At 42.1% G+C, this 67,376-nt stretch overlaps 1 protein-coding gene across 3 annotated transcripts; it reads left to right on the forward strand.

The window, feature by feature from the left end:
- Positions 1-29,857: 29,857 nt before the first annotated feature.
- Abhd5 (abhydrolase domain containing 5) lies at positions 29,858-59,201 on the forward strand. Of its 3 annotated transcripts, none has more exons than XM_008849485.3 (7): positions 29,858-30,060; positions 41,766-41,851; positions 44,713-45,085; positions 52,589-52,743; positions 54,800-54,911; positions 56,256-56,442; positions 57,133-59,201. In XM_008849485.3, the coding sequence occupies exons 1-7, from the start codon at positions 30,017-30,019 to the stop codon at positions 57,220-57,222; spliced, it is 1,047 nt and encodes a 348-aa protein (XP_008847707.1). In that variant the 5' UTR covers positions 29,858-30,016; the 3' UTR covers positions 57,223-59,201. The 3 variants fall into 3 exon arrangements, with proteins under 3 accessions (XP_008847707.1, XP_029410131.1, XP_029410132.1); XM_029554271.1 differs by lacking the exon at positions 29,858-30,060 and adding an exon at positions 44,402-44,503 and having other exon boundaries at positions 41,768-41,851; XM_029554272.1 differs by lacking the exon at positions 29,858-30,060 and having other exon boundaries at positions 41,773-41,867.
- The last annotated feature ends 8,175 nt before the right edge of the window (positions 59,202-67,376 follow it).

Genomic DNA, 67,376 nt, shown 5'->3' on the forward strand with positions numbered 1-67,376 from the left:
TAACAAAATAGATATTTTAAAGTAGTATGTCCACACAAATGGACACTATTTAGCAATGATAATGAGTCAAGGGTAGATGGGATATACAACACAGATAAAGAACTGGAACATAGCTCAGTGGTACAGTGTGTATCTAGATTAGGTCTTGTGTTTGATCCCCAAAGGCTGCTTTGCTAAAAGCTTGGCCCTCTCTATGGTGCTATTGGAAAGTGGCACAACCTTTAAGCAGCAGGAGCTAGTGGGAGGGAGCCAGGTCACTGGAGTGTGCCACTGAAGGGGATACTCAGGCTACAGCACCTCCTCCCCCTCTCTGAGCTTCCTACTGCCCTGAGGTGAGCAGTTCCCCCTGCCATGCACTCCCATCATGGTGTACTATGCCCACCACAGGATCAAAAGCAACTGGCCAACTGAGCCCTCCAAAACTGTGAGCCAAAATAAACCTTTCCCTCTCTAAGTTCTCATGTAATTTTAAAACAGTGTCACAAGCTTCTTCTCACCCACATAGATGCATATCATCCTGGGACTGCCACACACACACACACACACACACACACATACACACACACACACACACACACACACACACACACACATGAGGGTAGAGGATGTCACAAGAGCAGTGGGGTGAAGGTGGGAGGATGCAGAGCTCACCAGGTACAAAAGAACCTAAGCAGAGTGGGGAGGCACTAGAAATACCTTAACTGGCTAACAGGATTCATGATATAAGAAAGCAGGCAATTTGAAAGGAAACTGTTTGGAAAGCCACAAAGTTACTAAAGAGAACAATCAGGGTTCCTAAGTATGGCATCCTTTTTGGGTGGCTAGGGAAAAAGAAGAAGAAACAATAAATCAAACTTACAAAAACAACATAGTTGGGCATGATGGCACACAACTTTAAACCTAGCAATCAGGAAGGCAGAGGGAGAGAGATCTCTGTGAGTTTCATGTCAACCTGGTCTACATAGTGAGTTCCAGGCCAGCCAGTGCCTCATAGTTAGACCCAGTCTATAAATAAATAAATAAATACACAGTAATCTGACTTTGGGAGAGAAAGTCATAAAGACTCAACCAGACATTATTCTGTAGAAGTTAAAGAAAATAATTTTAAGTGACAGCAAGAGTCATTGAAGGGCTTCTGGGTAGGGGTTAGAGTAGGGCTTCAGGAAGAGCACACATGCAAGGAATAAATCCCTGGACCATTATTCTCCAGGTTTGAGGCTGCTCTGAGCATCTCTCCAACACTTGGTTTATCTTAAGCTGTTGGGTTCTGGTTAGTTCAGTTTTTTTTTCCCCTGTCTCATAGGTTGTGAGCTGCATTAGCATTAATGTAATAAGTGAGCAATTTACTATCTCTGAAAGCTGTCAACAGCCCCACATAGGCTGGTGGAAGTTCTATTTAGAATAGAAACACCTGTGTTCCTTCCCTTTCTCAGAAGCACAATAACAGCCTCTTTCAGCTGCACCTTTTGATTAAAGGAATGACAGTGCCTTCCTCTCGCCATCTCTCTTGTCCCCTGGATATGCCAACAAGCACAAGTCCCTTTCCTAAACATGCCGGTACTTGTACAAGAGCTGTTTTCCAGTCAATGTACTTTGGGAAGGGCAGTAAAATTAGAAGAAATGAAAAATTCAAATGAAGTTTGGAAAGAAATAATAATTTATGACATCTTTCTAAAGAGCTTATTCATTCTGCCCAACCAGTGCCTACAAATAATAAATGTCCATGATTGACTTGCATTGTCCTTAATGTCACAGAGTTTATGATACTGTTCAGAGGAAAACCTTTACATGAAAGAACTAATTGAACAAAATGAAAGCATCTAAGCTCATGCCAGTTCTACAGCACAGGACTTGCCCATCAGGCATACAAAACACTTCCAAAGAGCTGTGGAGTTCAGCATGCACGCAGCATGAGCAGTCTACAAAACCGTGAAAGGAAGATGTTAAAGTGGCACATATAGATTCAAGCTTCTAAAGACGGAAGTAAAATGTGTTAGAAAAGAGTTTTTTTGTTGTTTATTTTTTCTATACAGCATGGAAATTACATAGAGTGAGCAGCAGCATTTAGGGGCAGGTGAGATGATGAAATCTCTAAGAAGAACTTCCTTTTACTCAGCTTTGTGCGAACAGTTTGCCTGATGTTTCAGCCCACTGAGTTGTAAACATGGAGAGCATTAAAAAGGTTCCAGTCATGCCCTCAGTCATTTCATATAGGATCTTTCCTGTGCAGCAATTGGTAACACCCATGATAGACTCTACCCTGGATCTCTGCCTTTGTCCAATCAAGCTCAAAATATAATGCCACATCTAACTCAAATCACTTCTTCCCTCCCATGGCACAGCCTAGAGCTGGTAGCTGATGATCTTCCTACCCTTCTAACCACACTCCACTGGGGGAGGGGGGTGAAAGGACACTGGAAGCAATAAAGCAGTGTTACGGAAAAAGTCTTCAAATGGCTAAGAGATCAAGTATTCACCCAGGGGATAGTCGGAAAGCTCATTTATTTTTTTTTTCACATGCACGTGGTCCCAGAATTAGCAGACAAGGCTTTAAGATTTTCTGGGCCCAGAGCAATGTATAAGTCAGGTTATATAGGACTTTTTATATCATTTTATGGTTGCCACCTGGGCCCTATGTTGGTTTTCAAGATGGGCCATGTTATCTAGAAAAAATTCCTTCCTGAGTTTACTTGGTCTTCATAGCTTACAAAGTAGATATCCTAGGCATGGGTCAGGGCATCTGCCCCTTTTGAGCTATAGTTAGGCCAGGCTAATTGAGTTAGGAATCAGTCAATCATTGCAGTCTACAAAAACAGATATCACCAGCAGAAGTTTAGATATCTGTCATGTCTGATCTACACTTTTCTTGGACTAAATGGACAAGGTACTTCATTAAACCATTTGGTGAACTTTCCATTTTCTTAGTTTCACATCTTTATCAGAAGTTAAGACATGGTTAGTTAGAAAGCAACACACAGCTTCAAGATATTACAGAGTAATAAAATATCTCAGAGTAGTGAAAACATCACAAGGAAATAAAACATCACTGGGTAACAAAACATCACAGAGTTGCATTTCAAGATCTCTACCAAGTAAGTAAAATAAGAGGAACCTTCAAATGGCCCATGCTTAGAAGGATACTATATAAGAATACAGCTTGATTATAAGAATATAACTTTTCCATATCAATAGGTGACCTACCTTCAAAACAGCACTCCTTTTAAAGAATATATACATTAATGGAAAGGCACCCCACGGTCTTAAGTCAAGATGGCGATAACCTCAAGTTAACCTGTAGATTCAGTGCAACCTCTGTTGGAATCCCAGTTGTCTCTTTTGCAGAAATTGATAAACATTGTAAAATTCATATGAAAATGCATGAATCCATTAAGAACCAACTTCCTTTTGTACTGAGTCATAGTTTTTTTACATTTTTACGAGGTATATTCTGGTAATCTGATACCTGTATATGGTATGTAATCATCAAACCAAGGTAATACGTATTTCCACCTCTTCAAACACTAATCATTTTTCTGTGTTGGGAGTTATTTTCTAGTCACTTTGACATAGAGTATATATTGTTTTAACCAATGTTGCCTTGCTGTGCTACAGAAAGACCAGAAATGGTTCTTCCTCTTTGTGTCTTAGAACCCTTTATTGAAGTTCCCCTTTGTTCCCACTGTCCTCTCCCATCTCTAGTTACCACTCTTCAGTTCTTCTATGAGATGAACTTATTAGTGTCCACAAACAGGTGAGAAAAATGTCCTGTTAACTTTGTATCTGGCTGATTTCACTTAATGTAATGAGCTGCTTCCATCTATGTTGCTACCAGTGGCAGGATTTAATTCTTCTTTATGGTTGAATCATACTCTTCTAGTTTGCTTCTCTGTTGCTGTGATAAATACTACGACCAAAAGCAACTTGGGAAGAAAAGGGTTTATTTGCCTTACAGGCCACAGGCCCATCATTGACTGAAGTCAAGGTAGGAACTCAGGCAGGAACCTGGGGCAGGAACTGAAGCAAAGATCACAGAGGAACACTTCTTACTGGCTTGCTCCTTCTGGCTTCCTCAGCTACCTTCCTTTTTAAAAAAATTATTTTTTTGTGTATGAGTGTATTGCCTGCATGTGTGTAAGTGCCTGTGGAGGTCAGAAGAGGGTGTTGGATCCCCTGGAACTGGAGGTACAGATGGTTGTTAGCCGCCATATGGATGGTGAGGTCCTCTGCAAGAACAATCAGTGCTCTTAATTGCTGAGCCATCTCTCCAGTCTCTCAACTACCTTTTTTATACAACCCAGGACCTTCTTGCCCAGGGATGGCATTGCCCACAGTGGACTGGGCCCTCCTACATTAACTAGCAATTAAGAAATGCCCCACAGACATACCCACAGGTCAAAGTGATGGAGACAGTTCTTCAGCTGAGGTTCCCTCTTCCCAGGTGACTCTAGTTTGTGCAAAGTGGACAGCTGAAGTGAACTCTGACATGTTTCACTGCATATCTATACCACATTTTCTATTTATTCATCTGCTGATGGGCATCTTGGCTGATTCCACATATCAGTTATTGTGAATATTGCTGCAATAAACATGGGAGTGCACAGATATTTTTGGTGTAATGAGTTCATCTCCTTCAGATGTACTCCCACTAGTAGAACTGCTGGATCATATGCTAGTATTGATGGGAATCTCCACACTGTTCTCTGTAGTGACTGTACTAATTTACACCTTTGTTGACAAGACTGACCTCAGTTCTGCAACCTACCCAGCACATAACAGCCAACCATATAGCAGAGGTGGATGGTGCCTATTTCCTGATTTTTAAACTTACTTTGAACATAACAGAAATCAAGACAGTGGCATAAAGGTAGACATACAGGTCAGGGGGATAGATTGAGGATTGAGAAAACACTGTAAACTTATAACAACTGATTTTCAACAAGAATGACCACATAATTTAATAAGGGAAAAACAGGCTTTTCAACAAATGGTGCTCAGACAACTTGATATTCATATGCAAAAGAATCAAACTAAACCACTACCAAAGCATATATAAAAACCCAAAATGAACTATAGATTTAAATGTAATCATTTGGGGTGACAAAAATTGTCCTAGTTAGCATTAACTGTCAATTTGACATAGCCCAGAAACACCTGCCTGAAAAAAAATACTCAATGGAGTAATTGTCTTTATCAGATTGGTCTATAGACATGTCAGTGAGGGATTGTTAATTGATGTAGGAGGACCCAGCCCACTGTGGGCAGTGCCATTCCCTGGGCAGCTGGGCCTGGGCTGTATAAGGAAGCTAGCTGATCAGAAGCCTGAAGGAGCCAGCAAGCAGCATTCCTCCATGGTTTTTGTTGTACATCCTTGGCTGTGAGTTTCTTGGTCAGATTATTGCTATGTGAAATAGCAAGCATGTCTTCATGCCTTGACTTCCCTCAATGATGGACTGTGACCTGGAAGTGTAAGCCAAATAAATACCTTCCTCCTTTATGTTGCTTTTGGTCAGAGTGATTCATTACAGCAACAGAAAGGAAACTAGTACAAAAATATTCTGGCGCTGGCTGGCTGCTCATTGGCAAGCTAGGGTTGGATCTCTAGCACAAGTAACACACACAAATCCAAAAGGAGGTGATGGCGATATCTGTATAATTCATGAATAAACCAAACTATTCAGCATAGTACATTCTGGGGAGATTTTGTGGTTTGTGAATTATATCTCAATGAAGTTTAAAAGGAATTTACATTAGCTTCTAGAATAGAGAATAATTGAATATTTACATTATCTAGAGTCAAGGCTTTTCTAAGCAAGTGACAGTAGAGGGAAAAATGTTATAAGAGCTAACTAAAATCTTGGTAATAAATGATGCTCATAATTCTCATATTAAAAATATCAATAAAACTTTGCAATACATACTGGAAATAATGCTGATAATATTGCCTTAGTTCATCTTCCATTGCTACAACAAAATACCCAAGGCTGGGTAAGTTATACAGGAAAGATATTCATTTTGGCCCATGGTTCTAGAAGCCTAAGAGCATGGTTGGTGCTCTGGTGTACTTGTGTTTAGGGCTGCCCACTTAGATAGAGTTAAATAACCTTTCAGGGAGCTAGTCCCTAGAGAAAACTGATTGTCCAACCCTCAGCATCCGTTGATTGTATATAGCTTTTCTCTTGAGGTAGGACCTCTTCAGATTTCCCTTATTTCCCTTGGTATGTCAAGTGGTTTTGTCATTATGCAGATCTTGTTAGACTACCATACTGTGGAGATTTCATTGGTATAGCTTCCCTATCATGTCGAGAATGGCACAACTAGCAGCAGGTGTCTTGTCCCTTTGGCTCTTACTTTTTTCCACCTCCCCCTTTCTGTAGTATTCCCTGAGCCATAGGTGTAGAAGTTGAATTGTAGATGTGTCTCTTAGGACAAGGCACCTCACAGACACTTAGTCTCTGCATTTGGCCAGTTCTGGAACTTTATAATAGTCTCCATCTGCTGCAAAAACAAGCTTCTTTGATGAGTGGTGAGAGGCACACTTGTCTGTACATATAAGGATACATATTTAGAACACAGTAAGAAATTACATTGGTCTAGGGATATGACAAAAGTAGGTTTTGCCTTAGGATCTATTTACTACCTCTTCCGCCATGTGTACTTGACCGTGTTTACAGTACTTCACACGAGTTTCTGCCATTAGTGGGTCTTAAGTCCAATTAGACAACTGTTGATTAACCACAAGACAAAAATGCCACGACTGCAGCATTAGAGTTTATTTTCTGGGTTGGTTGTTGTTGTGGTTCATAGTATTTACAGCAGGATAGTAGAGTTAAATAACCTTTCAGGGAGCTAGTCCCTAGAGAAAACTGATTGTCCCTCCCCCAGCATCTGCAGGGAACATCAAAGAAGAGAGGGGCAGAAAGACTGTAAGAGCCAGAGGGACAAGACACCTGCTACTAATTAAGACATTCTAGGCATGATAGAAAGCTACACCAATGAGATCTCCACAGTGTGGTAGTAGAACAAAATCTGCATATAACAAAGCCAGTTGACATAACAAGATGGATGGGGGAAATCTCAAGAGGTCCCACTTCAAGATGAAGAACTACAGGCAAGCAATAGATTCTTTTTAAAGGCAGGTTTCATGTAGCCCAGGTTAGCCTCAAACTCACTATGCAACCAGGGATGACCATAAATTCCCAATCCTTCTGCCCCTGCTTCTTGAGTGCTGGGATGATAGGCATATACTACTACACCCCATTTTCACTGTTAGATATGCATTTGTTTATTCCCAACCATTTTGTTCTAATAACTACAAAGAAGAAACAGTGTGCACAGATGACAGAAAGCATATGAATGTGACTTTAAGTAATTTACATGTTAAGGAACATTCACATTTAAAATAATGCCATATTTCTGTCATATATTCAGGAATTTTAATTCAAATTCTGATTTGTATGCTGTTTAAAGTACAGATATTGGTTTTGGAATTCAATCTGAATTTCAAACACTAAAGATAATTCAAAAGGAAGTATTTAATGTCCCTTTGTCTTCTTCTCTTCAGTGGAGGGGAAAGGTTTTCACTTGAATAAAAGCTAAACTGAAATGAAGATTTAAAAAAAAAATCCAAGAAGGGAATTTCAGTTCCATGGACTATTAGGTCATTTACTCTGGATCTGAAGAACTGAACTGACTAGACCTTGTAGTCACTTTACTGTAAGCAGTTAAAATAGTCATATAGGTGACCTTATGCTTTTTAAAATTCAGTGTGTGTGTGTGTGTGTGTGTGTGTGTGTGTGTGTGTGTAAACTGAATGTATCTGTGGTGGTGGTAGTTGGGTGTTGTTTTGATTTTGTTGTTTTTGGGTTTTTTTTTTTTTTTTGGCCTCAAATTTGCAATCCCACCACCCAGACTCCTGAGGGCTGGGATGACAGATGTGTAATGGTTTATATGTTTTATCTAGAGAGGTAATTCCTTTTCATTTGTTTTCAACAACAAAAACCCCAGATAATTAACTTACACAAAGGAGAACTTCAGGATGAGAAAGAAGAGAGCAAATATGTCTACATTTCCCTCAATCATAGAAACCTATTTATAGCTCATAGATCTGTCTTGGGAAATTCCCAATGCTATAACAAAATACATCAAGCTGAGTTAGTTGTAAATAGTTGAAGTTGATTTCTCACAGTACTGGAGGGTAAGAAATCCAAGGTCAAGGTAACAGAAGATGCCTGGTCTTCAAGGGCTGTTCTGCTTCCAGTATGGCCCCTTCCATGCTCTTTTGGAGTAGGACAAAAAGGAATAAGCAGACTCCTTCAAGCAGTCCCGTTTTAAATTTTTTTATTTTTTATTCTATTTCTATGTTGTATGTCTGAGTGTAGATATGTGCATGTGAGTGCAGTGCCTGTGGAGGCCAGAAGAGGGCATCCTCTGGTGCTGGAGTTACAGACTATTGTGAGGTACCCAACCTGAGTACTAGACACTGAACTCAGGTCCTCTGCAAGAACTTAGCAAGCACCCTTTACCACTGAGCCATCTCTTCAGCCTTTCATTCAAGCCCTTTTATAAGAGGAACTAATTTCATTCATGAGGATTCTCCCTCATGATCTAATAGAATTCTTAAGGCCCTCCCTCTTAATGCTAGTGTAATGAGGATTGAACTTTGGAGACTCAAACCATTGCACTATCATAGAGGAAAATTTCAGTTCATCTTTGATCAATAAATTATGTTGGGGGGGGGTTGAGACAGGGTCTCCCTTTAGCCCCAGCTGGTCTGAAACTCAATATGTAGACCAGGCTGGCCTCAATCTCACAGAGATCTGCCTGCATTTGCCTCCTGAGTATTGGCATTAAAGACATGCACCACCACACCTGGTTATAAATTATAAATTTTTATGGTATTTTTGAGACAGGGTTTCCCTGTAGCCTCAGCTGGCCTGAACTCATTATGTAGACAAGGTTGGGCTTGAACTCACAGAGATCCACTGCCAGCCTCTGCCTCCAGAGTGCTGGGATTAAATACCTGTGCCACCCACCATGCCTGGCAGTATATTTTAAGTTTTTAAAACTCAGCTTACAACTGAAATGGCAAAACTGACTTCATTTCGTACTAGCTGACTTTTGCTCATCCTGTGTTTCTGTCTAGCGCCCCCCCACCCCAGTTCATGCTAACTGCAGCCAGTCAGACAGAACATCTCATGCAGTTTCGAGAAGTACTTTGTTTCTACAATACTGGGAAACTTACAAGGTTGCACTTTCAGGTAGTGTGTCCTCCTCTGCAGCTATACCCACATCTCCATGGAGCCCACTGTTTCTACAATTCTGAGAAATGTGTTTTTCCTAACTGAAACTTTTTGCTAACTGAAAACTTCTTTTTTAACTGACCGCCCCTGGTCTGGTGTAACTATGGTGATCTGATGCAACTATGGTTATTGGTTTTGATCCTGGCATGATGTAATTGTGGTTTTAAGCTTTATAAATCCCACTCTGCCTCCCCTCAGGGTCAAGAGTTCCTTTGGGTGTTAGTCCCCTGGATCACTGGGGGAGTCAAAGGACTCTTGATTCAGCCATTGCTGTGTGGTGTTCTGTGCCTCTTGCTCGGTATTACAAGATTGAGAAATAAGTACAGTATATTAGTTGCTGTCTGTGATCAAATACTTGACAAGAAGCGACTTCAGGAAGAACCCTTATTTGGGCTCTCATTTTGAGGGTACAGTCCATTGTTGTGGGGAAGGGGTGCATTAAGAACAGCTCTGGTAGTGGTGGACAGGAACATGAGCTGCCTGGTCACACTGTGTCCATACCCAGGAAGCAAAGAGAGAGGCATGTTGCTATTCTGCTGACTTCCTCCTTTTCTCCCTTTTATTTAGTCTGAGACACCCCCCACCTCAGCCCATGGGATGATGCTGCCCACATTCAAGGTATGTCTTTCTTCCTGTTAAACCTCTCTGAAGATACAATGGACACACCTGGAAGTGTATTACCTAGGTGATTCTAAATCCAGGCTGACCATCACATAAAGACAATTCTCATATTAACCCCTGCTCCCATGCATGGGTGCCCTCTTCCACTGTTGCTATCCTACACCACAGTAGAACATCAGAAACAACTAATGGCCTCATTGGCATGCCCTGTCTGAAGTCTGCATTTTACCTCAAGATTCTTTGATCTTATATAGACAATGAATATTGAATAATACTTAATGACATGTTTTTTGCTGCCTTATGAATGTCGGGAAGATAGATATTTGAGACTGAGAGGCCACCTCCATTTTCCTTGGGGTCAGTCTATAATGAACCAACTGTTTTGCAGTACAATTTGGATCATGACTTCTGTGTACTATGAAGGGTTAGAAGCTGCCTCCATGGTGAAGGATGAATCAGATAGCAAAACTATTGTATTCCAATCATTGAACAGTGGAGAACATTAGACACTCACAAAGGGAGTCATAAAACAGCTAAAGTGAAACAGACGAGCAATGGAGAAAAGAAGCAAGCCCACACAGCTCCAGTCCATGTCACTCCAGGGAGGGTGAGAGGTAACAGAAGCCCCACCCAAGGGTAATCCAGGCAGCCCTGGTGGAAAGAGACAGCAGTCCTTCCTACAGGACAACCCAGCTTCACAAGCCTCAGGTCTGGTTGCAGATTTTGGTGAAATGATGGCTCCCCCAGTGGGATGATTCAGCAGCTTGGTGCTACCTTGAGAAGGAACCTTTGATTTAAAATTGAGCTATCCTGAGGGCCTGAGAACAGGGAAGAATAACAAGTCAGGGAGCCTGCAGTCAATTTGCCACAGCATCAGGGTGAGAGTCAGGCACAGGAGCTGTGTCAGAGAGGGGCAGGGCTGGACACTAAGAAGCTGAAAAGTGCAGGGGACAAGGAGTGAAGTTCTCCATCTTCTGTAGCTAGGTGCTGATTTCATCACTTGAGATGACTCTGGACTTTCTTAGCACAGAGCCCAAGGTCAGCAGGTAGACTGACCTCTGGAGCCACCTTTGATGTTCCAGAGGATTGCTTGGCATCCCTCCAATTGGGGAGTTCAATTCCTGGAAGTTGAAGACAGATTGGAAGACACTCCACCCCAGCTAGAATATTAGCCACCCCAGAGTATACAAATTGAGAACTCTTGGGAGGGTGGGAGAAGCTGCCTAGCTCACCGACTGTAGAGCTAATGGTAGGCAGCAGCAGCTCATGGTACTCAAAGTAGAGAAGCTACTCAAGTAAAGCAGTTCTGGAAGACATCCTTGTCCAGTAGTACTCATCACCAACACGACTGTAGGAAAAGACAACAGCTACAGCTTCAAGTGAGACCCCACATAATCCACCTGGCAGACTCCAATTTTAATTTAAAATTATTATTATTATGTGCATGCTATGGCCTGTGTATGTGTGGAAGTCAAATGCCAATTTTGGGAATTATTTCTCTTCTTCTACCATGGGTTCCTGGGATAGAACTCAGGCTTGTGTGGTAAGCACTTTTATGGGTTAAGTCATCTCATGGGCCCAAGCCTCCAGATTTAGAGACTCCAGAAAGTCACTGTTTCAAAACATCTTTATTATCCCACATTGTATTTTCCTCTCTTCTTTTTACTAAGCTTTCAGTGAGATTTTAACTTTACCATATTTTTAAAGCTTTTTTGTTTTTATTATCATTTTGCATTTATCTAATTTTGTTTGTACATATTAGCATCATTGGGAAATTCTATTTTTCGTGTGTGTGTGTGTGTGTGTGTGTGTGTGTGTGTGTTGCTACTTGATTGCCCCCTTTTTTATTTTACTATACTTTTGGTGGTATTTTGACTTTATCTTATTGGTTTTGTAAAAAAAGTTTTTATGTTTCAAATTTTTATGGCCCTTGCTATATTTATCTAATTTTGTCTGAGCATTTTTCATTATGAGGAAATCTTTTTTTTTAAACTTCCTCCCTTGTTCTTTCCTCTTCCCTCTGTACAGTCTTCAAGCTCCTTCCTTCTTTAATTTACTTAAGTTGCTTCTTGCTCTTCTTCTTCCCTTTCCTCTTCCTTTATCATATTCATTTACTATTTGTATATTTACTCTAAATATTTTTAAATTCACAGAACACTCTGCGTTAGTTTTTCCATTTTCTCCTCTGTGGTGGTTAAGAGTAGGCTTCAGTTGATTTTACAAGCAAGATCACAATTTTCAGGAACGCTGGGATGTGATCATGAGACCAAGCCTAAGAATCCATGTCAAATAACTTAATTATATACCTCAAAGTCTTAGAAAAACAAGAACAAGGCAAACTACAAAGCAATAGACAGAAAGAAATAAAAAGACCAGGACAGATATTAGTAAAATAGAGATGAAAAAATACAAAGAATCAATGAAACAAAGAATTACTTCTTAAAAAAAAAAACAAGACTGACAAATGCTTAGAACCAAGAAACCCAAAGAAAGTTAAGACCCAAATTGAAAAAAATTAGATGTGAATTGATACCAATGAAATCAGAAGTCATTTTGGAATATTTTGAAAACTTGTATTTGGAAAAAAAAACCCTTGAAAATATAGAAGAAATGGATAAATCCTTAGACATATATGGCCTACCAAAATTAAATCAAAGTGATATACTTAAAACTTAAGCAGATCTATTACAAGCAACAAGACTAAAGCAATACTAGAGCTTCCCAACTGTCCTAGTTTGTTTCTTCATTGCTGTGACAAAATACTCTGACCACTATCAACTTGGGGAGGAAAGGGTTTATTTAGCTTACATGTTCCAAGTTACAGTTCATCTGGGAGCCCAAGGTAGGAACTCGGGGCAGGAACCTGGAGGCAGGAGCTGGAGCACAGGCCATGGAGGAACACTGCTCACTGGCTTGCTCCCCTGGCCCCTGCTCAGCCTGCTTTCTTATGCAACACAGGCCCACCTGCCCAGGGGTGGCACCACCCACAGTGGGCTGGGCCCTCCTACATCACTCATCAAGAAGATGCTCCTCAGACATGGCCACAGGCCAGTCCAATAGAGGCAATTCCCCAATTGAAGCTCCCTCAACCCAGGTGTGTAAAGTTGACACTAAAGCTATCCAGCACACCAACAAACACCTGGACCAGACTGATTCACTGCTAAATTCTACCAAACCTTTAAAGACCCAATGCTATCACCACTCATCAAAGCTTCTTTTGCAACAGACAGAGACTATTACAGAGTTCCACAACTGGTCACACACAGAGAGTAAGTGTCTGTGAGATGCCCAAAACTAAGTGACATATCTACAATGAAACCTCTACATTTAAGGCTCATGGAACATGGTGGAACAAAGGGTAGAGAGAATACTAATGCATGTATGAACTCTCATCAGCAAAGCTTCCTCATGCAACAGAGAGCAATGAACAAAAAAGCCCACAACTGGCCAAAGTATAGAGAATAAGAGACTGCATAATCTGGGTTCTTAGACAGGAGTCCTGTCTAAGTCCTTCACCCTCCCAGGGCTCAGGGACTATTGTGGAAGAGGGGGTAGAATGACTGTAAGAGCCAGGGGGGAAGTCCATTACCATAAGGAAACAGAGTCTTACAGGCTCCAGAGACTGTGCTCATATGAATTTACAGCAATAGTGACAGCATGCACAAGACCCATGCAAACTCAATCAGACAAAAACCAGCATAGAACTGGAAAAATGGGCAGGAGGCCACAACTTTGGTGAGGAACTATTGGTAGCTGATCACTGCTGGGATCAACACTGAGGGAGTGTTGATCTTCAAGGGAGTGACTCTAGACAAGTTGAACAAGCTCCAGTGGATGAACTCACACCAAGGGACATCTATGTACACAAGCTTGGTTCAATAGGCCTTAACATATATGACAAAATGCATTAAGTCCTGTGGGAGGCTATGGGAGGTTGCAGATAGGAAAGCGGGTGGGGGCTAAGATGTATGAAATCCACAAAATTCGATAAAATTATATTTAAAAAAAAACCAAAAGACTCAATATCAACGCTCCTCAACCTGTTCTATAAAGTAGAAAGGGAAGAAGCAATTCATCCTGTAAACCCAACATTCCCTGATATTCAAACCAAATAAGTACACAGCAAAAAAGAAAACTATGTACCAACTTTCCCAACGAACATAGATATAAAAATCCTCAACAAAAGCCGGGTGTGGTGGCACACACCTGTAGTCCCAGCACTTGGGAGGCAGAGGCAGATGGATCTCTGTGAGTTTGAGGCCAGCCTGGTCTACACGGTGAGTTCCTGGCCAGCTGTGGCTATAGGGAAACCCTGTTTCAAAAAGACCGAAACAAAAAATTCTCAACAAAATACTTGCAATCTGAATTCATCAGCATATGATTATAGAACCACACCTCATAATCAAGTTAGTTTCATTCCAGGGATGCAAGGTCAGCTGAACTTATGCAAATCAATATATGTAATATTTCACAGAAGTGGACTTGGGTAGACTTCTCATAAGTCTTTGATAAGTTCAACATTTCTTCACAATAAAAAGCCCTCAGTAACTGAAGGATAAAAGGAACAAACTTCCATATAATAAATATTACGTACCACAAGCCTATAACCAACATCATCTTAAATGGGGAAAACTGAAAGCATTTCCAATAAAATCAGAAAGGAAACAAAGTTGTTTACTCTCACTATTATTCACTATAGTGCTTGAAGTCTTAGAGTAAGAGAAAGAAATTAAGTGGATACAAACAGGAAAGGAAGGGACTGGAGAGATGGCTCAGCAGTAAAGGACACTGTTCTTGTAGAGGTCTTGGGTTGGGTTCCCAGCACACACATGGTGGTTAACAACCATCTGTTAACTCAAGAACCAGGGGATCCAATGCCCTCTTCTGGCCTCTGCAGGCACTTCATGACATGGGTGCACTTACATACATGCAGGCAAAATACTCATACACATAAAGTACAAATCAATAAATTTAAAAAAATTAAACCCAAATGTATTAAAGACCTTAATTACCGGAACCTCTGAAGCTGCTAAGGGAAAATACCTCAAAATGTAAGTATAGATAAGGTCTTTCTGGAAGAGACTCCAATAGCTCAGAAAATAGTTCTTAGAACTGACAAATGGGATTACATGAAATAAAAAGGCTTCTGTAAAGTAAAGGAAATGATCAGCAAAGTGAAGAGACAACCTACAGGTGGAGGAAACCTTTGCTTTTATACACCTGCTGGAACATTAATATTTAGAATCTATAAGATCTTAAACCAAATAAACTCAATGAACAAGTGACTCAGATAGTTCTCAGAAAACAACAACAACAACAACAACATACAAATGGCCAATAAATATTTGAAAAAAACACTGGGCATTTTTAGCCACCAGGAAATGCAAATTAAACTACACTGAGATTCCTTCTCACCATAGTCACAAAACAAATGACAACAAATGCTGGCAAGGGTTGATATGATGGGGGGGTGACCTTTATTCATTAGCGGTGTGAGAATGTAAACTGGTACAACTATGGAAATCCATATGGAGGTCCCACAAAAAACTGAAAACATGACTATGGTTTGATCTAGCTGGACCACTCCTGGATATGCATACCTGAAGGAGTATAAGTCAGTGCTCTGCATATCCATTCTCATGCTTGATTGACATTTGTACATCTTCTCTGATAAGGTATTTCTTCATGTCTTTTGCCCATTTTCAGTTGGGTTGTTCATTTTATTTCTGTGGTTTGAAATTTTTGTGTATCTTTGTGTATCTATTCCTCTATCAGGTACATCTTTTGCAAACATTCAGTCTATGATAGGTCTTCTTATTCTTTGAATAATGTGTTTTGAAAAACAAGATTTTAATTATTTTATGGTAGAATATATTTTATTTTTAAAAATCATCATAGGACTGGAGAGATATCTCGGCAGTTAAGAGCACTTAGAGGACCCAGATTCAGTTCCCAGCACTCACCTGGTGGCTCACCACCACCTGTAACTCCAGTTCCAGGGGACCTGACACCCTCTTCTGGCTTCTGCAGGCATTGCATATGTGTGGTACACGTACATACATGCAGGTACACACATAAACATAAAATAAAAATAGACCAATTAAAAAAAATCATACTTTGATTTCCTATTCCAAAGAATCTATGTGAATACATGTGTCCTCATAGTTCCCAACACCTATTTTACTTTAAAAATGCATACTTCCTCTATATTACCATGCTTGCAGTCCTAAATGAGATGGGAATGAGAACACTGATTCTAAACTCCAAGTTAATCATTCACTATTGATTGCCCTTCAGGTTCACGTCCTTCCTTTTCCAAACAGAGATCGCACCATCCTTAATGACATAACATGTCCTGTCCATCTCTCTAGGGTGCTAGATGTGGCCGAGGAGAGCCCAGTACAGTACTTAGATTACAGAAAACCTCATGGTAGTAGTGATATGGAATACTAGTTATTTTTGAAGTTTAAAATATCTAATTGACAAAATTTATTTATATTCAAGGCATACAATGTGGTGACTTGATATTCCTACAAACTGTGTCATGATTAACACTATCAAATTAATTAACACACCCATCACCAATCACAATCATCATTTAGAAAGTGTCAGAGCAAAGGTTTTGGATTATAATCAACATCAGCGTACCAATTATTTATTGTATGGGTTGTGGTTTTGGTACTCTGAAAGTCATTATCTTCTCAGTTTTCTCCTGTTATCACATAAGAATCTTATGGTTTTGCATTATCAATTTAAGTCTATGATTCATTTGATGTTTGTAAATGTGAAGGGTACAATGTTTGTGTCTAGATCTTCTCTTCTTTTCCCTCTCTCTCACCTCTCCCCTTCTCTCCCCTTTCTTCCTCTTCCTACTTCTCTTTCTTCTTCTACTCTCCTCTCCTCTCCCCTCCCCTCCCCTTCCCTCTCCTCTCCTCTCTTTCTGTCTCTTTTCTCTAGTGATGTCATTAATCCTGCATCATTTATTTAAAAACAGATTTTTGCTCCATTTTTCCCCCTTGGCTCATTGTCAAAGATCAGTTGAATATGAGTTTACTTCTGAACCTTCTACTCTGTCCCTTTGATCTGTTTTGTCCATTCTTTCTACAGTAACACCATCTTGACTGTTGTACCTTTATAGCAAGTTTGGAAGTCAAATAGAGCCAAGTTCTCTCCATTTGGCTCTACTGAATCTTTGCCTTTCCATATAAACATTAAAATGAGTTTGTTAGTATCCAGAAAATAACTAGCTTGGATTATGATTGTGACTATTCAATCTGTAGATCAAAGTAATCATAGTGCTATGATGACAAGATTTTAGCCTTTCTTATCTATTAATATAAATAATCTACCCAGTAATTTAGTTCTTTGATGTCTTTCACCATGTGGGTGCTGGGAATTGAACCTGGGTACTCTGCAAGAGCAGCCTGTGCTCTTAACTGCTGAGCCATCTCTCTAGCCCCATTTATTATTTTTTTTAATAGGGTCTCAATCTATAGCTCAGACAGGCCTTGGTCTCACTATGTAGTCCAGGCCAGCCTGGACTCATGGCAACCCTTCTTCCTTGGCCTCTCAAATAGCAGTTTCTGGTGATGGTTTTCCTGAGCTACTGGCCCTATCAACAGTACAAAAATTGTCAAGTTCTGACCTTCCCACCATTCTCAAATATAAGCCAATTTCACACAGTGTTAAATGAAATCAAAACAAGTGCCCTTTTAGTTCTACAGCAAAGCAATCTCTGAAGACAGAGCTTAACAAAGTAGGAGGGAGGGCCCTTGAGACCAACACTGATTCAGGGAAGGAGAAAGAAAGCAGACTCTACAGGTGGCTGGGGGAGCTGGGATGGGATGAAGGCTTGGCAGCTCAGCCACAAGGAATTCTGGAGCAGAAAGGGTTCAGCAGAATCAACTCCTTCAAGTCAAAACAGCTGGTCCTTGATGTCCCTGCCTCAATCCATCATTAGGACATGGCTTTGGTGAGTGGCATGGCACAGATGTGTTCTTTGGAGAGACTGACATTTGGAAACTGACACATACATTTGAGGTGATGGATTCTTCCTCGAGGGGAATCTGAGCACACCACATCCCAGGGCCCAGCACAATGTCTCCTTGTGGAGATGTGGTAACAAGATGGCGCCGAGCCACGGAGGTGAAGGTGGAGCCAGCTGGCCAGCTTGGCGCACCTCAAAAAGAGGAAGTAATACTGATTGGAGCCTAGCCAGTAAAGGACATGTGATCACCTCGTGAACAATATGTTATACTATGAGAAGAGCCTGTGTGGCATACGTGACCTCTAAGCTGATTCGATGACGGCTTTCCCACCTATGCTAATGCTTGTGGCTTTTGCCCTTAAATATTGATCAGCCTTGCCAATAAATGAGTTTCCTGCTTGAAGCAACTCCCTGCCACGTCTGATTGTCTTCGGAGAGAAGGGCTGGTGAAACAGGTGGGCAGCGCACTTCCCCCTCCTCGACCCCCATTGCTGTGGCCTCTCGTTCCTCTGCCCGAGATGAAAGGGTTCGGAGACCGTGGCACCTGGTGCTCCATGTGAGGAACTAGTGCAAAGTTTCGGTCGAGGCCAATTGGGCTCTCAGGGTAAGTGAGACCCTTAGTATGGGTAACGCAACTTCAGGAAGAAATGAGCCTGCCGTGAAAGCCCTATGATATTTGCTCAAAAGCCATGGGCTGGAGCTTTTGGACTCCACAGCATGCCACATTTGGGATATGGTACTTCTCTTGGCCCCATGGGCCCCCACGGCCAACCTATTCTCCTGGGACACGTGGGAAAGGGTTGAAAAGCCGGCGAGAGAATGGGAGAGACACTTTGGGGTGGAACCCCCACTAGGGTTCTATCCCACGATGGCTGCCCTTAAGGGCATCTTCCACCCAGAGATGCCTCCCCTCAACTTGCAAAAGGAAAGCGGGGGAGGCAAAGGCAGGGGGGTGAAGAACGAGGTAATGAGGACGATTGGCCATGTTTGACAAGGACAGGAGCGCCGGGCCCAAGGGGACCCTGTTGACGCGCTAGCAGTGGATATTAAACCTCAGTTGATGGTTGAGGTCCAGGAAAAAGGGGGTACTGGGTGCGAGCCTGAGGAGACAGATCCCCCCCACCCTGACCAGGATGTAGATCTCGGGAAGCCCCCAGCCTATCGGTGGGTTGATCAGTGTGAGCCTCTTCACTGGGGGGAGGGGGGCAGTGCACCCCCTTGGCTCCTCAGCCTCTGGAAGAGCCAGTTTACACTGACGCCTTTCCGGTGAGGGTGCAGCGCCCATCTGTCACCCCATGCAGGGCGTTTCCGGTCAACTTAGTCCCAGGGCCACAGAGACCAGCAGACTGGTATCTGTGGGAGGCTAAGGATTTCAAGGACCTAAGGCAAGCAGTCCTCCAGGATGGCGCCAACTCACCGTGGCTGAGGCTTTACTGGAGAACCTCGCCCACCACCCGTGTCCCTAGGGATTGGACTGATATGGCTAAGACCATCCTCCCCAGTCCCCTCTTCATCAAATGGCTGGCCTTGTATAAGGAGGAATGTAGGATCGTAGCTGAACAAAATCACACAGTTAACCCTCAAATCCCTCTTACCTACGGCCAACTGGCGGGTACCGCTGATGGTTATTCCACAGGGACACAGCAGGCAGCCTTGCCCACCCCGTATAGGGACCAAGTAAGGCGGGTGGGACTGGCAGCCTGGAAGAAGTTCAATGAAGGACCATCAGAGGACCCCTTGGTGGGCCTAAGGCAGAAGCCTAGGGAGGGTCTTGCCGAATTTGTGGATAGGGTGGAGAAGAGCCTTATTAGAAAGCTACCCGTTGGGGCACTCAGGGACAAGTTTACTCGAGTGCTGGTGTGGGAGGGCATGAACTCCAACCACTGCATTGCCTGTTTGGGTCTGAAACATGCTTCGATCAGCCGGTGGGGCGTGGCCTCCCAGGATGTTGGAACGAATCAACACCAATCTCAAACCTTGGCCCATGCACTTCAAGCCCAGACAGCTTCCTTAACCGATGCGTTTACTCAGGTGCTCATGGCTGTCCAAGGAGACCCTAAGGGCCCGCAGGCTCATCACATCCCCAAAGGAAATGGGGGCTGTTTCCAGTGTGGGAAACTAGGGCATTTTAAGAGAGACTGTCCAGAGGAAGTCCTCCCTGGGTCCCAAGCAAGGTGGGAGGATCAAGGACCAAGCAAGCCAACTACTCCTTGCCCCCATTGTAGAAAAGGGTTCCATTGGAAAAAAGACTGCAGGTCGAGGTTTGACGTGACAGGCAAGCCTTTAAACTAATTATGGGGTGGCCTCTAGCCCTGTCAGCCAAAGGAGGATTAGGAGGTCCAGGTTCACAGAGTTCACAGGCTCACTGGACAATTCCAATGTAAAAGGGAGTAAGGCCTAAGATGCATATCTTTTTGGGGGGCAAGAGTATCTAGTAGATACTGGTGCCAACTGCACAATACTGCGGAAGGAGGAAGTGCCACACTCATGGAAGCTGCAACCCAGCCCAAAAGTGCTGGGGGGGTCAGGGGGCTTTCCAGATCAGAGGAGGTAAAGCAGTTCATAGAATGGAGAGATGCTGATGGGTCGAGAGGGGAAATATGACCCCTAGTGGTCAGTGACCTCCAGTCTAACTTGTTGGGACAAGACCTGTTGGGGCAGATGAATGCCGTGTTGACCATGGATAATAGAGGCTTTTATGAGGATCTCCTAGACCAGGAAGAGGCTAATGGGTTACTCGACGGGTTGAGGATGTTTCAGAAAATGAGTTTTCATATTTTCATAATTACAGAGGTGAGCCTGACAAAATTTCCTGGGTTCACCCCCAATACTGAAGGCCACTGCCTCCCATATCCCTCGTATTAAATGGAAAGAGGGAAGCCCTGTTTGGGTGGAGCAGTGGCCTTTGACCAAAGAAAAACTCGAAGCCCTTACACAACTGGTGGAGGAACAAAGGGCACTGGGGCACCTTCGCCCTTCCACCAGCCCCTGGAATACCTCGGTGTTTGTCATAAAAAAGGCCTCTGGCAAATAAAGGATACTATAGGACCTTAGATTAGTCAATGAAAGAATGGAGCTGGTGGGCACCCCCCTGAGGGGAATGCCCTGGGTGGCAGCAATCCCGGTGGAGTAACATTCAGCAATAGCTGACATTAAAGTTTGCTTCTTTTCCATCCCCTTAGACCCAAGAGACTGTGAAAAGTTTGCCTTCTCCATCCCAGCCTTAAATTATCAAAATCCTGACAGCAGATTTGAATGGACGGTCCTCCCCCAGGGTATGGCTAACAGCCCTGCTTTCTGTCAGACCTTTTTAGCCTCTGCCCTGTAGCCCCTGATGTCGGAACCTGGGGGGGTTGCTCTGCTTGTACATGATGATCTCATAGTTGGACATTTAGATGCAGCTCGGCTACAGCCCTTTGTTGAAAGAGTGCTAGATAGCCTAAGGAGACGGGGCCTTGCTGTTGCCCCCAAAAAGATCCAACATGTCCCGCCCTTTAAAATCTTGGGCTCCCAACTGCTCCTGACTAAAGCCAGCCACCTCATGCTGAGCTTGGACATCCCATGAGAGCCCACGGTGCTTGACATTCAACATCTGCTAGGCTAGATAAAATGGCTAAGGCCTTGGATACGCATCTCAACAGAGACCATAAAGCCCCTCTATCAGCTCCTAACTTTGGGTCCCTCAAATGCTAAGGTACTGTTAGACAAGCAGCATTGGGAGGCGACTGAGGCCTTTCAAAAGGCATTGCATACAGAGACCTCCGTTCAGAGGTTCTCCTCACAGCTCCCCTTCTACCTATGGATCTTAACAGATAACAGGCTAACGACGGCAGCTTTGGTCCAGGAGCAGGACCCCTTGGAGTGGATGCACACCACCCTTGGGGCATCCCTAGGGTGTACACCCTAGGAGACCAGTTGGCAGACATGGTAACCAAAGGACAAAATCTGGCTATTCGGAGGTTTGGGAGGGACCCTGACACAATTGTCATTCCCTATTGCTTTGCAGATTTTGACGGCTAGCAAGGGCCAACACAAGACTTGCAGTTGCATTAGAAGGATACATGGGAAATGTCTGCTGCCACTATGAGCCCTCTAAATGTTCCCTGATGCTGCAGAGACTACCGCTCAAACCACCCTCGGTTTTCTCAAATGTTATGATTCCCAATGGCTTACAAGTATTCACAGATGGGGGCCATGCAGGGGCCACTTAGGCTGCCTTTATGACACATACAGATAAAGGGCCCCTTAAGCAGAGATTCCAGGCCTGTGAGGGCTCCGCTCAATTAAAAGAAATGCTGGCAGTCTTCATGGCACTACAGGACCTTGAGTCCCCTCTAAATTTATACTTGGACAGCCTCTACATGGTCAACCTACTCCAGGGCCTGCCCCAAGCCCATATTAAGCTAGACTCTAACCCCATCTCCACGCTCATGGTATCCCTCCAGGGGACATTAGAAGGCAGAAGTTCTCTCATATTCATTCAACACGTGCACAGCCATACAGGCCTACCAGGGTTTATAACACAAGGAAATGATACGGCTGATCGCCTGGTGATGCACGGGGTTGGCACTTATATGGCACAACAGGCCAGTGCTCTCCATAGCCTCACCAATGTCAACTGGTGAGGGTTCCACAGTAGGTTCCCTGATGTTCCAATTAAAGACCTAAAAAGGATAGCCCATACCTGCAAGGCTTGCCAGCCCTATTTAAAAGTACCTCCTTTACAAGGCCCGGGAGTCAACCCCAGAGGACTAAAACCTAATGTGCTCTGGCAAACAGATGTCACCCATTTCCCGGCATTTGGCAAACTAAAATATATCTTTGTGTCCATAGATACTTTCTCACATGAATGCTGGGCCACAGCACATGCAAAAAAAAAAAAAACATGCTCAGGCACATTTCTTGCAGTGCCTTGCTACACTGGGCCTGCCCTCTCAGGTCAAAACTAATAATGGCCCCTGCTTTACTAGCTTGGCAATGGCTGCCTTCTTTAAGACATGGAGTATCTCACACACCACGGGGATCCCTTATAACCCGCAAGGCCAGGCAATAGTTGAAAGAAATCACTAAACACTCAAAAATGAGCTTTCAAAACAAAAAGGGGGGATAAGCCCCCCACCAGCAGTTAGGGATGGCACTGTTCACAATTAATATTTTAAATTGGGCCCAGGGGAGTTCACAATCGAGATTCCAGGATCATTGCGGGCAGTTGAACCAAAAGCCCCAGGTTGAGGTAAGATGGAAGGACCCAGTAACATTTCAATGGAGGGGACCAGACCCCCCTATTAACAACGGGAAGGGCATTTGGTTGAGTTTTCCCTACAGGAGAAACAGCTCCCATTTGGGTACTGGCTAGAAATCTTAATATCCCCCTCCACAGGACAATGGCTCCGACTAATGCACAAGGTGCTCTGACCAACAAAGAAAAGAAAAAGATCTGGTGGAGACACTATTTGTCCTTCAAGGCACAAAGAAAGATAAAAAATAGTTAGAAGTTCTGCTTTACCTCCCAAGAGGAGAAAACCCTTGAGAAGGCCTTCTTTTCTCTTTCTCTTTCAGACAATGGTGAGCAATCCCCTACAGAAGTTTTGCCTACTAGCTCTACTCATGGAAATGCTGAGGCCTACCAGGGCCACAGGGATGCCAAATCCACACCAACCTCTGAGAGTCACATGGATGGTGATCAACACGGCCACAGGAGTGATCGCCAACAGTACCACCAAGATCACCCTGCCGGGAGCATGGTGGCCAGACCTGGAAGTCGACATCTACAACCTCGCGGCCAGATCTTGGGACTTAGGGGACTGGCTGTACCTAGCGGACACCCGACCCGAATGCAAAGACAAGGGGAGAGGGTGCACCCTGCCACTCATGGACTCCCCCCAGGAACCTGGGTACTCCCACATCCTCAAGAGAGCCAGCCTGAGGAAAACAGTATTCTATGTTTGCCCAGGAAGTAACAGGACTGGGGAGCAAGTAAGACACTGTGGTGGGGCCGATTCTTATTATTGTTATAATTGGGGATGCCGAAAAACAGGGACGGAAAGTTGGATCACGCCCTCAGGGGCAATTCAGGTAGAGAGAGTGAAACAACCTAGACTGTCCACAAACCCTCTTTTTGGGAGGTGCGCAAAATATTGCTGCAATCCCCTAAGAATTCACATTACAATTGAAGGAAGGCAATCTGGGGGATGGGACATGGGAAAAACCTGGGGACTTCGACTGTATGTAACTGGAGCTGACCCTGGCCTCTTCTTCATGATTAGGAGAAAGGTTGAACCCCTAAAAAGCAATATCATAGGGGACCCAATGGTCAGCTCTAAAAAGACCAAGCTATTGCCACCTACTCCTGGGCCAGCTCATTCTGGGACTACCCCTGCCCCACAAAAAGAAAATAACCATGGTGGCCTTAAAGGGACCTGAAAAAAAAAAATGGACAGACTGGGTGGGTCAGCCGAGGTGGACAGGTCCTTAATTTCACCTGACCCGACCTCACCTCTTCCTGTTGGTTAAGTCTTGATGCCACCACCCGACCCCTAGAAGCAGTCGGTGCCATCGGAAATTTTACAAATACCACAGATGACCAGTGATGTTGGTGGGGCGGTGCAAACACCAAGACATCTGGCATCTCCATTCCCTTAAAATACTCTAATGTTACTTGTATCACCTTTGGAAATCCCACTAACCCATGGAAAAACTGTATAAACATTACGGTTTCAGAGGGGAGTGGGTCATCCCTAACACTCCTACTCACTATTGGCTATGCCAGGAGACAGGACTGACACCCTGCATTTCCATCCCCCTTTTCTGGAACCAAGGGGGGGATGTCTGTACCTTGGTGATACCATTCCCCCACGTGGTGTATCACTCCCCGGAAGACATAGAGGCCCCAAAATTCCACCAGGAAAATAGGGAGCTTGCCACGACACTGACAGTTTCTATGCTCCTGGGGCTTGGGATGGGGGGTGCCGCTCTCAGGGCCACTTCCCTAGCCTTTTCTCAGCAGGGCCTTCAGGGAATTCGGGAAGATATAGATGTGGGGCTAGATAAACTTGAAACAGCAACCAGGTTCCTTCAACAATTCCTCTCCTCCCTGGCACAGATGACCATGCAAAACAGAAGAGGGCTTGATCTCCTTTTTATGCAGCAAGGAGGATTATGCATGGCGCTAGGAGAAGAGTGCTGCTTCTATGTAGACCACTCTGGGGTAGTAACAAAAAACCTTGATGAGGTCCGGAGAGAAATAGAAGGTAGGTGAGCCAGGAGAGACAAAACCTTATTCGAACAATGGTTCAACAGCTCCCCTTGGCTGACCACCTTGCTGTCAGCTCTGTTAGGACCTTTAGTGATAGTCACGCTTATTTGTTCCTTTGGACCCTGCATCTATGGAAGGCTTGTAAGAATTATACAAGGTCAGGTAGAACAAATACAGGCTATGACGCTCCGGCTCCATTATGACCACATACCCACCTCCTCCCAACATGAGACAAGCACCTAAACCAAGGTTTATTAATGGCTCACCTAATTCAAGGTTTGGCCATCTACCGGGGCATCTGGAATTAATGGCTCACCTAACCCAAGGTTTGGCCAGCCCTGTAATAATTGGATACCCGGTCAAAAAAAAAAAAACAAAAAGGGGGAGATGTGGAGGTGTGGTAACAAGGTGGTGCTGAGCAGCTGAGGTGAAGGCAGGGCCAGCTGGCCAGCTTGGCGCACCTCAAAAAGAGGAAGTAATACTGATTGGAGCCTAGCCAGTAAAGGACATGTGATCACCTCGTGAACAATATGTTATACTATGAGAAGAGCCTGCATGGCATACATGACCTCTAAGCTGATTGGATGACGGCTTTCCTGCCTATGCTAATGCTTGTGGCTTTTTCCCTTAAATATTGATCAGCCTTGCCAATAAATGAGTTTCCTGCTTGAAGCGACTCCCTGCTGCATCTGATTGTCCTTGGAGAGAAGGGCTGGCAAAATGGGCAGGCAGTGCAATTCCCCCTCCTCGACCCCCATCGCCGTGGCCTCTCGTTCCTCTGCCCCAGACGAAGGGGTTTGGAGACCATGGCATCTCCTCATCCTAAATTTCCTACCAGCTTGTAAATATCTTATGATCACTAAAATATCTTTTATCCACGATTACTAAAGGTAAAGGACATAGCCTTCTCTAAATGCTTTGTCCTAGGGCTCTGGCCAAAGACCTGAGTGTTGCCATACCCACATGCAGCCAAGTGTATCATGCAGGCTCACACCAAGTGATACATCAAACACTATTTTAAAGCTAGTTATTATGTCAATAAATGGTGCAGGAGCTTAATAAAACTAAGAAAATCCTCAACACAAATATATCATACAAAAAATTAACTCAAGATGGGACATGGGCTTAACATGCAAACTCATAGAACTTTTAGAAAAAAATACAGCTAACCAAAAACAATTTCATTGTTCCACTGAATCAGAAACAACAACAGGTCTTTGCCAACATTTACTTTTTTTCCACTGATGTCATAATGGTTTGAATTTGTATTTCCCTGATTTCTGGTGTTCCTGAGCAGTTTGTGACAGCTTATAGCCTTTCTCATCTGAGAATTTTATTTAAAAGCTACATCTGTTTTGTTCTGCCTCATTTTTTTTTCTTTTTTTGGGGGGGTGGTCTTTTTGGGACAGGGTCCTTGAACTCACAGAGATTCACCTGCCTCTGCCTCCTGAGCGCTGGGATTAAAGGCATGCACCACCATGCCAGGCCTCATTTTTTCTTTAAATACTGAAAATATTGAACCTTAATTTCTTAAGGCCTCCAAAACAGGTTTTCCTAACCTGTTCCTTTTTTTTTTTTTTGCTGTATTTATTGTCTTTTTCCACATAGATGTTTCTATTTTTGATGTAGAAAGTTAATCGCTCTTTCTATTACAGTCTGGTATTCCTGTTCTGCCTTCTCTTTGGTTCTGGGAGTTCAGCTAACACTGGCTAGTCAGTCTCTTGCCTCAGCTAGACTTAAATTCTAGAATCCAGCCTGTAGGAGACCAAGCTCCCTTCGCCTCCCTGCACCAACTACGGTGGACTTCTCAACCTTCTCTGTACTCCCATGCACACCTTGAAAACGCTAACATGAAACAAGAGGATGGCAGAAGGGACCTTGGGAATTCTCTTGTCCCACTCTCTCATTTCAAAGATGATTCTGAGATCTAGACTTGCTGTAGAACATGACAGCCACAAGTAATTGTTACATCTTTGATCACTGAAAAGAAAAATTTGGCCACAGTTGTCAAACACTCCATAGCCAAACATGGTTACGGGTGGAAAATATTTCCATTACTGAATATTCTAGCGAACAGGCCTGTTCTAGCATTTTGCTGGTTAAAGGGTGGCCCACCGGGAACTGGCTGGAAATAGAGAACCTCAGGCCTCACCCCAGGTCAACAAGTGGAGTCTGCACTTTAACACGATCTGTAGACATGTACACATAGAGTCCGAGGAATCCTAATTGGGTGCTTTTTTTAAGGTCATATAGCTGTTTAGTGTTTGAACTCTGCTCCCAACCCAGCCACTACTTCCCATTATCATCTTGTCCTTCCTGTTCTCTCCTTGAAGTGTTAGCTTCTCATGCTAGTTCAGTACAGCACTTTTTAAAAAGATGAGGCAGCCAGGTCCGCATCACACACCACTGCCTCCAGCAAGGTAAGATGACGTTCTGTTTGTTATAAATGACTGGTCAAGGTATTCTTCTAGAGCAGCACAAATGGTCTAAATTGCAAAGTGATGAACTGAGTCTTAAAGGATAGTGTATTAACAGCCCTATTTCAATTCAGCCCCTACAACACAGAGGGCACAGAGTAAGAGCATACTAAAGGTGAGTGGGATCAAACAGTATAACTACAAAGGCAGGTTATATCTAATGGCTAAATGGAAAATCAGTAATAAAAATACTAATGTTTACAATAACCAACCCTCTTCAAGAAAGCCTGAATACCAGACAGTGGCAGGGACATTTCTGCTTAAGCCTAAATTCATATACCTGTTATTTGCATAGGCCTCTGTCCTAGTTTATTTCTTCATTGCTGTGACAAAACACTCTGACCATTACCAACTTGGGGAGGAAATGGTTTATTTAGTTTACATATCCTGGGTCACAGTTCATCCAGGAGCCCAATGTAGGAATTTAGGGCAGGAACCTGGAGGCAGGAGCTGGAGCACAGGCCATGGAGGGAACGCTGCTTACTGGCTTGCTCCCCTGGCCCCTGCTCAGCCTGCTTTCTTATGCAACACAGGCCCACCTGCCCAGGGGTGGCACCACCCACAGAGGGCTGGGCCCTCCCACATCACTCATCATGAAGATGCCCCATGGACATGGCCACAGGCCAGTCCAATAGAGGTAATTCCCCAACTGAGGCTCCTTGAACCCAGGTGTGTCAAGTTGACACTAAAGCTATCCAGCACACCCTCCAAGAAAGAGGAAAATATACATCTTTTATTTGTAGTTTTATATTTGTTTGTGTATATTATAATATAGTTTGAAGACTCAACTAATTAGCCCTGATGGAATTAAGATTACAGAGTAACCCCAGGCATCAGTATCAGCCAGGTATGGTTGAACTAAGTGAACCTATTGCACATTCTTTTTTTTTTTTTTTTTTCTTTTTTGCAATAGTGGGGATTGAACCTAGGGCTCCATGAACAGGAGGCAGGCTATTTACCACTGAGCATCAGCCCCAGCCCTGTACTTCATAGTTGCTATACAAACTTTGTCAAGAGTACAGACAGCAGTGGACTTTATGTTCTGTAAGACCCAAGGAACTTAGAGCAAGAGGCTGCTCCTGGCCAAGGAAAAACCTCCTTATGCAATACCAGGATGACTCTACTTGTTTAATCACAATGAGTGTCATGGCTCTGGATTCTATTTTTAAAATGCAACCTTGAGCTTACTTGCCAATTGCTGACTTCTATTTGCCTATGATGAGATTTCCAATGTTCTTTATCAACTTCACACATTTGATTATCTTTCTTGCCCCCCCCAAAAGTTAAAATTATTCCATGAAAAAAATTTAAGAATTTAAGAAAGATTGTAAAACAATTTATGTTGCTTGCTTGTTTGTATGAGCAGCACATGCATGCAGGTGCCCAGGGAAACTAGAAGGGGGCATTGGGTCCCCTAAAACTGGAGTTACAGGTGTTTCTAAGCAGCCTGATCCGGGTGTTGGGAACTAAACCCAGGCCCTCTGCAAAATCAGTAAGCACTCTTAACCACAAAGCAATCTCTCCTGCCCCAAATTCTTCCTTTTCTTTCTTTTTTAAAGACAAGAAATGTATGACACCTTAGCTCTTGGCCAGGATGGCCTCGAAACCACAGAGGTGGAATTAAGGTTGGGTGTCACCACACCACTAGACAATATCTTTATGAGCTAGTCAACATTTTTGAATGGATTTTAGTTGGTTTCTGCTTTAGTTCTCTAGAGACCACGGGGGAGGGGGAGTAGTAATTCTAAGTACCCAAACATAGGCTCTTTTCAGTTTTTATATATATTTAGGGTCTGGGTGGCTGTGATGCAGGTTTGGGTCAGACCTCTTAACTCAGGGCCTAGAACTGACTGCAGACGGACTGGATTCAGTGGGCCGCCTTCTGCCCCTGGCCACCCACCTGGCAGAGGACACACAGACTTCCATCACTACATGCCCACCTCCACTGCGCCATCCCTGGGGAACCCATGCTCTTCCAGGTCAGGATCCTGCCTCAGGCCCCAACTGCTGAGTGCTGCCCTAGTGCCCAGCACCTGGCAGTTCATCCTCGCAGGATGACGCATTAATGGTCATTATTCCAATGAGTGACTTCTTCACTCTGGGATAGTGTCCTGGGCCACTTCCTTGACCTTCAGGTCTGGCTTCTTGGCCTTCGAGAGGCAAACCAGGCGGCGCATGCGCGCCTACTGGGCGGCGCTGAGGGGAAGGGAACACTCGCAAAGGCGCGGCCCAGACGCCCGCTTATCCTAGTGGGCTCACGACGCATGCGCGGGCGGCGCGGGCTTAAAGGCGGCTGCCGGCCCCAAGCCACCCAGTCGGCCTGTCAGCCGGCTTCGAGGTCCGTCCCTACGCTTGCGCGGCGGCGGTGGTGGCGGCGATGGCGGCGGAGGAGGAGGTGGATTCGGCGGACACCGGCGGAGGGTGAGGACCGCCTGGAAGGGGTGGTTTGGGGGCGCGTGCCCCGGGTCAGCTCCGAGGACTTACAACGCTCTGGGCGACACCGGCCACCTCGCTGAGGAGGAGTGCGGGCGACGCCCTGCCGGGACTGCTGGTGGCGGACAGAGGCCGCGCCGCGCCGTGGGTCGCCGGGCTCTGGAGGAAGCGGCTCCGCGGCCGGTCTGCCGGATGAGGAGATCGCGGCCCGGCACCGCCCGCCTCTTGCGCGCGGAGGTGGAGCTCCGCGCCGATCTGGGTCCAGCTGCCCCGGGAACCGAGGGGCCGAGCGGGAGGGGGCCGGCGCTTCCCGCGAGCTCAGAGGTACCGGAAGCCCGGTGTCCGGAAGCGTGCGGAGGGGCGTGTGGCGGCGGCTTTCAGAAAAGGCCCAACTTCCAGAAACTTCGCGGAGGGGTTAAGGCGGAAAGTGAGCGAGCCAGCGGTCTTCCGCGGTGGTCCGCTCTGGGTTCACGCCTCTGCGCTGGCGCTCCCGGGGCTTACCGAGCCCCTGAGCAAAGCAAGTGGAAGGGCAGGTGCCTGACCCGAAGTGCTTTAGGGCCATCACTCCCAGCTAGGCTTTGTGATAGACTGATTCTAAATTATTCTTTTCTGTCCATGACATGTGTCGTGCACTTGTGAATAGAAAAATAGTAATTGGTGGAAAAATTAAATTACCATGAAAATTACAGCGTTCTGAAGACTATTTTGTGTTGGGTGGGGAACCCTATACTTCTCCCTTATAAATTAAATATTTTGGCAGTTCTACTTCAACTATCTGGAGAATTTTGCATAGGAAACATAATCCAGAAGATAGATGGTGGGGTATTATGAAAACAAGTATTTTGGAAAGCTATCCAAGGAGGGATTTTTGCAATATTAGAAACTATGTTCTCCTCCTGAGTTTTGTTCAAATAATTGGGCTCATTTGTTTGGGTTTGTTGTTGAGCTTCCCAGTTACACTGACATGAAATGGTGACTGTCATGTGGTCACGAGTAGGAGCTCAGCTGGTATCTTGTGTTCCTATTAAATTTGTCACAACATTTTTTGGCTCTGAGACTACTAACCCAGGGTCCCCTTTGTTATGAAGCTTGTGAGTCTAGAGTAGAACAGTGAAAGGGACTTACTGCTTAGGTGATGACTGGAGGTCACTGAGGGCAGACCAGCTATAGTCCCTAGACAGAGGTAGGCCTTCCTGGTATTCTTGGCAGGGCATTTGATCAGTGCCCAGTGTCTACACTAGGATGGCCTTCTGAACTGCACCAAGCAAGCACAGAGCAGGCTAAGCTCCTGCTGGGTGTTCCTCAGGTGTCGTCATATTAAAACTAATGTCTACCCTGTGTGCTAGATCTGTCTCATTTTGCATTTGGAACTGCCCCAAGTAGTAGAGCTGTTTGGACCCACCCCCTCAGATGACTGTATTTAGCTTTAAGGCATTTTCCCTCTATTTCTGCTTCTCTTTTGGATTGGGACTAATGGGATGATGTTTGGCTACTGTTTTGAGTCAAGGTCCTCCTTTCAGACATTTGAAGGGCTTAGGTGGTGCCATAATTTGGATATGATTTAAGTCTCCTAAGAGGCTTCACATGTTGAAACTTAATCCTCATTGTAAAGTATTAAGAGGGTTTAATCTGACCATAGTGTCTATAGGTAAGGCCTTTGGGGAAAGATTAGGATCAGATAAAGTTATTGGGATGGTGCCCCAGATTGAATCCTAGTGGTTTTATGTGAAGAGGAAAGACCAGGCGGATGTGCATACTGTATGCTTTCTGCTCCCCGTGTCTTGCCATGGGATACCTTGTGCCACCTTGGAATTTTACCAGCAAGAAGTCCAACACTAGAAGCAGTCCCTCTACCTTGTATCTCTAGAACTATGACCAAAATACATTTTTTTTCTTTATAACTTCCTGATACAGATGGCAAGGAGACATTAACAAAGGAAACGATTATAAAGGAGTTATCTAGTTTGGAGCATATAATTCTTGTCTTTTCCTTTGTGGCTTTTTGTGGAGACAAATGTGCTGGGAAACTTTCAACATCCAACCCTTTTCAGTTGCAATACAGTTGAAAAACCTGAATATAACAAGAATAGATTTCTGTGGATTGCTATAATGGTGGCCCAGAGAATTAAGTACTGATTGTATTAGAGGAACGCTGTCACAGAACTGCTTTATTGCAGCGTGGATCATAAAATAGGTGGTTTTCAGTGGCATGCTGAAAGTTGATGTGTTCTTACAGACCATTGCTGAATTTCTAGGAATTTTGCCAGCACCATCAGCTTGAAATTGATCATTGTGGGAGTATTTACACCATGAATATCATCAAATGCTGTAAATAAGCCATAAAAAAACATTTTTCTCTTTCTGCCTCAGTTGATTTGCCAGGATCCCACTGGGTTTATGTTAAAAGTTGTGTGTAAAGTTCCATGCTTTAGAGACTGAAGAGTGAGTTTCTTTAGTTTACTTCTAAAAAATTGGTAAGATCCATACAGTCCTCCCTTTTGTTGCTTCTCTGTCACCCTTGCCCCCTGACTTCTTCAAAGTCAGGAAACTTTAATGCCAACCCCAGTGGCCTTTTATTTTTGCTCAGTTCTTAGCCTTCTAGGGTCTTTTTCACACAGACATGAACATATGCTATGGTATGAACTCAGGGCCTCATGCAAACACTATATCACTAAGCTATATCCTTCAGCCCTCTTTTCAGTGTTTGAGACTATAATGAAACCCCTAATTAGGCAGTTAGCTCTTAAAACATTTTGCTTAGTCTAAACTGAGACCAGCAGTTAATTTTATTAGGTTTTATTGTTTTAACTACTTTCTAAATGCAGTAATTCTTTAGGAGTCTATATTCATCTTGTTTTTGTTTTTTAATTATTCACTGTTCTTGAACTATCTTGTCTGTGGAGGACTAAGATCTCTTTCTCTTCTGTAATGCAGTATTGTTGGTGTTTTGTCAGCAGTTTGTACCTAATTTCTCAAATTTAACATGTCCAGACCATGACGTTACTTGTATCTTCCTTTAAACAATACAAAAGGCAAACTCCTTCACCTTCCCTGTTTTTATTAAAACAGTTACATTTTCAGGTTATCTGTAGTCATAACTGTGGCCCCTGAATATCAAATCTGCTCCTTTTATTTTCCCTCAATACCAGATCAGTTGCCAGGTCCCCAAAGATGCTGTTTTATAAGCTGTCCCCTTTCATGTCCCACTGTTACCTGGGAGCCATCTTCATGTTCTCTTTACCCAGTTTTTGCTAGCTTGGTAACACTTTGAACACAGCTCATTTCATTAGTCCCTTTCCACAAGGAACTGTGTTCTTTGCACATAGTGGCTTTATTATACTTATTGTATGTCTTCAGCCTGACTTCAGAGTCCTTTGGAGTCAGTGTGGCTCCCATTTAGCTTTGGAGTTTTAATTTCCTCTCTGTACTGGATTCTAACTCTGGGCAAGCCATATTTTTCTTGTTTCCTAAACATGTTACTTGTACCCTTCACATTCTCCATGGTTTGGTTCACTTTGTTTTCTCTAATCCAAAATGGATTGTTCTCTTTTTTTTGAAAGAGTGATGGATTTTTGTATGTTTGAGTGGTGTGTGTGTGTGTGTGTGTGTGTGTGCAGGGCATCTGGTGTCTTCCTCTATTGCTCTTTGCTTTATTTCCTTGAGACAGGGTCCCTCACAAAACTTGTTTTAGCTAGTCTGGGGGCCAGCTAACTCCTGGCATCTGCCCCTTAATACTGGGGTTACAGGCATGCTAGGCATGCCTGACTTCCTTATGTGGATGCTGGGATCAGGTTATCATGCTTGCATAGCAAGTGCTCTTACCCACTGAGCTATCTCCCTTAGCTCCCGTAGTATTTAATCTTTGTTTTTTGTTTTTTTTGAGACAAGCTTCTACTATATAGCCCAGTGTAGCCTTGAACTCTTGATCTTTCTGCTTCTACTTCCCAAGGGTTAGGATTACAGGTACGCACCACCATACTCTAAAGTTTCTTTATTCCACTTAAATCAATATTTAATAATATATTTCTTTGTGTATTTGTCAACTCAGAACAAAGTTTTTGTCTTGCTAAAGGGGGCTTTCTAAATACCAAGCAATAATTTTTTATTAAAATTTCAACTGTTAAAGATTGATGCCAGCGTAAGCATTGAGCTTACAAACCTAAAAGTTGAGTATTTATATTGCAGATATTTGTCTTAAAATTTCTCAAGATATTCAGAAAAGTTTGGTTTGAATAGTACAATTAGAACCACAAACTTAAATTGTTCTGGGGTGTTGGGAACAGGATACTATTTGTTGACCTTAGATGAACCAATCCATGCCTCCCAGAATGCCAGTCACGGGTCAACAAATGCGATGTCAATCCTGTGGCAAAAAAGCAAAGATGATAAAATCAGGGGGTGGGCCACATAATAAAAAACAACATTGGGCAATATGTTGTAGGATTGCTGGTGTCTCTGAAAACCCACACTCTTTATAACAGCTATTCTGAAACATTATTTTGGCTTAAAAATAGCCTTGACCAATTGTTAGAGTTTTAGTTTAGCTTGATGGTTCCCATTCCCGATTAGAACCTATAAAAAATTGTGTAGAGATTATTTTATTAAAAATAATTATTAGGTTTGAGGCTTAGGGCTTTTAGTTTTATTTTCTACATTGTCTGGTAAGTAAGCTTATTTAGAACTGATTGAAAGAAATGTTACTCTGACTTGTTAAGCAGTGAATTTAAATGTTCACATGTAAGTGCTTCATGTATGTTTGACATAAAGTATCTAAGTGTCCAACTCCTCTCCTGAGCGGTTTTTTTACTGTGTGAAAAAAGGAAAAATACTTGGTGGGGGGGGAAGAGTTGTTTTAAATTTTTAAATTAATTTTTATTGGTTCTTTGAGAATTTCATGCAGTACAGTTTGATCACATTCAGACCCCCTGACTTGGATTTTTAAGACAAGATTCTGCCATGTAGCCTGGGTTGGCCTCAAGTTCTCAGTCCTCCTGCTTCAGCTTCCAGAGTACTGGCAATACAGGCCTGTACCACCCATCCTGCTTTTAAAAGATTCTAAATCAGTATGTTTAGATGTATTAGAGAACATGTGCCATTCATGTAATGGCTAGTGAAAACTTACCTAGAAATGCTGTGCTAATCACTTAAATTGTAGTTGTATAGGATGTACTTACCTTCCCTTTCACAAGAATAGTATTTTAAAAATCCAGTTTCTAAGAAAGAAGGCCTTTAGTTGTGTTGCAGTTTCAATCTGGAAGTTTTTTTTGTTTTGTTTTGTTTTTTATTGTTATGTATATGAGTGTATTGCTTGCTGTGTGTAAGTACACCCATGTTGTACAGTACCTGTGGAGATCAGAAGAGGGTGTCTGATCCACTGGAACTGGAGTTACGGACAGTTATCACCTGCCATGTGGGTACTGGGAATCAAACCTGGGTCCTCTGCAAGAACAGTCCATGCTCTTAACCTCAGAGCCATCTCTCCAGCCCCTCAATTTGGAAGGTTTTTTTTTTTTTTTTGAGACAGGGTCTCCCTGTAACCCCAGCTGTCCTGGAACTCACTATGTAGCCTAGGCTGGCCTTGAACTCACAGAGATCCGCCTGCCTCTGCCTCTCGAGTGCTGGGATTAAAGGCATGCGCCACCACGCCCGGCCCCAGTTTGGAAGTTTTTAATTCTTCTTTGGTTGAAGAAGTACTTCAGATACACACACACACACACACACACACACACACATGCACATTCATACCTCAAATTTGGATCTTTACAGTAAAACACCAAACTTCATATTCTTTAAAAAAGATAAAATGCTGTGCTTAAATTACTTTATAGAGAACAATAATTTCCCTCTTGATTATACCAGTATAGGGATGGAGGCTATTTTAAACAAAACTGTAATATAATGAAATCCTCTTTTACTTATAACCTAATTAGAAATGTTATTTTATGTGGCCAAGGGTATGTGGAAATCGGCCAGACTTCTGTATATTTTCTTCAGAATTCTTTGGAAACTTCTTTTACTGTTTCACAATATTTATAGATTGTGCAATTCAGGTTTAGTAATACTATAGATAGTCAAATGTCTAAAGAACAAAACAGGGATTACCAGGAAATTTAAGTGTTGATGGCAGGAGGTACAAGTACAATGTTAGTGATATTTACAAAAACAATTAGGCAGAAAGTTCAAGAGGAAAATTCAGGATACTTAAAATCACATTTCTTTTTTTCAAGTGTGGTAAATATACTTTAATACGTTCTTTACATCTTACTTGACTTTCCTGAGAGTTGCCACTTGTAGTGTGACCTAAAATATTCCTTACTAATTTTTTTTTCCTGTTTTCACTCCAGTAGTTACAGATCAAGAATCCTTTAATTTTCTTTCTTTTTTATTAGATGCTTCAGGGCTTGGATCTTCTGCCTTGCCAATAAGGTCAGTGCTCAGGCCACAGGGCTTTGTAGAGAACTTCTTGGCACACATTGGTGAGCCTTCCTGGTGTTGTGTTTACTTTGGGAAAGTTACAGTGCTTGCAGAGTGAATGGCTTTTCTTTGTATTGCAATTGCTACTTCCCTCTCCTCTGAAATCAGGTCCTGGTGATAATGAATGATAGTGTATATTGATTGTTGACTGCTTAAATAAAATAGGTTTTCCTTTTCTATTTATTTTCCAAAACTATGAAGAAATAGCCAGCCCTATATCTAGTTTACTGTTTTACATCTGGGCCATGTGAATTTTTACCTTGAATCTTATGACCTCAGAAGAATGACTCAGAGTCTGACAGGCTTAGCTCCAATCTCCACGTTAAGGCAGGGAATACCAACACTGAATGACCTAGGAGACCTGTGCAAAGGTGCAGAGGGTTGCTGTGAAGGTGTAAACTACCCTGGAGCAGGAGATAGGCTTAGATAGAAAAGTAATAGAGGCTACAAGGTAAGGTCTGAGGACTCATTGAATAGAGAACAGTCCACTAAAGAGCAGACTGCTTAGACTTTGCTTTTCAAACTCTTTGGGAGTGTTCTTTGGAGGCTGTTGTGTGGGTAGCGTTCGGTCTTATGGGACAGGAGTAGATGACAGTTTGTGAAAACATCAGTAATCTGATTAAAGTAAACCTGGTCAGAAACATCGTTAGGGCTTAAGGGGAAGTATTATTTTTACAGTTCTATTAAGAATGAAAATGTGTGTGTTTCTTTTTCACCTCAAATATGCTATAGAAAAACTGATTTGGAAAAAAAAAATCACCTGCTTTGATGAAAAAGCTGCTGTGAAAATATGAAGAGAATTGGTGCCTTGCATTGTGGTTAAAGAGCCCTAATTTTTAATGTGATGCATCTGGTTTACCAACACTGAAGTGAACTGGCTATTAGGGGGCAAAATCCATAGGCAGGTAGTCTTGTCCTTTAAAAGTTGGTTTTGTGGGGGCCTGGAGAGATGGCTCAGAGGTTAAGAGCACTGGCTGCTCTTGCAGAGGACCTGGGTCCAGTTCCCAGTACCCACATGGTGGCTGACAACCATCTGTAACTCTAGTCCCAGGGGATCCAGCACCTTCTTCTGCCTCTTGGGCATTGCATGACATGGGTGCACTTACATACATGGAGGCAATACACTAAAACACATAAAATAATAAGAGTAATAAATACATTTTTTTAAAAGTTGGTTTTGTGAGCTGGATGTGGTGGCTTGATGCCTGCAATCCCAACACTTGGATCAAAAATTCCCAGCAATTGGATCAAAAATTCAAGGCCATTCTGAGCTATGCCGCAAGTTCCAGACTAGCATGGGTTATCTGACACCCTATCTCAAAAAGGGGAAAGAAAAGTTTGTTTTGTGAAGTATAAATCAATGGAGGCAGACATATGCCTGTATTACAAACTACTTTGTAATTAAAAAAATTCTAATACCTATGTGTAGTAAGTTTTCAGTCTGAATTATTTTTTGGTTGTAATCTTTTTTTTAAGACTGAAACTGAAAGCACAGATTGCATTTGTGCTTTCTTTGTCCCAGCTTCTCTGTGATGTCATTTAGAGCAATAATGGATTATAGTTCATTTCACTTTTTTTTTTTTTTTCGTATTGACCTCTGATTGTCTCTGGCAAAGAACTGGGCTATGATTTAAGGGGTTTTTGCTTAAGAAAATGATGAGATTGAGTTGCAAGTGACTTCCTGTTCTAGGCCATATTGTTATGATCAAATAGAGGCATGATGTCTGGTCAAGGACAAGAGAACTTAAGCTCAATAAAGATCATAGTTTAAAAAACAAGCAAAAATTTCAGTATGCTAACCACTTTTTTTACAATTAAATATTGTAAGTTTAAAAAGTTGCTGAAGCCTTATTTTTCTAGATAGCTTACAAATAGATTTGCATATTCACAAGTAGACTGATGTTAACATTTTATTGTATTTATACTTTGATAATAGGTTATGTGTAACAGTTGTGATGGCTGCCCAGAGGTCTTCCCATCTCATCTTGTCAATGTGCAAGTCTGAAACTGGTGTTTAACGCAGGTTATTGGATATCTAGGTACATGGCTATGCAAACTTAACCAAATGCATCTGCTGACAGTCTTGTTTTTGATCTTGTCTGTGCACATGCACACACACGTATGCAGTGCTATTGAACCTACTAGGAAATTTTGTGTAAAAACTGAGACAAAAAGGCAGTTAACTTGTGGGTATAAAAGGAATAGCTTACATGAGAAGGACTGTAGATACTCGGTCACCGTGCTGTATTCCTTTGCTCATGATGACTCTTTCCTTGATTCTCCTCATTGTGTCAGCATCCACTCATTTTTTGTTTTGGGGGTTGTTGCCCGAGTTCTCTTGGGGTCTCTTGCGCTATTAGACAAACCATGTCACATATCTTTATGCGAATTTATTATAGTTTATACTGTGGGGGGCAGAGTGACTCACAAAGAAACAAACACCTGGTGCCCAGCTCTGCACCGCTGCTCAGAGCCCGCCATTCCAGATCACAAGCTGGCCACTCCAGATCACTCCTGTGGTCTGCCCATAATCACTGCTAGCTTTCACCCAAGCCTTCTGGGCCTGCAGTCTTGCCCCAGGTTGGTCAATGCCGGGCCACTCCCTTCTTGCGTGCCCAGACTCCGCCCTCTGGTTGTAGCTCCTGTCCAGAAGCCCCTTCCTCCATGGCTAACTCTCCGCAGTCAGTTCTCAGCGGACCCTGCCCCTTGGAGGAACCAGGCCCTGGGGACAGGGGTTCAGGACTTGCCCTGTCCATATGCCATCCTCTGTTACAGAGCCTGTGGTATTTTAAGCACTCTTCCCTGTAAAGTGAGCCCAGCTGCCATTCATCACACTTCTGGGAAGTATTAAGACTGTAGCCTTTAGTTCCAGGCACAGTTTTTGAGTGCTTATATCACCACCAGCCACTAAGTGTTTGAAGTCAGCTTTTGAGGTGGATTTAACTTTGGTGTGTTCACTATGTTGTAGCCAGGTAAATACGTAAACAAATAGTCACTGACTGCAGTAACTGTATCTGTAGCAAAACCCACACCTCTGCTTGGGCATCAGAGTTGGGAATAGTCTCTGACAACATGAGGTGTTAGGACCTAGGGAAGAGCTGTGGGCAAAGCATTAGAGGCATGCAGTGGTGTGAAGTTTGAGTGATGAGGTTTTGGAAAAACTGGGTTAGTTGCAGATTGGACAGATTGGGAAGTACCTTCTGTGCAGGATGGAGGACTGTGAACTGTCTCCTGTAAGCACAGGAAGTTTCTGGCGTTTTAAGGAAGGTAATCTGGGGACAAAAGAGCTTTTGAGTCATTAAAAATTGAACTCAAAGTACATACTTCTGTTAACTTGCTGTGTATCCTCTGCCCTTGAGTGAACTAACTTTAGCGTTCTCATCTGTGAACTAGGTCTAACTTAGGCTAGAGTGCCCTGAACTGTAAGCAACCTAATCATTCAGCAGACATTAATTACTGAGCACCCGTTGTATATAATGCATTTATAGGAAAAGGAAATGTAGGACAAGCTTATGAAGTTAGAAAGGCTAAGAACTACATCAGCCCTGCCCAAACATAGCCCATCTCTCCACTTAGGTCTAGTCTTTGTTTTTCTCATTGCTTGCTTTATTCTATTTGAGATGCAGGGACTCAACACCTAGGACCTCCAGCATGCTAGACAAATGATTTGCCACAGAACTGTACCCAGCCCCTATTCTTAGTATGTTCTGTGTCATCATAATGACACTCTGAAGTGGAAACCTGGGAATCTTTATTACACCTTCCTTCTACCCAACCATTGATCAAATGTAGCCCCCTTCATTTGTAAATATCCTTTAGCTAAATCTCTTTGTGTCTATCTTTGCCTCTCATCTGGAACTGATTACTTTTCAAATTCATTGTCAGGAATTTCCCACTGCTACCACTATGTACTGAGCACTTGCCAACTGCAGATGGCTGCTGAAGCCCTACATTGCTGCAGATTATTGCACTGAGGTTTGGTCTTTGCCAGGCAGACTTGAAGGCTTGCCCACTTCTTGGTTGACTCCTGCAAGTGTCAGTTGTAGCCTTTCTTTCCTCATCTGTTGCCTCAGACCTGCTCCCTGTTCTGTCTGTCCTACTCTGTTCAGACAGTTGCCCATGTCATTCTTTTCATCTGTTTGCTGGAGCTAAAGCTGTTTTGTTTGTCCATTAACAGTTAACCAGCTTGCCCTAGGCAGATCGAACATGGGCCAGCAACCCCTTTGCATTTTGTATTATGCTTTCTCATGATATTTGAAGCTTTTTTAAAAAGGTGTTTATTTGCATTTAAAAGGAGCTGTTGACAAAGATTCGCTGAAATAAGCTTTTTTTAAAAGTCTGATTTTTAATAAAGGTTCTATTCTCTGATTTCCGCTCGCTGTGAGCTACCATTCAGGTGAGGTGAACTTACTCATACAGAGTCGTAAACTTTTTTTGTACTTCTGTCCTGATAAGAGACTGTCTTGTGGGGGCATTGGGGAGGCATTTGGGGAGGAGGTCTAAATTTGATTAAGAACTGTTGTATGAAATTACAAAAGCTCAGTAAAAATATTCATATATATATATGAAAAAAGCCAATCTCAAAGGTTACATAGTGAGTGACTCCATTTATGTAAACTACCTGAAATTATGAATTTATAGAAATGGAGCACTAATAACTACTGACTTCTTTTGCCAGAAGTTAAGTAGTGAGTGGAGTTAGGAGGATAGTGGATATGGCTATGGAAGGGTTGTAGAAAGGAGTCTTGTGATGGAACATCAATATCCTATTAGTAACTATCTCATTGCCTTGATTTATCATTATTATCTTATTAATTTACTATCTTCTGAAAAATGTTCCCACTGGGTGAAACTGAATAAAAGATAGAAAGGACAAAAAAGAAAAAGGAAAAAAAGAGACTGTCTTGTATTGGGGGCAGTGCCTTTTTTCTTTCTTATTTTACCCATTTTTAGCCTCTACATAATTACTTGGAATCTGACTGTCCATGAAGCTAAGATGGATTTTGCTACCTACCTGTAGATGCACAGGCTGGAGTTAAATATCTGTGTTGCGGCACCTATCCCCAGTGCTTTGCACCTACTGGGTGACCTGTACCACGTGCAGCTTGCCTACACACCAGAAGTGGGGTTTCCTCCAGTGCTTTGGTTCTCAGGATATAGCATTGAAAATTGAGAAGAACATGACCTCATCTGTTTGCATTTTGTTTTTGGTGTTCTAGATCAGGATGGCTAACGGGGTGGCTTCCCACCTGGTGCCCTACATCTACATCACACCTTAAAGAAGCTGAAGAGAAAATGTTAAAATGTAAGGTTTTCCTCTTGTAAGTTTCCTGAGCTATTTACTAAAATGTCTAATATATTGATATATTGTATTGCCCTGACACTGAAAGTAAGCTTCTTGGTGTGTTAGTCGTTGACAAAAGAACTTTCTTACTCTTCCATGTCAGCAAGTAGTGCAGTATGGTGGGACAGTGATCATCAGCTTTTTTGGTCTTGGATCCCTGTTAAACTCTTAAATTAGTAAGGATCCCAAGGAGCATTGTTCATGGGTTATAGTTATCAATATTTATTATTCAAATTAACTTTAATAATTAAAAATGTTTAATATATTAATGTATTTGAAAATAATAGTAATCCATCATTAAAAGTTTAAAATCATATGTTTATAAAACATTGCCTGTTTGCCATAAAACAAAATGAGAGGAGTAACATTGTTTTCCTAATTGCAAATCTCTAATGAGCTAGATCTCATATTTGCTTTTGTGTACTCATGTCATGTGGCCTCTGGAAAGCTCTGTGACTTGCTTCAAGAAAAAGAGTAAGAAAGGCAAATAAAACTTTACCACCAGTGTAAAAGCAGTTTTTAAAAAGTACTTTATTTTTATTATTTTATGTGTACGAGTGTATTGCCTGCCTGTATGTGAGTGCACCTGTGTCGTGCAATGCCACGGAGGTCAGGAGAGCTTCGGATTCCCCTGGAACTGGAGTTAAGGACAGTTCGTAGCTGCCATGTGGGTGCTGGGAATCGAACCTAGGTCCTCTGCAAGAGCAGTCAGTGCTCTTAACTGCTGAGCCATCTCTCCAGCCCCCATAAAAGCAGTTTTAACTTCCCCAAAACATCTTAACCCCCCAGATAATCCCAGAGTATGGATTTGTGAGCAGATTTTGGGTTTTCCAGAGCCTTGTATAGTGAGCATGCTCTAGGCAGGAACCAGGTAACCTGGTAGATCTACCATGAGGTAAAATCCTCTTGGGCAAGTCACTTTGCCCAGCTTCCCATTTCTTACCTGTCACTTGAAGGGGGGTAGATGCTTCCATGTTTGTTCCTTCTGACTGTACCATCCTTTTTAATTCTTCATTTGTATTGGTGTGGGATCCTTTTGTTGTTAAGCACTGAAATTTTGCCACACTTCTGGTGTTTATTGTACAGTTTTGTTCTGCTGATAGAATGGGTTAAAAAGGGACTTTGTATATGTGATTATTTGATGTTTTTGCTGATACTTGTTCACACTTTTTTTGTACTCTTTATTATTAATTTTCTTATTTGTACATTTGATGATTCCAGAGTAAGTGACCATAACTGGTCAAATCCTTAGGAGTGAATAGTTAGCCCTGTTATGTGGATTTTTTTAAAAGTAAAATAATTTTTTTTTCTTAAATATTTTATTTATTATTTTATGTGTATGAGTGTATTGCCTGCATGTGAGTGCCACCCGTGTTGTGAGGTGCTGCAGAGGTCAGAAGAGGGCTTCAGATTCCCCTGGAACTGGAGTTAAGGACAGTTTGCAGTCACCATGTGGGTTCTGGTAATAGAACCAGGGTCCTCTGCAAGAGCAGTCAGTGCTCTTAACCACTAAGCCATCTCTCCAGCCCTGTTATGTGGATTTTTTAACATGAAAATTAATTTCCACTCTGCATACTTGAATAATTTTTCTCTACAAAGTTGGCAGAATTATCTTTGTGGTTTACCAAAATAAAAAATGCTTGTCAGGAGTCTTTTTTAAAGTGCCCAGTGTGTGTGTTGGTTTCTGACTGTAGGTTCTAGGAGACAGGAGAATTGGCCCTGCTCTGATACCAGACATGAAAGCAGGTGACTCAACAGTGGGATGAACTCTCCACTAGACATGAATAATCTTTATGGGAATGCTCAGCCTTGTGTTCAAAATGCTGAAGAGATTTGGCTCGGTGCTAATTCTAGATTACCTCTTTTTGTAAATAAGGGCCATTCTTCCTAATGGAGGGCATGGGCTCTGTTAAAACTCTGAATGAATTCTGGCTTTCTCTTTGCTGCCACTGTGTGAATACAAAACCTAAGGTTAATCCTTTGATTAAAGGGCAGAAATGTGACTGTCCCATATTTCATCTGTTGCACATGAATATGCACAGGTTATTAAGGCATATTCCTGAAAGTGTAGCTTTTCAGTTGATAATTTAATATAAACAGACTTCAGTTTAGTTTTGTCTTTGGTCAGTTTTGGGGAATTAAATTGTTTATTCTCATGGCATTTTGAACACTAGGATTTTTAATGTTCAAAACTGTGATTATTGTCATTTTCTGGGCAATTGCTTGAACTGAGGTTATTTCAAGCTGAGATGTTCCTGTCATGCCCTCTGATCACTTCTTTTCTACTAAGCTTTAAAATTACTTAATGTTTCAATTAGGTGTTTAATGTGGATACCATTAGTATTTCCCTGGATTCATAGTGGTTTTCCACAGTTCTTTCAAGTCTGACTTTGGTCTCCGGTGCTAACCTATCAAGTGATCTGAAAATTCACAATGGTGTACTTTTGTTATTGTCTGCAAAGCTAAAGACCTTAAAATGATGGGTTCAGTGACCACTAAGTTCTTCTCCAGTTCTAGGCATATAATACCCACAGTATAATAGAGTGGAAAGAAGTCAGGAGGTAATATGACTTGCCAAAGACTTTGACCACAGATACTTGAGGCTTATCTAAGGTAAGTCTTCCCACATAGATATAAAACATGGTCATTTAGATTTGTTTGCTTCAATAAAATATGTACCATTCTTAGGGCTGATAATAATGAAAGCTAAAATAATGTGATTGAAAATCATGTAGTTTCTAGGTTATTAAGTCTTAGTTGCTCTGAGAGCTCCCCTCGGAAGAGTGGCGCTAAGCAGAATGTCTCTTCTGTGTTTTCACCAGGTGTCCCCTGCACTTACAAAAAGGAACCTGTTCGAATATCTAATGGGAATAGAATATGGACACTGATGTTCTCTCACTGTATCTCAAATAAGACTCCACTGGTCCTACTCCATGGTTTTGGAGGAGGTCTTGGACTCTGGGCCCTGAATTTTGGAGATCTATCCACTGATAGACCTGTCTATGCTTTTGACCTGTTGGGCTTTGGCCGAAGCAGTAGACCCAGGTTTGACAGCGATGCAGAAGAAGTGGAGAATCAGTTTGTGGAATCCATCGAAGAGTGGAGATGTGCCCTAGGATTGGACAAAATGATCTTGCTTGGGCACAACTTGGGCGGGTTCTTGGCTGCTGCTTACTCATTGAAGTATCCGTCAAGGTAAGTCAGCAACAGAGGAGAGGGTCACCACCAGCATCCAGGTGTTAGTCTGGTTCCCGTTCTTGGTGGTTATTGATGTCTGAGCTTTACAGGATAGGCATTGTCTTAAAAAGACCCTATAGACAAATTAAAAAGACCCTATAGACAAATAACCACACTGGTAGCCAGTCCATTAGCTAAGAGTGAAATCAGACTTTCCTATAACACATGCTACATGTTGATAATCTTGATAGAGGACTTTACATTTGTTATTCATAATTATATAAAAGCTAATGTATAATTTTTAAGCTATCAGTAAAAATTATCGTAGTATTACTAGTTTTACGATTACAATTAAACTTATAGATTCAGCAGAATTTTCATGGCTTTTTGCTAAATTATAATAAGTTATAATGGGAAATAGGTTAGATCTTGTGACTAAGCAAATCATATAAGCTCTAAAGTTTAGTTTCCTTCATAATGTAACTTCCATGGTTTTTTATTATATCACGTCTTAATCTTTTTCACTACAGAACTTTTTTTAAATGATTTTTTTTGTGATGTGTAGCTCCAGCCATCCTGGAACTCACTGTATACACTACACTGACCTTAAACTTGCAACTTCCCTCCTGCCTCTGTTCCTGAGTGATGAGATTTCAGGCTTGTCCCACCATGCCCCGCCAGAACCGTGTCAGTCCTTGAATTAATGAGAATTGCTTTAGACTCTTTTCTCCTGTTTATCTTTTATGCTCTTTCCTATTATTCATGCTGCTGCTCTGACAGGAAGTCATATTTGAGTGCAAAGAAAATAAAAGAAAAACTTAGCTTTTTTGAGCCTCCATTGTAAAGAAAAGAATGAATGCCAGCTCTTTGTGTTGCCTGTGTATTTTTCCATTGAACTAGTTTTTAAATCCAGAATTACTGAGGTCTTTGACATAGAGGACTGTGGGTAAAACATGGAATGCTGTTTCAGAGTGCTTGTACCCACCTGTGAGGCCACCATGCTGTGTAACTGCAGATGTGCGCTGCACAGCATTGGAGTGTGATGCTGCAGTTCTGTGGAGGCGGTTTCTTATGCAAATCTATTTTTCTCCACAGATTCAACACTTAAACTTCTTAGCTGATCTTCTTGGAGGGGGTCAACCAGAAGACCTATTCATTTTTTTTTTTTAATCTACATTTTCTTCTTTTAGTTGGCATTTTAAGGCTACTCTTTAGTTTTGGCTACACTTAGTGATAGAACCTTAACAACATTTGTGAGGAAAAGAGAAGGACATAGCTAAGACAACAGAGCGGTCTGTGGCAAGTGATCCTGGGTTTTTTTGGGGGGGGAGGGGGCTTTTGTTTTTTGTCAACTGGCATTAAGTGTATGTGGTGGTATCTCTGGAGATGTAGCATGAGGCTGTCAGACTGTGTCATTTAAGCCCTATATTGCCCTGGCATAGTAGCACATGCCTTTATCCCAACACTCAGGAGGCAGACGCAGGCGAATCTCTGAATTTGAGGCCATCCTGATCTACGTAGCAATTTCCAGGCTAGCCAGGGTTGCATAAGTGAAGACCCTGTTTTGAGAAAATAAACACCCTACTTGGTGTTTACTGCTATAGAACTGACCACTGATTAGCTCAGTTGATGGAATTTTTATTTTCAGTAGTGAAATTCTCTAAAGAAATAGAATGTGGTGAATGCTTTAAAACCATCTGTAAGAGATAATAACAACAAGCATCTAAGCAGAGCCAGCAATCCTCTTTTGAACTGACTACATTTTAGAAATTGAGTTTTAAATGTTTGCCTAATGCTGGAAATAAAGCTAAAACCCTGTGTCATGACCAAGAACCATTAAGCAGTGGTCATAGGTAGACATGAGAATGTGTGGAATAATGAGCATGTCTAAATCCCTGTGGTTACTACAAAAAGATTAAACTCTACCACTTTGAATAGTCAAGCTATATTCTATTATTTTATTATAATTTTCTCTTTTTTAAAAGCTGATATTTTTAACTACATAGAATTACAACTACATGGGTTAATTCCAAACTAATGGCATTCTGTGGATTTCTAGATACTTTGATCATGGCAACTACAAATGTAGCTGTTGTGGGGAGTCCTGTAATGAGTGGGGTTTCTAGCTGTGTGATTTCCTGTGCCACCTGGAATGTCTGACCTGAGCTAGAAAAACTTGTCTGTGGCCCACCACAGCTTCTCTGGTACAGTCAGGAGTCAGTACCAAGTAAGCAAGAAGGCAGCTGACTACTCTCAATACCTCTTGATATGAATAGCCTTTTTATTCTTATCCTGTGAGATTCAGAAAGATGAGGTATGGGGACAGGAATCAGAAAGATGAGGGGCCAGGATGGGGTGGAGGGAGGGAAAAGGGGACCTGGATAGCATAGAGGTGGGGATTCTCTTCCTTTCTCACACACACATTCTTTCTTTCTTTACCTTTTTAGGTCTGACAAATGTAGGGTTTTTTTGTTTTGTTTTTTTTTGTTTTAGAAAATTAAGTAAAAGGCAGCTCTTTAATTTATTTCTGTTCTTTGCATTTTCTAACTGTGAAAAGTAGCACTTCTTTCATGGGGCTGAGTGACCCAATCCTGCCTGTTTCCACCCTTGTCTTTTATGGGTAGTCCCCAGTCTTCCTTTATTTTTATAGGACAGTTAGAAAAGAGTGAAAATGCCTAGTTTGATGTGCCTGCTTAAATAGGATTCTTGGGGCTAGAGAGATGGCTCTTGCAGAGGACCTGGATTCAATTCCCAGCACTCACTGGCAGCTAGCAACCATCTGTAACTCCAGTTCCAGGGGATCCGACACTCTCCTCTGACCTCTGTGGACATTGCACAACATGGGTACATTTATGTACATGCAGGCAATACACTCATACACAAAAATAAAAATAATATATATATTTTAAAAAAGATTCTTAAAACTGATTGGTTTCTGCTAAGTTTTGGTTTCATTGGGTCAGTATAAGTGGCTCATTTTTATGAGCAACAAAGTGCCTCTGTCCATCAAAGCCACTTTATAGCCTTTGTGGTGTGAAACCTCCCCTGCCCCATTCTTCAAGTTTATTAAAAACTGTATTAAGCATTGGGGCACTTTATGAAGAAGTATCTGTATGTTTCCTCCATATTGGTGGAAATAATTGATGATGAATGAACACTGTAATATTAGATTCCTGGAGATTGGTTGTTTAAGCAGTGTTTAGTGACTTTGTGTTTTGAATCATTTTAATTCCTTTTCTTTATAAGGAATATTTCTGAAGAGGCAAGCTAAATCTCTGTTCATGCTATAAATTTTGGTGACCGTTTTAAGCCACATCCATATTTTTACAACAAATGGTATTAATCATACTCTAATTAAAGGAATGCCCCTATGCTTTTGTCATGCCCTCTGTTTGTTGGTCTGTTGGGCATGTGCCACCCAAAAACATCAGTTCAGAACTCAGTGCTCTTATTACAGTGTGATAATTGGAGATGCCACCTGTTGTTTCAGTAATAGATTAATATGCTCAGTCACAAACAGTAGGGTCACTTGCTGCCTAAGAAGTATTAGTCTACCATCCAATAAGGCCTATTCCATAATAAAGAGTAAAGCTAACCAGTGGTAGTAGCCCAGACACTGCCACCTTTCAGCTATGTACTCATTTTTCTTTCCCTTGCCAAGAAATGCCTATGTTAGGGATATTTGCTACAGATTAAAGAAAAAGACATGATAGAAACTTAACTTGAAAAGAGATATGTATTGTGGCACAAACATGCAGTTCCAGCACTTGGGAGACAGAGGCAGGAAGATCAAGAGGTGGAGGCTGCTCTGGCATACATAGTGAGATCCTGTCTCAAAAAAAGAATAAAGATAGAAAGTGACTAGCAAAGAGATCCAATCCCAAATTATAATAGAGTAGGTTACAACCAGTCTTCACTGATAACAGATTTTCAGATAATGTTATCTTGTCTTCCTACTGCCCTTGCCTGACCGCTTCCTGTGGTGTAGACCTATGCTGGACCATTTTCTGACTGTTCTTGAGAAGAAAAGCTGTTTTGCACTTGACCTGGAGCTGGAGGTACTTAGGTCTTCTCCAGGTCTTCCGCAGCTCCACAGTGGTATGGGGCCAATAGGAAATGCCTGGGGCTAACTTCAGTTTGAGAGCACCACCTTTGTGCAGGACTAAAATCCTTATTGGCTTCCTTGTTCCTTTCCTTGTCCCATAAGAAGGTCTTGTAGATTACCTGGTACATTTCAATTCTGGGACTTACTGTTCTTGTTGCGTTATTCTAGGTGGTGGCTTACTGAATCTTAGGAAAGTCAACTTTATATAGTCAGTTGCTCATTAGATTGAACAAAATCTTACCCTAATGTGTTGGTGCAGATGTTATCCATTGCTTTGCCCTTAAAGGGATAACTTGTTTATCAGCTTCAGACTCAAGACAGACTCTAATGACTACCTTTGAGAAGAATGCCTTTTTGTTTCAAAACTGTTGGGCTGTCCTCTTAGTCCGGCTCTGCTGGTTTTGTTTTTCCTGTAGTTTAAATCACCCTAATTTTTGAGAAAGATGTCTGACAGAATGAGTCAGGTATGCTGTCTTCTTGGACCCATTCTTTATACTATGTGAACTAGCAATTCTGTCAGGGTGGGTATGGTGGCTCATGCCTATAATTCTAGCACTGAGGAGGCCGAGAGGCAGGAGGATCACCTAAATTCCAGACTACATAGTGAGACCCTGTCTCAAAAACAAACACAGTGTGCCCTCTGTGGAATGAGCTCTGTTGTGCTAATTCACCTTCACTGGATACTTAGCATGGTAACACCATCCTCTGTGCTTTTCATGATCTGCAGTATTCAGAAGACTTAGAGTGCAAAAGAAGGATGTTACTTTGTAAGATCTTCTCCATGTAGTTAAAACAGATGATCTGTAACTACAGTTTAAGTGTCGAAGGCTTTAAAAAAGTTGTTTTCAAACATTCCTTTACTATAACATTTTATTTAAAAACATACTGACTTTTGACCCTCTGGATTGTATTACCCATTGGTGAGTGGTGACTTGTGAAGTTAATAACAAGCCAACAGTGATATCCCAGTGCCATTTGGGGGACCACAGTGATCCATGCTGAGTCAACTCTGGTGCTTATTCTGAGATGATGCCTGGAACATTTGTGTATTGTTACCGAGGAGGACCAAAAGCAGGCATGGAATTACTTGCCGAACATCTGCTTTGTGCCGTGCTAGGTTCTGAAGGCAGGACTGAACAGTCCTCAGAGCGCCTTACTACCTTTCAGAAACAAATAAAAGACATTATTCACCCTAGTTATATGCCCTGAGTAATTTATTAAGCTGATACTTTCCATAGGGATGGTATTTTGAAGATTATGTTTAGCAAGGCAAGCAAAAACAAAACACTCACCTTAGAGCAGGATAAGATTTGCCTCCCTCAACTGCAGTGGAGCATATTTAAGTAAAGACTCAATTTCTGGGCTGGAAAGATGGCTCAGTGTTTAAGAGAACTGGCTGTTCTTACAGGGACCAGGTTTGATTCCCAGCACCCACATGGCAACTAACAACTATCCATAACTCCAGTTCTGGGGAATTCAGCGCCTTCTGATCTCTACAGGTTTTTCACGACATGGGTACACTTACACACATGTAGGTAAAATGCTCATACACATAAAAATAATACAATTTTTTTAAAGATTTGATATCTTTCTTTAGGAGGTAAGTCAATAATGAGTATTCCTAGCTGTTTCCTACTGTGAAGTTTTGGTGCTTTCAGTAAGGTGGCTATTTCATTAATTCCACTCCTACCTCTCATGTGTCACTCCTGCTCTCTGGTAAGAGAGTTCTTACAAAAGATTTATTTCCAAGGTCTTTCTCATACACTATTAGAAAATAATTAAACTTTCAGTCTTGAAAACATGTTAAGTATAAAGAGCTCTCATCTGGCATGTACCTCCCCTCAAATTTATGGGTTTTTTTTTTAACTTTCTAAAAATTTTTTTATTATTTTTATTTTATGTGTATGTGTGTATTGCCTGCATGTAGGTAAGTGCACCCATGTCATGCAGTGCCCACATTGGTCAGAAGAGGCTGTTGGATCCCCTAGGACTGGAGTTATGGACAGTTGTTAGCTGCTGTGTGGGTGCTGGAATTCAATCCCAGGTCTTCTGCAAGAACTACCAGTGTTCTTAACCACTGAGCCATCTCTATAGCCCCAAATTTATGGTTTTATGTAATGGATTTCCTCAGTGCTGTGACATAGAGAGGATGGTATTAGAACTGGCTCTGGGGTGGTAAGCTAAACTTCACCTTTCTGTTGCTTAGGATATGATTAGGAAAGCCTGCCAGTGACTTGTTGGCACCTGTTAGCATACTGAATGGGGCTTAGCCCTATTCTACATTGATTAGCATTGCATGATGTGGGTCTACCATGTGTCTCAGCTTCTTTCCATCTTTGATGAGAGATGTGCTAAGTATTCTCCATGGGCCTTAGCTCTGTGCTCTGGGGTTGTGTTCTAGCACTTTCTATCAGAAAAAAATTCAAGCAGAGTAAGAAACTATAAACTCATGCTTACATGTGCTGGCAAAAACAATAAAACAGATTTTTATATAAGGAGTAATACCATCGGGACAGTTTTCAATTTCTTTTGTTTGAGTTGTAACTTGAGAAAGGGATGTTAGAATCGTCAGCTCATTCTTGGGAAACTTTGCCTAGCTTGTGATGGCTGTTTTGGTTACAGTTGAACATTCTCTTGTCAAGGGGACCTTTGTGCTTTGATTAAAATCTTTGTTATATATAAAATAATTCCACAAGTCACATGGTAGTAATTTCCATTTCTGATTTTCCTTTATTAGGATAAGTTTTACAAGATAGAAAATTAAAACTAGTAAGAAGAAATTTGGGAGTGGATCAGGAACAGAATGTAAGGCCAGTGGTGTTATGGGTCAGGTAGAAGGACATGTTCCTTTTTATCAAACTAGGCTGGCCCAGGTTACATTATTGTCATGTTTGTGGAAAAGTTTGTTCAAGGTCTTTTGAATCCTCTTTAAGTTATAACTTCTTAAATTTTAATGTGATAGATTTGTATGAGAGATGAATTGTTGTTGGTATCTGAGGCTGCTTTATGAAGTGTGATTCTGATTTCTAATCATTTCTGCATTTTCAACCTTGAGACACATAGAACCGTGAGATGTTTCTGAGTGGTCAGTGATTGATGTTACCTACCAGAGGGCCCTTGCCTCCTCTCTTCCCCTCTCCTTTTTCTTTTCTTTTTGAAAAATATAGTTATAAGTTCTACATTTGTGTATCTTGTGACCCAAATTTCTATATGAATAATATACCATGTACCTCTCAAATCCTTCCAAGTCTCAAGAGTTGACACATGAAAATACATGGCATAACCTGATTAACAGTCTTCTCTTTAAACATGGACATTTTCGAAGATGGTTCATTCTACCTTTAGTTCGTTGTTAGTTCTTTATAGTTTTAGGGTAAACTTACCAAATAAACTTAAATCTGTTCTTTCCTCAACAGGGTTAGTCATCTCATTTTAGTGGAACCTTGGGGTTTTCCTGAGCGCCCAGACCTTGCTGATCAAGAGAGACCAATTCCAGTTTGGATTAGAGCCCTGGGAGCAGCACTGACTCCCTTTAACCCCTTGGCTGGCCTTAGGATTGCAGGACCTTTTGGTGAGTGTTTATTCCTAGGAAAATATAATGTGGATGAGCAGAAGAGGAGTATACAGGCTCCTTCCCTTAGAACAAGGTCATATCCCGAAACAGCCATCGACAGCTGACAGTTCCTACTGAGCGTCCTGGAGTAGCGGTAGCATAGTACATTGTAGAGCCCTTGTGCTTACATGGCTGTTCAAGAGCTGTGGACCACTGTCACTGCCCAGCATCACAAGAGTTTTGTTCCACATGTCAAAATTCAAAATATGATATCTACTGCATACTTCTTGCATCCCTACCATAGTCTGTGTTTACCAATCACCATTGTTAGTCAAAGTTATAAGAAACCTGAGACCTTACCTTTTTGGGTCCCCCTTTAAAAAAAAATGTTTTAGTGGGGCTGGAGAGATGGCTCAGCTGTTGGGAGTGCTGACTGCTCTTGCAGAGGACCCGGGTTTGATTCCCAGCACCCACATGGCAGCTGCAAACCGTCCTTAACTCCAGTTCTACGGGAATCCAAAGCCCCCTTCTGACCTCTACGGCATTGCACAACACGGGTGTACTCGCATGCAGGCAATACACTCATACACATAAAATAAAAATAATAAAATATTTTTTAAAATGTTTTAGTGTATATATATATGAATGTTTCGCTTGTATGTATCTAAGTGTACCCAAGTCATGCAATGCTCATGGGAGGCCAGAAAAGTGCATCAGATCTTCTGAAACTGGAGTTATGGATGGCTGTTAGCTGCTTTGTGGGTTCTGGGAACCAAACCTGGGTCCTCTGTAAGAGCAGCCCATACACTTAACCTCTGAACTGTCTGTCCCTCCATCTCAAAGCAAGCCCCCCGACCCCAATCTGATCCTCCTTTAAGTGTCAGGCCAAGCCTTTTCCTTAAGAGGGAATCTTTATACTGTAAACATGACAAATAATTAGCAAAGCAGAGAAAGTGAGAAATGCTGAAGATAAATAAGGTAAGCAGTCTCCAGTATTCTGGAAAAAGCTGAGCCACCAATGTCTCTTGAGAGGTCTGTTTGCTAGCCTAGAACACGGAGAGAAGTGTGGCACGTTGACCACAGGTGATCCTTTAAGAGTGCCTGGGTAATGAATGATAGACAGTGACAGATCACAGAACCTTGACTGACTCACAGTGGAGCTGGCAGGAAACAACACACTCAGATTTTTTCTTTTCTCTTTAATGTCATTGTGATAGGAAGACAGAGTCATCCTTCCATAAAGAGTTTGGGGACTCCTGATCATTTATTGTTGGTCATATTTTGAGGTGTCTTTATTTAGTCTTTGGCTCTCAGCTCCCATGTCTCAGCCCACAGCCATGGTATTTGCTTCCCGCATTGCCAGTGTAGTATAATTATAGAGGGAGAAGGAATATAAGTTAATAAGTTAATTTTATGTATAGGCTGCCCTATTCACTGACTATACTTAAAGAATTTATTCTTCTACAAAAACAAGTCTTAGGACACTAATCTACATATATTTGAATTTCTAAAGCACACTTGGAAGTCAGTGTAGAAGACCCTTAAATTGTTTGGGGTTCTTTTTGTTGTTTGGTTGGTTGGTTGGTTTTCTTTTTTTTTTTTTCAATTTTTTGAGACAAAGTCTCACTGTGTATCTCTGGCTAGCCTCAAACTCGCTGTGTAGACCAGGCTAGCATCAAACTCACAATAACCTGCCTCTGCCTCTTGAGTGCTGGAATTAAAGGTCTGTGCCACCACACCTGGCACCCTTTAATTTTTATTTTAATCTGTTCTCAGGGAAGTTGAGTACAGCTTTCAGGTTGTATTCTTTTTTCCACCTAAAATACATATTTGAAGGGCTGGGAATATAGCTCAATGCTAAAGTGCTTGCCTAACATGTGTGAGGCCCTAAGTTCAATTCCCAGTACTGAGTGTGTGTATATGTGTGTGTGTGTGTGTGTGTGTGTGTGTGTGTGTGTGTGTGTGTATATACATAGCACTTATTGTGTGAATAAACACTAAAACTAACAATAATTTTTAGTCTGTAAGTTAATAATAACTTACAAGATCTGTGTTTTTGTTTCCTGTCAAATAGGTTTAAGCCTAGTGCAGCGTTTAAGGCCTGATTTCAAACGGAAGTACTCTTCAATGTTTGAAGATGACACTGTGACAGAGTACATTTACCACTGTAATGTACAGACCCCAAGGTAAGGTTTATAATTCTAAATCTACTGCATTTTCCTTAAAACTTCTTTTTGTATATGTATTTATTGGTAGTTAAAAAAAATTTAAGAAGACCAATGTCTACTCCTTAATTTAATTATCTGTTCCTGGAGCATCCACTGTGTAAGACATGGCTGATTCTGATGGAGCATTTTTTAATATCTCTACATCAGTATGAGAAATACAGTTTCAATGGGTGAGGACTGAGTGAGGGCTGGGTGGGGCAGTGGGCTGCCCATCTGCCAGAACTGTAGAACTAGAGATGGGGAGAGCATACAAGCAAGTGCAGAGCAACCAGGGGGAGCACTGAACGTAAGTTCTTTCAAAATACAAGTTTTGAATATTGGGTACTAGTACTGCATGATACTACCTGGTACTGCAACGTTCTAGTAGAAAAAGTCTGAAAGCAGTGGGGCTCTGGAAGAATAAGGCCCTGGAATTTCTAGGAGGAGCTTCAAGAATGGAGTACAAAGATAGGAGCCGCAGTTCTTTTGGTTTGTAGTATACCAGAATCATTAGGGGAGCTCGGTAAAGATGTGCTCCCACTGGGCATGGTGGCACAGGCCTGTAATCCCAGCACTTGGGAGGTCAACAAAAGGTCACCCTTGGCTACATAGGGAGTTTGAGGCCAGCCTATCTCAAAGAAGCAAGAAAATAAACAAAGTGACTCCTAAGCCTGTTTTAAGGCCCTGACTTGGCAGTTTGGAGTACACTTTAAAACACTGCAGTGCTGCCCCATTCTGAGACTGAGATGGAGCAAGACCAAGAGACTAGGTGCAGACAAAGCTTCCTTCTGGATTTTTTTTTCCCTCTTTCACATTTGACAGAAAATGAGTTCATCTGCTTTATTAAACAGATCGAGCCCATGGAAGCTATTGGTAGGTGGAGCTATAGTGTCAGTCTGCTCTGTAAAGGTTCTCTACGTCTGTAGAGGTTCTCTGCCAAGAGTGGAGGAGCTAAAGGTTATGATCCTGCAGAGACTGGGGCTTTGTGATTGACCTGTCAGATCTGGTGGGTTCCATCTATATCTGCACTGACTTGTTCACCAGTCTCTGGGGGCTTCTGCAAAAGCATCATCACTCCCAGCTTCAGCTTCATATTGTGGATTAGAAGAAAACTTTTGAGTCTCCTTTTATCCAGCAGCCTTGTTTAATAGCAGTAATGTGTAGATTTCTCCCTTATACTGTCTAGTAAATTGTTTTCTATATAAACTGAGATTTTTCTTCAATGCTGGGGAAGCTAAATATGGATGTGTTTTAACAGAAGTGAGAGTGCAGTGAGGACTCATTCCCAAAGTCATGCAGTAGCTTTTCTCCTTCCCTCTAAAGTGGTGAGACAGCATTCAAGAACATGACGATTCCATATGGATGGGCAAAACGGCCAATGCTGCAGCGGATTGGTGGCTTGCATCCTGACATTCCGGTTTCAGTGATCTTTGGTGCCCGGTCCTGCATAGATGGCAATTCTGGTACCAGCATCCAGTCATTGCGACCACATTCTTATGTGAAGACAATAGTAAGTGTGCAGCTGGTTCTGGTCTTCATTTGTAGATGAAGTCTGTTGCATCACCTCCCTTGAGTTTCTAGTGATGCTTATGATTTCATATCTGGGCTCTATGCATAGCCTCTGTCAGAAACCCAGTGTCACCTGATGTAGGCAGGGTTTGAGCTGTGAAAGCCTTCATGTTCCTGTAGTAAGTCATCATTCTGCAGGCCCTTCCCAGTCTCTGGAGCGATTGAAAGACCAGTCCTGTCTTAGCTAGGCTTCATCCCCACCTCCTAGGGCAGGCACACACTCCATTCTGTTTTTTTATTGGCTCCTGTATTAACCCATTAGTTTGAAGTACATTTGTGTTGCCTCTTACAAAATAGGATTTTTTAAGATTTAGTAACCCAGGTGTGGTAGCACACTCCTGTAACCCCAAGCAGAGGCAGGTAGAGCTCTGTGAGATCAGGGCCAGCCTGGTCTATATAGTGAGGGCCAGCTGGGGCTCCAGGGAGACCCCCCAAAAAAAAATTCAGTAGATTTTTCCTGTTTATTCTCAAGTCTTTTTGCTAGAAATCCTCAGTGGTCACTACAAATGAGTCTTGCTTATTTTATCTTTTTAAAGAGTGCTGTGGCTCTTGATTGTGAACATTGTTGCTTAGCTACTGCTGTTTTAGTAATGTTTTCACTCACTGACCACCGTGGCTTTTGCTTTCCCAGGCTATCCTTGGGGCAGGGCATTATGTATATGCAGATCAACCAGAAGAGTTCAATCAGAAAGTCAAGGAGATCTGCCACACAGTGGACTGAGCATACCAAAGCTGTTGCAGGAACACCTGATGACTGATACCATTCTTCAGCAGTGTTCCACAGTCACAACAGAGAGCAAGGAATATGACCCAAGAACCAGGCATCTCCTGGACTGGACTCTGCACAGTTTTCTTACGAAGTCACTTGCACATTTAAACCAGTTAGTGCCTTCTAGAAGAATGGCTTTCCTTTCTCCTACACAAAATCGAAATAAACAAGAGTCTTCCAATTTAATAGCCTTAAATAAAAGGTTATTGTCCCTTTGGTGTACCAAAAAATTGTAATTTTTTAACTGAGACTTTTTTTTTCATTTTTACCTAACTTTGCTCGTTGGGTGCTTCTCATATTGTAGTCTATATTGCCAATTTAAAGAAATGGTTTCCAGGTCTGTTGTGTTATATGTTGTGAAGGTGCATTTTATTTTCTTTGCATATATTACCATATCTAATAATTAATATGGCTAATTCAAATCCAATGTATTTTTATATAAAAATTTGTTGGTTTAGAACACTTCATTTTTGGAATGATGTAAAAAGATAGGCTTTGATTAAAAAGGATGGAAGTCAATTACTAGCATGAATTCTTCTGGTTTTCATGTTTATATTTAAGGCTGCAAAGCCATTTCACATCTAGAATGTGCTCCATCGTGACATACAGTCTGCAGCAACACAGATGATCTATGTGTGATTTAGTTCTGTGCTTCTAAGGAAACATGTTATGAACACTTTTGTGATTCAAGTACTGAGAAGCCTTAACCAAAAATCTGTCCCCTTTCCTTCCCATTAATGCTATCCTTTTCCAAGAACTGGGATGCAGCAAATGGAACAGATTTCCTCCGTAACAGGATATTAAGACTGTTGCCTTCCAGTAAGCCAAGTCATACTGCGTTTTCATGAATGGCTAACTCACATGGTGCTAAAAATGGATTACATTTTTACCACTAAAATTTAAAAATGGGTGGTGCTGTTATATCTCATGGCACTGGAAATGAGCTAGCACGTTTATTTTTTAATTGAATATTGTTTTAAGTAATTTACATACTTGAAGTTATATTATAAAAATTTTATAATGTTGAGTCAACTGTTTGACAGTAGCCACTATGGAGTTTATTGTTTTCTCACAGTTTTAAAATGAGGGAAACTTTGAGACTGTGAAAAGGCCCCATGTAGCAACTGGCTAAGAAAGCTTGGGCTACAGAAAGCAGATAAGATTGTTACCAATACTGCCTGTCCAGGAGAAAGGTGGGTCATGTGAATAAAGACTGAACCAGAGCAAATCATGGTTGGGTTATTGCACTTTTAGTGGTTAGTTAGGACATTTGTTGGAAAATATAAGATGATGTCACTTTTGATTAACTGCTGGAAAGATTATTCTCTTTTCAACATCCTTACCTACAAAAGAATGTGTTAATTGCACTGAAGCATGGTGGGAGATCAGCTTCCCAGTGGCCCTTTGTCTAACTCCAAATGAACTAGGTTTTAGTGCAAGCAGCCAACAACATGAGAACTGAGAAATGTTTCCTTTTTCTACCTTGAGAATAAAGTAAGCTTTACCTTGTAGTTAGCATCTTCGGTAGCCAATTTCAAACTTGAAAGGCACAGAATTTGGGCAGTATTTTTTGTTTGGTACTTAGCTATCTTTCTTAGTTGTCCTTTGCTAGTTGAATGAGCAAGGTCCTGCACAGAGAATGGATACAACCAAGTATCAAGTAAAACTGAAACTGACTTTCCTAATACTGACTTCTTCTACTACTGACTTTGCTTTATTTGAAAAATGTCATGATTCTTCTTAAAAATTAATTTTTCCTTTGTGTATGTAATTTTATAAAAATATTAAAAAACCCAAGAATTTTTGAGATGTACATACAGTGGTTGCTAAATATTTTTTCTTTCTAAAAAAGACTATTACTATTTGATCTTTGCTAAACTATTTGTACCTTAGGCTTATTCTGTAGAATAAATGTGGCTGTGGTCACAGCAGCTGGGCAGCTGTATGTTTTCTTGAGACTTTAGCATGGACCCATCTGTTAGAACAGCTATTACAGGACTGTGATCCATGAGTGTCCTGTGGACACGTGTGGTGCTGAGGGATGGCTGCTCCGTGCTGTGCAGTGTTGTAGCTGAGGAGATGTGCACAGTTCACCTGTGTCCATGCAGTTCCTTAAAATTATTCCTCTTTTAAAATCCATTTTTCAGCCGGGCATGGTGGCACACGCCTTTAATCCCAGCACTTGGGAGGCAGAGGCAGACAGATCTAGGCCAGCCTTGCCTACATAATGAATTCCAGGCCAGCTGGGGCTGCAGGGAGACCCTGTCTCAAAAAGACAAAAAAAAAAAAGCCTTATCAGATTCCAACACAGTTTTTCCTTTACCAAGCTTTAGAATGAAGAACCCTGGGCAGGGGCGTGGAGAAAAGGAAGACTTTGATTTTTATAATGTCTATAAACAGCAAGTCTAGAATTCAGTATTTGATTAAAAAAATCTCATTGGTGGAGGAAAGCACTTAAAATTGTAAAAGTGTGGATAATCATGAAAAAATTAAAGCAATCCATTTCTCCGGTATATAAGGGTAACATTTGAGGGGATCAAAACCTCTAACGTATTTAAAAGTCCGGAACCTTGGGAATGGAGAGATGGTTCAGGGGTTAAAAGCACTGACTGCTCTTGCAGAGGATCTGGGTTCAATTCCCAGTACCCACATGATGGCTATGAACCATCTTTAACTCCAGTTCCGGGGGAATCTGACCCTCTTCTGATCTCCATGGCATTGCACTACACGGGTGCACTCATGCAGGCAATGCACTTACATACAATAAATAATTTTTTAAAAATTCTGGAACCAAATGCAATTGATTAAATTATAGCACAGTCATTGTGTTAATTACTCTAGTCATTTGGGGGACAAGATTCCTGACAGAAGCAGCTCGGGGGAAGGAACATATTACCAGTTTCCTGGCAGCCCAGGTGTGGCTATATTCATGGTAGTGGGAGTGGCAGGCTGCTTGTTCATATCTTACCAGCCAACCAAAAAGCAGAATTCTCAGGCAGGAATTGGGCCTGGCTCTCAACCTTTAGTCTTGGCTCTATACTTGTCAGCCTAGGCCCCATGTCCAACAGGCCCCATAACCTCCCAGAATAACTACCACTACCATCTTTGGACCCAGTGTTCAAACACAAGCTTGGGGCGGGGGGCTGCATTTCACATCCAAACCATAGCAGCCTTATGCTGGATTACTATACCTTACAAATGAGGCCAATCTATAAGTGGCTATATGGAAAACTTCCAAAATACCTAATTAAAAAAACCCCAACAAAATGCATACTATTTCATATATATGTATGTATATATATGCACATGTTAATATATACATGTGAATGTCTGGATTTTCTTAAAGATAGACCAAACACATGTATGTGTATGTGTACTTTTTTTGGAAGATAAATGTGTGCTTGAGTTTGCTAACTGTGGTTAGCCCTGAAGAGTAATACTTCTGTTCATATATAAGACTTTGGAGCCTTGTTCATTGTGTTTTAATAAAAACCACGTAAAATGTAGGACAAAGGTCACTATAAAATAGCTAAATGATCTTACTGGCTTTGCTTCGGTGTGGGTATATAGATCCAAATTGAGGTGGAGGGACAAGTATATGCAAGGCTATAAATCTCAATAAGCCTGTTATTAAAATGAGCTGTAAAGTCATAACTTAGAAATGCCCCAACAAAAACTTACTACTTTGAAGCAGGGTCTTGCTCTGTCACCCAGACTGGCTTCAAACTTGTGATTCCTCTGCTACTGTCTCCCAAGTGCTGGGACTCCAGGCATGGTCACTATACCTGGCCTCCTTAAACTTGTTGAAAGGTGAACCAGAACTGAAACACACTTTTTTTCTGCATTATGACCTATTTCTCAGGCTGGGGATGCAGCTCAGTTGGTAGAGTGCTTATCTAATATGTATAGAGCCCTAGGTTTGATTGCCAGTACTACATAAAATCAGACGTAGTAGAGCACATTAATAATCCCAGTACTCAGGAAATGAGGACAAGAGAATCAGAAGTTCAAGGTCATTCTTAGCTACATAGCAAGTTTGAGGTCAGCCAAGGGCTCCATGAGACCTGCATCTTTAAAAAAATCTTACCTCTGTATCTTCATCTCATACTTGCCAGCAAGTCTCTCCCTCATTTTCTCTAAAAATTATCTTTATTTTAATATATTAATTTAGAACTGGCTAGAATTGTCTGCTTATAGGCTATAGTCTGAATTTGCAATCACTTAAATTTTAAATTTGGGAGCTAAGCTAATTGAGAACACCGTTATCAATTATTTTGTAAATGAGTGGGGTAAAGAGTTTTATTTCAGCACGTTTTAATCCTTTAAAAAAAAAAACATGTATTCACTTAGAACTTAAAGCACTTCTGTGAAGTGCTTGTTAATTGAAGATTTAGAACAGATCAGGCCTACTTTTTTTCTTTTAACATCCTATATTCATTTTGAGATAAGAGCCCCGTGGCTGACAGTGGGAAGATGGACTGTCCTTGGTGACATTGTCTGATCCTGGATTCTCTTTGTGGAGCTGGGTATGAAAGGCTGACTAATAACCTGTTTCCTCCTTAGTAAGGTTAGGAAAACGGTAGTCATGATCAAGGAGGAGACAGCTGCCCTACAGACACCACTGCTGTGCTCATCATGAGATGTTTGTTTTCAGAGTTAGACATTATAGCTACGAAAACAATTCAGTGTTGAGACTGGGGTGCCAGAGAGCAACAGCTAAAGATGTTTCACCCTCTAGCACCACCCAACTTAATGTATTTTTAGTGAATTATGAAATCCCAATAGATACTTCATGTATATCCGTCCAAGGCTTGACTCCTGTTTTCCATGGGGTCGGGGGTGGGGGGCATTGAGACTAGGGGATGCAGAGAGTAAAAGACACAGCAAAGAAGAGAGGCCCGGTTCTAACGACAGCATGAGAGGACCTCATTCTGACATTGGACAACAAAGGACTTCTGGGGGACAGCTGCCTGGTTTTCTGTGGCTCGTGTTTCAGTATTTCGTGGAAGTTGAAGCCAGACTCTCTCTTCAGGCACTCAGAGCAGCTCAAGGGCACCTGAGAGTCTTCAAGGTGCTACAGAGCCAAGGCACTGTTCCTAAGAGGGTTTCTGCAGGTGTGAGAGGGGCCTGAGAACATGCAACACAACACAGCGTACTCAAATGTTTATCAGACAGTACCTTCGGCTGAACTGGAAAGCTATAAATGCTGAAGCCTCCATGTGTTCATCCCTAGCTGAGTCTGCCTCACAGAGACAGGAAGAAATTTGGGCAGAGAGTATATTCAAACTCTCAGGGTTTCCCTCTCTGGCTCTCTCCTTTCTGTGATGCCCCCTTTATTTTGCAACAAACTGTGGACTTCCTTTAACTCTATCTGAAAACAAAGGATTACTGTTTGTGTAGTTTTCCTAGAGTTCGAATTGCCTCCCCACCTCACAGCCCTGAGTTGTGGATAAAAGCTGTAAAAATGCCCATTTCTGTTCCAAGTGTTGGCTCCCTGTTTGAAGCTCTCGCTTCTGTTCATTTCCCAGTGTGTTCGTGCTGTCGTTTCTTGAGGCTGTTACAGGCAAGTGGGTTGGCCCCACTAGGATCTTCCTTTAGAGTGCTGGAGGATAAACTCCTAGATCAGACTGAGACTCACTCTTTCCCAGTGTCCCTTAAGAGTTTGAGACTCATTCTTTCCCTATGTCCCTTAAGACTGAGATTACTCTTTGCTGGAGTCTCTTAAGACTTGCCTAGATAGTGGCTTGCCATGCAGGACAGACTACATCTTTCTGACCTTGCCTGTCTCTGGCCTGCTGTGACACATCTAGCATGCTGTGGATATTTCATTGTGCTTTAGAAGTGTAATCAAGAGCAGAGCTAACCAGCACAGGAAAAGTGCTTTGCTTTTTCTGCTGTTTTGAGTAGCATGAGGCTCAGTTCCCTGGTGCTGGTATCAGAGTGTAGTTTGCAGTCCGCATCTGGTCTGAAAGATGGTTTGTCTGCTTCTTCCTAAAGGAGTTTCCTTTTGAACCCGGCTTGGCTGGCCTCAGGAGCCTCCTACCACAGTGGCTCCAGAAGTTGCTAGCATCCTGTCAGCCTGTTGTTCCTCAGGGTTCTGCTCTCCTTGGTATATACTACCTGTGATTGGCGCTGTGTGTTTCATTGCTATCTGACAGCTCTAGAGCTGTTGTTAATTTACAAACAGAAACAAAATGGTTATGACCTTGAAAAATGCCTAATTGTAAATTGGGGATATTAGCAGGCTTATAACTTTAGATTGTGAGGTAGCTTAATATTCTGCATTGCCCCCAAAAGGGTGCGAGATGCAGGATACAGTTGATGAACAGGTCTGGGTGTCACTGGACGTCAGCAGTGTTAAAGGATGAATTTTTTTTAAGTTGTTTAAGCTTCTGCATTGCTTCTGGAATAAAAGCAGACAGGGTATAAAGACACACAATTAAGAGGGCATGGGGAGGGATAGAAAGCTCTCGCCCCAGACTCTGAAATCTGGTTTACATTTCCCTCCAAACTCACAAAATCAGTACTGCCTACAGAGCCCTCTCAGAGGTGTTCAGACAAGTGGGCTAAGTGTGATTAGGGCCAGAACAGATGTGACCTTGTTTATCTCCACCCCTCTTAGCCCTGAACCCGAACAATGCACCTTACAGTTCCGTTTACAAATGAATATTCTTTAAGAGAAGTAAACCAGCTCTTAGGGTTTTTTTACTTAATTTTTAAACTTAATTTTTAAAAGTTTCTTCATCTTTGACCCTGATTATAAATTGTATCCTCTCAGCACTTTCAACTTCCTAAACCACAAAATCCCACCGGCAACCGTTGTTAGCCTCTCTCTGTCCCCCACCCCATATTCTAAAGCATGTATTTTCTCATCTCTCTTTCTACTTTGTGATCCCAGCTCTGCTTCATACTGAGTCTTCTTGAAATCCTTTTTTTATTTTTTGTGGTGAAATCCAGATCCCAGTTTGACCTGTGTGGAAATCCCTGGGGAGGAAGTTCCTCAAGCTATAGGCAGCGACTGATGCTGCCCCCTGAAACCACCCCATTCATAAGCCCAAGAGGTGATGCTCCTAAAAGGATTTCTCCACACCCCGGCTCTGTGTTGTGGAGAGAGAAGGAACCCAACAGTAACAAGATGACACCAACAGGGGACCAGCTCAGGGATGGATGAAATGGGATCTGGAATAGAAGAGTCATCATCCTGTGACTAAAAGCTGCTTCCCTGACAGCTGCCGCCTTCATTCCTCTCTGACCTGTGGGTCTAGAAGCCAGTCATTAAGGAAGTGAGGCATCTCACACAGGACCTGTGGAGCAGCCTCTGCTAGCAGACTCATCTGAGACCCGAAGAAGACAGAATGAGGCCTCGGCCCAGTGTGTACTCCATAGCCTTCCACAAGAATCTGCACTTTGAGATGCACCAGGAGGCCTTCCTTCAGCCTTTTAAGGACCTGTGTTCTTGTTGCACCTCTGAACTGCTTTTTAATCTGTTGGGCAGATTAGAATCCCTTGAAGAAAATAAAGGTGTCCTCCTTCCCTTTGGTGGGAATGTGCTAGAAGCACGTTTTGGGAGAGTGAGTGGCAATGAGGAACTAATTGGTTCCATTTCAGATGTGAGCTGTTGAAATTTGCAGGGCACCTGGCCCCACAATGGTCTTGGACAGAGCTCCCTAGAGACCCATGTCGGTGGAAAAGCTGGTCCCTTCTAGTATCATGACAGGCTAAAGGATGCATGATAGCAGTGACCTCACCTTGATTGCAGCCCAGAATGCATGACTGGAAGGTGAGGGGTGGAAAGTTCACCTCAGATGATCAAGGGACTGGCAACCTGATAATGAAGATGAGCAAAACACAGCCTCTTTGGGGAGGATGTTGTCATCAACGCCTCTTCTCTTACCACCCATTTTGGGACCCCATAAATTTTAGATTTCTTCCCAAGGGAAATGTGTTTATGGAGACAGAGAAGGGACCAGATATCTCCAAACACCATCTTGATTTCACAAAGGAAAATGAAGCTCGTAGCACATATCTAGGATCTAGGAACCAAAATCTTCCTACTTTTTAGAGTTCTTTTCTGTGTACTGTTATCAGAGATAACAAATAACAGATTATAGAGTTTAGAGTTGGCCCTCCAGGTGTGACAATGGGCAGAAAATTATAGACATGACAAAAGTAGATAAATTTTTTAACCAAGTTTTGATCAAGATCTTACAAAGCTTCCAGTGCCCTAGTAAGACAGAACTCAATGAGTTCATAACCATTACAATCTGCTCTGTAATAGAAGGTGCTCAAAAAATATGTAATAACATAGCTGGTACTGTAATCTGTGCCAGACTCCCTTCAAAAATACACATAAGGTATGGAGTGCGTCCTGCTAGGTCACAAGCTATTTATGAGCTTATTTGTGCCTGGAGTTCCTTTGTGCACTTTCTGTTAAACTCTACTGCAAGACAAATCCATACGGTAGAGGAACAGAGACTGCATCTGGCAGATTAGGAAAGCTGCAATAAAATGCTGGGGATTACATTATCTTCATCTTTCCTAAGAAGCAACATTCTCAAGACACTTCTTGCTCTGAGCAGTTCAACATTGTTTAATGTGTGGAACAACCCTGAGGGAAAGTTAAGCTTGTTTCCACAGTGGAGGAGCCAGAGGCTCAGGATCAATGTAGCAGATGCTGGCAGGGCCTGGCCCAGATGGCCTTTCCTCAGTCAGCTCCCACTGGTGATGGCTGTGGTAGCTGCCACCCAATTGCCACCCGCCTTCCAAGAATTGCCCTTGGAAAACTCTGAAGGGAGTCTTGCCTGGGGAAGTAATCCAGAAGGCAAAGTCAAGGAAACCTCCTGAATGATAGAGACAGAAGGTGAGAAACAGCTGATGAGAGACACAAATGTCAGGCTGCCATGGTCTGCCCTTTGCCTGATAGACATTCCAAACACACAAGCTGAACACTTATTTAAATGGAGAATAGAAAATTATCCATTTTAAAAACTCATTGCTTTGAAGTACCCCCAGGTGGTGAACAGTAATAGAGAGAGGCCTAACATAGACACCACCCAGTAAATTTGCAACCTTTTAAGGGTGCCAGGCATCCTTGACTAGAGCCAAAGAAAAATTCCACGGGTTTCCAAAGAGATGCTTACATTTTCAGTAGTCAGAATTGGCACCTAATTGTTCATCTTTAAAATAGAGACTACCTAAAAAATTCAAAATTAATTTTTAAAAAATTTTTACAAAAACTTTATTGGGAATTTCATACATGTATATAAGATGTTTTGATCAAATCCATGCCCACTCTCCCCCCTCCAACATTCCCCCCCTCTGAAGAGGTAACCCTAAAATCTTTTAAGGATTAGATACAGGCTCCCAAATACTTTTGACGTTTTTGGCCTTTGTTTGTTTTGTCCTTTACATATCATAACGAACCTAAACAGACCTTCATCACTTGCTTAGGCTTTCTCATTTTTTCCTGTCTATTTTGGAAAATATTTCCATTCCCATATCCTTTTAGCATCTTTTACATTCTCATTTTCTTTCTTTCTTTCTTTAAAAATAATTATGAGACATAATAGCATCAATAAATATATTTTCCATCTGTTGTGAGAATTCTTTTCCTGGGGATACTAAGTAATGCTTATTCCCTTTTAAGGTTCTAGTGTCAAGCCAATGTTTGATTAAAGTTTTACTGGGGAAGCAATGAATTTATTGAGCTTACTTACCGAGACAACTGAGGAGTTGTTGAGGTATATGTACGACCTGAAGGTATGCACACTGGAAAGCCTTTACCCAGCATCATCATGCCTTCCCTTCTTAGCCTTCCCCAGACTGTATACTTTCACCCTTCCCAAATCCAGGAGGCCATATGTGATTATGATCAAATTTCATATGGTTGGGCTGGGAGAGTGGCTGAATAATGTGGTGAGGTCCAATGACCCTGCTCGGCACTCCTTTAATGAATGAGTACAACCGTCAACAAGCCCAGTTGTGACTATGTTTAGTGATCAGGCTCAGCTAAAGCCGTGATGATGGTACTTATTTCATGCAGAAGGGACTGCTGTATAGCATCATCTTATTAAAAGGACCTGGAATTTAAAAGGATTTGGTGCTGC

The sequence above is a fragment of the Nannospalax galili genome, unplaced genomic scaffold (genome assembly GCF_000622305.1).
Source record: "Nannospalax galili isolate Female #2095 unplaced genomic scaffold, S.galili_v1.0 scaffold443, whole genome shotgun sequence".
In the NCBI taxonomy this organism is placed as follows: Eukaryota; Metazoa; Chordata; class Mammalia; order Rodentia; family Spalacidae; genus Nannospalax; species Nannospalax galili.

Excerpts from the sequence above, each read along its gene's own strand:
- Abhd5 (XM_008849485.3), top strand. The coding sequence starts at position 30,017 with ATGGCGGCGGAGGAGGAGGTGGATTCGGCGGACACCGGCGGAGG. Across the intron at positions 45,086-52,588 it reads TCATTGAAGTATCCGTCAAG|GGTTAGTCATCTCATTTTAG; the intron begins GTAAGTCAGCAA and ends TTTCCTCAACAG. Across the intron at positions 56,443-57,132 it reads ATTCTTATGTGAAGACAATA|GCTATCCTTGGGGCAGGGCA; the intron begins GTAAGTGTGCAG and ends TTGCTTTCCCAG.